General features: G+C 48.2%; 1 protein-coding gene across 3 annotated transcripts; it reads left to right on the forward strand.

The window, feature by feature from the left end:
* Window positions 1-33,292: 33,292 nt before the first annotated feature.
* On the forward strand, window positions 33,293-58,176 carry Ctcfl (CCCTC-binding factor like). Of its 3 annotated transcripts, none has more exons than XM_013070763.3 (10): window positions 33,460-33,930; window positions 34,465-34,690; window positions 40,292-40,462; window positions 41,309-41,442; window positions 43,818-43,938; window positions 44,513-44,662; window positions 46,064-46,224; window positions 49,115-49,297; window positions 53,304-53,424; window positions 56,841-58,176. In XM_013070763.3, the coding sequence occupies exons 1-10, from the start codon at window positions 33,475-33,477 to the stop codon at window positions 56,969-56,971; spliced, it is 1,854 nt and encodes a 617-aa protein (XP_012926217.2). In that variant the 5' UTR covers window positions 33,460-33,474; the 3' UTR covers window positions 56,972-58,176. The 3 variants fall into 3 exon arrangements, with proteins under 3 accessions (XP_021110814.1, XP_012926217.2, XP_087053637.1); XM_087197511.1 differs by having other exon boundaries at window positions 56,844-58,176; XM_021255155.2 differs by lacking the exons at window positions 53,304-53,424; window positions 56,841-58,176 and adding an exon at window positions 48,040-48,176 and having other exon boundaries at window positions 33,293-33,930; window positions 49,115-49,249.
* The last annotated feature ends 12,771 nt before the right edge of the window (window positions 58,177-70,947 follow it).

Genomic DNA, 70,947 nt, shown 5'->3' on the forward strand with positions numbered 1-70,947 from the left:
GAAAGGAATTGCACACATTCACTCAGCAAAGTTGACCGAGAAATTACTTTTGCCGTTGCATAGGCATTTCCCAGATATGTCCCCAAATTGTGAGCTGTGACCCTCTTTTCCTCTGTATCCCATGTCCTCAAGCACACCCTGAGCATCTACTGCACACTCATCCCCAGGGCCAGCTCCACGGGGCCGTGGCCATGCCCCACCCTTGGAAAGGGACCCTCTTTTAGGGTTTCCTCCCATGCTCCCTGTCTCAGTCCCTGGTGACACCATCTGTGAGTGTGTGGCATGAAGTAGAAGGGACTGTGGGCCTCGGCTCCTGCAGCCTCTGCCTCCCACTGCCTCTCTGCCTCCTCAGGACGGGGTCCTGGCCACCTGCTTCCGTCACACCCTGTTGGATGACCACCGCCACCCTCTCCGTCTGACAAGAGCCTGGACTTCAGTGCAGGGGGTCAGGCGGGGTGTGCACTGACAGCATCTGTGATGACTTTTTCGAGTAGCCCTGTGCCGAGGGAGAGGACATCAGCCAGCAAAAGCCACCTCGAGGGTGGAGGGACCACTGGAGGCCGGAGAATGGTTTCTGTGCTTTTTGAACAAGAGGCCCAGCATTTTCTTTTTCTTTTTTTGGTACCAGGGATAGAACTTGGGTCCTTGCGCTTGCGCAGCAGGAGGTAAAACCACTGAGCTACATCCCCGGCTCCCCCTCCAGCATTTTCATTTTGCCCTGGGCCCCAAGAATTATGCTACCCCCCCCCAGAACACCGTGGTTTGGAGTACATAAGAAACATTTCCCTCAAGGACCCGAGGTCAAGCTGGTGAGATATTTGGATGCTAGGCTATCCTGCAGACCATCCAGCCCACGGGATGGGCCAGGCCCGGGCGAGGTGGAGGCACGAAACCCAGTCACCAGGTCCACAGCCGGCCTCCGTGGGAGGGTCGGGTGTCACATTTCACTGTCTAGACTCTGATCGGTAGAGACGGCAGATGTTAGCTTAGAGCTCTGAGGTCAGTGAGGGCCTTCTCTGGTCTGTTTTCACATGTCACTGCATTCAAGAGTGCAAGGGGACTTTCAAACTCAGGCCCCTTGAGTCCCACGCCAGCCCACTGCTCCCGGACTACTGAGCACACAGCAGAGAGGAAGCAGCTGCCTGCAGGGATGGGCCTGGCTGTCACCTGTCCAGGCTGCAGCCAATCGTTTCTCCAAACAGGCTGCGACAGGAGACCTGGATAGTGGGTGAGCAAGACTTGGAGAAGCCTTCAGAATACTTGTGCAGGATGGAGATGTCAGGAAGTCAGTGTGACAGGGGGCCGGAACTCGGCGCCTCACAGCAGAGAACCCAGGCAACAGTCTGGAGTTAGCTGCCATAGGCCCGTAGCAGAACCGCCATTCCAAAGGGTTTCATTGTCAGGGACAGGGGGCCACACCCAGTGCAGAGCATCAGGGTCGCCAGAGAATCCACTAGGCTCCCTCAGAGAGGAGAGGGCAAGGCCCTGTGAGATGTGCTCGGAGCCCCCTCACTCACGGCAGTTCTGATTTACCAGTGGACAATTTAGGCTTCTGTGTTGGGATCTTTGTACAGGAATTTCACAGCCAGAAAATACTGGGACACCCCCATCACAACCAAGCCTTTCCTGGGAGCGATGAAACAGCTGAGGGCACAGCGGGCAGATGCTGGCCACCACTGTCCCAAGCTGGGGCTCCCGGCATGAGGCCACCTCCTCCACACCCCACCCCAGCCATGATGGCACGAGCCCCTTCCACGAGCGCAGAATCTGCACACGTGCCTCAGGGCAGGAATCTGAATTCGGGGAAAAACATGACTCAATCTGGTAAAGAAAAAGGTAACGGTAATTTTCCAGAAGATGACCAGATACAGTGTAAATCCCAGGACCCAGCATCAAAGGTCTTTGCGCAAATCAAGCCCAGGTCTCTGGTGCCAGGATGCTATTCTCGGGGCGCCTGGCTGACCTCCCTGCAGCAGTTTCCAACTTCGAGAAAGCATGGCCCATCCCTAATCCTCAGCATGGTCACCTGGCCAATCCCAGTCGTCCACCTCAACTGTGTTTGTCAGGGACAAATATTTAGATGTTCTATGCATCTGTGGGGTAATCGGAGTGTTCGCAGTCTGGAGGGAAGGTTCACAGAGGTGAATGAGCCCAGTTTCTGTTCAGGTGCCAGTGGGTCCTGTAATCGAAAGACCCTTAACCAGTTACACTGGTCCAGCCCAACAGGGTGGGGGTCTCCTCTGGGAGTGATGAAAATCTTTTGGAACTAGGAGGAGGGTGGCTGGGCAACACTGTGGATGTCACTAATGCCACCAACTTGTGCACCTTAAAAAGGCTGCGTTGTGTGAATTTCAGCTGTGTTTTTTTTTTTTAAGGATGATGCAGCCTAGTGGTTTTTTGTTTTTTAATTTTGAAGATGTGGGAATGCACAAAAGGGGCAGCATGCTGTGGGGTGATATCCATGGCCTGCTCTTAGATGAAGGGGAGCCTCCGAAACCCACCCACCCGCTCACCCCTCAGCACAATTCTCCCCACTTCTCTGCATGGCCCTGGAGTGTCTCAAGACAGGCCTTGTGGGCTGACCCCAGGCGGGGTGGGGTCGGGGGGAATCGCATCACAAGGGCATCATCCCCAAAGGTGTGAGATCTTTTCCTTCCTTCCTTCCTTCCTTCCTCCCTCCTTCCCTCCCTCCTGTCTTTCCTTCCTTCTTTCCTTTTCTTTTTCCTTCTTGTGGTACTGGGGGTTGGGCCCAGGGCTCTTGCTTACCCTGAACCATCTCCCCAGCCTTTTCCCCGATTTTTTTATTTTGAGAAAATTGGCAAATTTCTCAAAAGTCACCAGCTACACAGGCTGGGCTCAAACATGGGACTCTCCTGCCTCAGCCTCCCAGAGTGCTGGGGTTACAGGTGTGCGCCCCTGTGTCCACTTGGTGCCCTGAGTTTTGTTTGCATATTTTTCCACGGTGAAGAAATAAGGAGAATCTGAAGGGAAACCACTCTGCTGGGAGTGTGTTAACAAGCACGGCTTTGCTGCAGAGGCTCACTAGAGAACTGCTCATACCCCCAGGGGAGCCTTTGGGGCCAGTTATCGCCATCCCCATCGTCCCTAACCCCTGGAGACAGCGACTCCATACCAGCTGTCTATTTCTTTGGCAATTTCTCTGTCAGGCTTACAGCAAGGATGACAGCTCTGGTCGTGAGAGACAGTGCAGGCGCCAGAGCTCAGCCTCACCGTGACCTCACCCTTCAGGGCAGTGTCCCCCTGTGCAATGCCGACAGTTAGCCTATGTGGGGCCAGGACAGAGGGAGCGAGCTTGAAGTCAGGACCAGCAGACATGAGGACCGCTCTCGCCCTGTGCCCGCATCCCCCGCTCTGCAGCTCCTGCAAAGGGAGGTCACCTCTCTCTCCCCTTGCCATTTCAGGCGTGGGCTACGGTGACCTTGCTGTTTGCAGCTGAAAGCACCTGATCTCGATGGGATCCCAGGTCCAGAAGCCACACATGGTGACTCAGGAGATCTGAGTGGTTCTGCCCTGGCCTCCCAGACACTGGTCCAGCCCCACTGTCCTCAGGTGTGCAGTGAGCAGCAGATGAGATTAGCTCTAAGGCCATTTCTGTTTACAAAGTCTGTCCCTTTGTCACCATACTCCCATGGATTCCAGAGCCCAGGGGGCGGGGATTGGTTTTGTTCCTGCCTCCCTCTCACCCATGCAGGATGCCTGGCACAGTGTTTGCTAAGCCTCCTCTGGTGGAGCCTCCGGGGTCTTAGTTTCAGTGCTGCCTGTGCTGATTATAAAGGGCCCTTGAGGGAACCTGCTGGGTAACACAGGTACACAGCTATGTGAGCAGGAAAAGAACAGCTGATCAGAGTTACACAAAGCAAAACTAAAAGCTCATGTTTGCCCTCAATAGTGTTTTACAATTGGGCCTTGTGTTAGTTACTTTTCTCTCATTGCTGAGACAAAATACCCAATACCCAAAGTTGGAGGGGAAGGGGTTTATCTGGCTCACAGTTTGTAGAGGTTTCAGTCCATAGTCAACTGCCTCTGAGGCTGGGATGGCAAACAGGCATCGCAGAGAAGAAACATGGCGCACACAAGGCAGCAAAGGCAACAAGAGGACTTAACAGTGCCTCCCCACCGCCCCTTGTATTTTATTCAGACTACTTGGGGCGGGTGGCACTCACACCCTTAATCCTAGTGCCCTTGAGCCTAGCATTGCAGTTTCACACATTCTAGATTAAACCTATGACCACATGAGGCTTTGGGGGGGTATCTAGACCCAAACCATAACATCCCCCCCCACCCCCACCCCGGCTTTCCCCGCACAAGTTCTGGCTATGTGATACAGCTGCTCGTGGTCTTTTATAATGCAAAGCTGAGCTGGGGATTTAGCTCAGTGATTCCGTGCTTGAGCACAAGGTCCTGAGTTCGATCCTCCGTACTACCAAAAAAAAAAATGTGAAGCTGTCCATATGCAACAAGGAGATAGAGGCCTCCCTGCTGACTGCCCAGCCCTGCGAGTCCCTAGGAAGCTTCCTCATCCTCTCTTCCTCTTTTCTACCTGAGGTGGCCCATTCAGATTCCAATTCCCCTTGACTTCAGGCACTACAGAGTAAGCAAGTCCGTTTTCTGAGAATTTGCATCCAAGAAACGAGAAGAAATGTGTGGCTGAACATTGCTCCAAACATAGTCATGGAGAAACAAAGACACGCCAACAGCACACGGGCAAAAATAACTAACTGCATAGTTACCACAAAAACAATCTAATGCACTTATTTTGTAGCGAAAAAATAGATCCACTCTGTAGCAGAGTTAAAACCATTGGAAGTAATGATAATTGCTTGTGAACCAGACCCGCCCCTTCCCTGCAGCTCCCTGGTAATTGCAGATTGTTTCGCTTGCCTGTAACGCTGCTGCTCACAACAAAAATGCCTTTTCTGATCCGTGCTGAGGATAAAAATTCCTGAGCCTCAGGATGGCTAACTCACGTTGTCAGCTCCTCTGCCAAGTCACATCACCGAGATTCAGGGGCACACGGCCCAGGGTGAAATCCGGCCAGCAAGCCAGGGCAGAGGCTGGGGCATCTGACTTAGCTATAGCTAACCAGAAACATTTCCGTGAGATGTAGTGGAAATCAAGCCCTCTCGGGACTGCTGTGGTCACAGCCTGGTGATGAAGCAAAGTCTATGTCCACGCACCCAGAAAACTCCTCCTCTGAAGAGCAACCACAGGGTCCAGTGGTGAAGGACACTCACCGATGAACCTCCTCTTAGACTAGCCAACATTGATTTGAAGAGGCAACCACGCAAGAGCAATGGGAAAGGAGGAAAGAAACTTTCACTTTGTGTTCTGGATATTAAAAAAAGAAAATTGTTGAGCAGGTGAAAAGTCTGCTGTGTGAGTATGTGATTGAAGCCAACACAAATAGGGAGGATTTGTCTTCCTAATAGGTTGGATTTCCAGACAGGAAAAGGGAACATAGGGATTAGGGGCATCTGTGCATCCTCAGATGTGGTAAATTCTGTGAGCTTTAATTCTCCATCAGGCTGAATCCCACCCTCCAACTTTGTGCTGAAAGCTGGAGGAGACTGTGCGTTTTGTTTCCCCTACCTTGGCAAGGAGCTGCTGTAAGCCAAAAGGCCACTTTCCAAGTCCCTGTGTCTCAACCAGGATTCGCAGTGACATGGCTGTGGCCTGCATGGCCTAGGGCACAGCATCTGTCTCAGGAGCTGAGCTCAGCTCATAGGTTCTTGCTGCAAGCAGCAGGGTCAAGGGCTGGAGCCTTGTAAGACAGCAGGGCCCTGGGCTCCTGCCTTCTCCCCTGATGAACCTGCTGAGCAGCTGACCCCACTGGGCCAGTCAGGACTTCAGAAACAAGGATTGGCTGATATTTCTGACCCACAGGCAGGGTACCTGGGTATGCTGGAGAGGTGGGATGGTATGGAGCCATGGCGTGGCACTGGAGGCAGACACTTCCCTTTCTATCTTGACCTGGAAGCCTTAGGTTACACACTCTATGGTTCCTTGGTTTCCTCATCTGTAAAATAAGGATCATTTAGCACCTGCTTCCTAGGGCAGTTATGAGGATTAGATTTGGTAACTGAAACCAACGTGCTTAAAATAGTGCAAAGCACGATGGAGCACATACTTAAAAATGCTAGAGGGATACAGAAAGCACACACCGTACTTTATGGACACAAGCTGGTTTCTTTTTAGCAACTGGCCCCTAGTGGGTGGAAGGTATGGGGAGGGGAGAAGAAAGCAAAGGTGAGTCTGGACTTCTACGAGTCTGAATCCTCACTCCTTCTGCATTCTCCTTGCCCCGAACTGTGCCGGGCACACGGTGGATGCTTAGCAAACATCTTGTGCACAGACTCCTGTGGGAAACCCAGCTCTACTTCATCTGCACTGTGCAAGGCTGCAAAGGATTACACCCAAGGGTGCAGTCTAGGTGACAAATGCACCCTGCCCAGGGAATCCCTGAGCAGAGAGGAATAATGACCTTCCCTTGCACTTTTATCTAACTCTTTTTCTGTCCTTTCCTGGTCAGCCTTCTTCTCTCGTCTCCTTGTGTCAGGTGGATGCTGTTACGTGTGTGAACCAACAAGCTCGTTTACTGCTCGTGGTGCTGCTGTCCTCCCGCCCATCACCACCCCACCAACCCCTAGAGCATTAACTACCTGGAAGGAGTCGAAGCTGTCCAAGCAGGCGTTTTTCCGAGCTGTACTGTTTACTTTTCTGGAAGTCCCACAGTGCACACTCATAATTGTGAGCACCAAGGGCCAAAAGATGCGTGCACAATCAATAAAACAGGCACACTAAGTCGCCCCAGTCGTTGCAAAAGTCCGCTGCGTCACGGATGGATGGGCTCCTATTAGCAGAACTCGGGAGCTCACTGTGAATATTGGTAAACACTTCTGGCAAGAGATCCCTCTTGACAGCTTTGATGGATGGCCGGACTCATTTTCCACCTGGCCTGACTCATTCCGATTGCAAGCTGCTGAAAATATCCTTTTCTCGTTTGTCCTTTGCTAAGTGCTGGGGCACCAACAATGACAACAAAAAAACCATTCCCAAGCTGGGTACCTCATTTTTATTAATAATATCTTCACTCTATCAATCACTGCTAACGAGCAGGAACATTTGAAAAGATGAATTTAAACCCAGCAAGAGGAGACAGGACAGCCCATCACGCCCCTTGCCAGTGAAGTCTGCGGGTCTGGCTGCCTTTGCAACTGGGACCCTGATGTGAGCTGGCTGGCTGGAATGTCCCCGCCAGAGGACGCCTGCCGGTAGAGGCAGAGCAGCAGCCGACAGGACAAAGGCTGTGTTAGCAGAGGTCCTTAACTGGTCCCGCCCTGTTCTCTCGAAGTGTTGGGGTGGCTGCAGCCCTCTGGCAATGCGGGTGAGGGGCCACCTGTGTCACAAGGAGGCACCTGACCGTGCTGCCTGAGTAAGTCAGCCATCTACATTTTTTTACCCAAAGATAGAGAGGAATGGAAGAGGAAGACACAATAGAGGCAAAAAAGAAAAATTACTGGTCAGGAACAGGCATACAAGGGCGCGGGGGTCTAGTCTCTGATGCCTGCTACACTTATCCAACCGGAAGTGCTGTAATCCAAAGGAGCCCTGTGCTCGCTGTCCTCGGCCTGGGTTACCCTGGGACTAGTCAGTCATCCAGGCTCCTGTTTATTTCCATTTGGCAAAATTCAGCATCCTGCCACATGAAGGCATCTTTTTTAAACATGGGACCAGCCACAAAACAAGTGGCACTGGGGACGGGGATGTAGCTCAGTGGTTCTGCCACCTGCCTCGAAAGTGCAAGGACCTGAGTTCGATCTCTGGTACCAAAAAAAAAGAAAACAAGCAGAACTGGATTTTCAATGAGCTGCCCCGTGTTGGTAAAGGAAAAAGTTCTGGTGTTTTGGATCCAAACATGTTTTACAAATACATGTATTCGGTGGCATGTAGCAGGTACTTTTGCCATCAGATATTTCTGCATGCATATTGAATGTGTGAAGCTTATTTAATAGTCTTTTTTTTAAAAAAAACCTTTATCATTTTATTTTAATGTTTAAATTAATTTAAGGACTCCTTTTGAAATGTTTATATATTTCTGAGAGTATTTTTAAAGTTTTCGTTTTCTCTTATTGTTGTATAATAATTATACTTATGGCCTTGGTTTTTTTCTTTCAGGTGAAAATCCCAGGTGTCCTTTATGTTAAGATAAGTTTTCACTGCCTCCATTTGGAGAGAGAGAGAGGAAAAAAAAAGAGAGAGAATGAAATTAAATAACTACATGCAGTAGGCAACCACATTATCAAGTAGCTCCTCTGAATTATTAATGATAAATTCTTTGGAAAAAACTTTTTGGACTTTCTTTGCCGTGCTTTTAACAATTGAGTGTGATACTCATCAGACAGCTTCTTGCAAGTTGTCAAATTATTTAAATGACAGATGAATGTGCTCGGTACATACTCAAAAAAGAGTGTTCTCGCTGCTGCTTTGATGGGCACTGTTCGGGTTTTTCAAAATAAAGGTTCTGAGCACTTTAATTTTGGAGTGACTTGTCACAGTTCAGCCCAGAGAATTAAAATGCTCTAAACTACTTTGGAAAAGAACAGAGAAAAAGTTTTGTGCTTCTCTACAAACAGCTGAACACTCCACAAGTGACATTTGAAAGGCTCTGATGGTGGGTAATCACTGCTCAAAATATACTTAGAAAAGCTTTGCTCTTCATTGTTCTTTATGTATCTAATTACTCTAGGTATTGTCACGTCAAAGAAAGCTGTGTTTGACATGTTGTTCCTTAAGAAAAGAAAAGTCTAAGTTGGAGATGAAACCTAACTTTGCAGGGCAAGGAAGGCCTGCATGGGTCAGCCTGGTGAAGGTGGAGAGTGTGTCAGCTCCTAGCAAAGGGCTTTGATATGTGCAGGTTTTCCCACTCCCTTGGCCTGCAGCGACTTGGCCTCTTATTAATACGTTCTGAGTAGAGGCCACACAGCCAGGCACCAGGCTAACAGCCCTGAGATGACCATGCAAAGTGTACTGAAGAGCCAGAAAACCTCTGACCATTTCAGTTCCGCTGTTTTCACATACTCATCTGCTGACCCCACCCTCGAACTCGACTATGGTCAGCCCTTGGAAAGTATCAGGTTCTCCCTCGAACCTCAAAAGCAGCTTCCCTTTTGTGAGTTAGTGATCGCATCCTTGTCCCCACATCAGGACCTTTGCCCTTGTACCTCCTGCCTGGAGCACCCTGCCTAGTTTTTGCATTGTTGAGCCTTCCTGATATTCGAGCCTCTGTATTCTCCAGCTCCAACATGCTGTCCCCTCCATGTTTCCTTCTTGACTTCATACTCAATACTTGTTTCATTGCTACTTGTCTATGTGTTAAATCTCAGAATCCCTGACTAGAACATGAAGTCCATGCAAGGCAAAGACCTTGTCTGTCTTGGTCACAACTATGTCCCCAGCCCTGAAAATACTCTTCAGACCACGTAAATCCTCGGTAACACTGACTGGGTAAGTGGTTTCGGTTTCTCTAGCCAACATCTTTGCTGGATTCTCTGCTCTGGAGCACTAGGAGACTACGATGTGGTCTCGGAAGGAGCTCGGTTTCAGCGCAATCAACAGAGTAGCTTTCCTGGTCAAGACATCCCAAGTCCTCTGAGATTCACTCACCCCAGGTTGCTGCACATGGAGTTCTGGGAGGTGAAGCGCTGGAGGTCACAACACCAGCAGGTAGAAAACCCAGCAGAGCCCTTGCTGCCTGGGGAGATGGCTGCAGAGGCCTTGCTCAGAGCTCTGCCTCCAGCCACCTCTGGGCTCCTTTATTTGCACTTCTTTTCTGCAATAATCCTGCACTTAGAAAATCAAACTCCAAAAACAGAAAACCATCTGGCCAGATAGGACCCCAGCCTAAACTAGTCATAAGTTACTGGAGCGCCTAGTACAAGAGAGACGAGTGGGCTTTCGACGGCATAATTACAAAGTATCTTTTAGAACCTGACAGAACCTGACTTTATGATCATGTCCTCAGCTAGAGGCAGAACCTTCGCCACTGCCTGCCTCGGGGCCGCCTCTGGAAAGCCAGGGGAGTGCATGGGGTTGTCCTGGGAGTGGGAGGTCCGGCCAATGTTCCATGGGCAGCCGCCAGGGCTGCGCCACCTTCTGCAGAGGCTGGGCCTGGCCACGGGAAGTCCCATCCCCGCGACTGAGAACCCCGTGTGAGTCTGCACCTCTGAGCTCTGTGGGAGGCACTGAGGGGAACCCTGCCCACCCTGAGAGCAGCCTGCACCCACCTGGCACCCGGAAGAGACACAGCGACCTCTGTCGCGCCTGAAAAGTGCAGCACCAGGGTGAGTCACCTGAGCAAAACATGAAGTGAGAACGTATTTAATATTGGTGATTCATTTATGTTTTTGAAACTAACAAGAACTCCCCTCATGCTCTGCGCATTTACATAACCAAGCCAGCAAAAACTCTTAGAGTCAGGGGGAGGAGAGATTGGAAGGCTTAAATTTGTCTTTTACCACAAGATAATCAGTCACCGGGCCGGTGATTTAGCTCAGTGGTTTCGCTGCCTGCTGCGCAAGCACAAGGACCCGAGTTCGATCCTCGGTACCAAAAAGAAAAAAAAGATAATCAGTCACCATTCACCAAATGCCAGCTGGGCTCCCCAAACATGTGCTGCTTTAATGAGACCCTTCTCTGGTCATTACTAATTAATTTATTCATTTATTCATTAAACCTTTCAGTGTAATTTGCCATCTGAAAAGACAGATGATGCTAGAAATATAGGCTTGTTGCAGAAAGTCTACAATTTAAGCCTCAATGAGCCACTTTAGAAAATATTGAAAAGTTTTTCAATATTGAAAGTACCAAAATTAAGGAGAAAAAAAAGTAACAATTGGGGTGGTAAATTACGAATATGCTAATATATAAGAGGCAATTACATATTCATCACTTGCAGGGAAATGGTTGTTATAATAGTATGGTATTATAAAATTGATATGGTTATTATAAAATAATAGGGAATTTATCTTACCTTTTTTTGCACTGAGATAGTAACATTTCTTTCAGAAAACAAATTGTCCTTTCTATTGGCCTCATGAAACATTATCTAGGCCTGGACAGTACTCGGGAAACCTCTTTTGTTTGGCTGGGCATTTGTAAATGCCCGGAAGCTGGGGGGGGGGGGGCAGGCACTTTCCAAGGCTGGGCCTCAGGGCGCACAGCGAGCCTGGGGGTCTGGGGGTTCTCAATACCAGAAGCACAGAGGTCCACACTGTGCCTCAGAAGCTCCAACGGATTCCAAAGGAAATGTTCCCTTTGTTTGACTGTGACGTCTGAGAACTGGAGAGAACTTTCCAGAAGGACAGTGAGTCTCTCTCCTTGCCCTACGGAAGCCACAGTGGCTGACACAGTCACATGATTGGCACAGGCTGGACAGCAGATCTGGGGAGGAATCTCTCCTGCCAGCCCCTCTGTCCACACTGCCCCAGGGCTAAGCTACCACAGGAACTTGCAATTCACTTGCATACAACCTATGCCAGGACCAGTGGGTAATTTTTTCCCATGACACTTGGAGGCCCAGGCTGTGCTTAAGCAATGCGTTATTTTGACTAGAAGCCCTGATACAGCCGTTGCCAATGGAGAGGGAAAAAAACCAAAATGTCGCCCTTTGGGTGACAAGACAAATGAAATGCATGTCACCCAACTCCAGGCGGTCGATAAAAATCCCCTCCCTGGGGCTGGACACCACCCTCCGGCCCTCAAAGAGAGAGCCCTGGGGAAGGAGAGCACGGAGGGGTTAGAAGCAAGACGCCTGTGCATTTGACATGGGGCAGACTGCTTGTCTCAGTTTCCCTGCCTGAAACAGAGGGCTAAGGAGGGAGTCCAGGGCAGCCCAGGTCCTCGGTAATGTCCCCGTCTTATCTGTCTGCTGTTCTCTTCTCAACAGGAGGATCCAGGGGACACAGTGACACCTCAGACATCACCCTGGTCCTGCAGCTGCTGACACCTCCACACTTGGGCAAGTCCTGACCATTCCCAAGTGGCCAGCTCAGAGGGAGCCACTTACAGGGCCTCGAGGCCATGTCACCCCTCCCCGAACGCTGATCCAGACTGTCTGATCATGTTTCCAAGTGAAAGTACACTTATAATTTGTCTGGCTTCTTAATTTCTCCTAAGACAAAGTGACAGACTCCTCTGCTCTCCCCCTCTGTCTTAGCTTTTATTATTTCTTTCTTTATTTTTCCATCTCGCCCACTCCTTTCTCTCGCTCAGCCTCCCTGCTGCATTCAGTTGTCACTTTAGTATTAGCCCACTGTCTGCCTGGCAACCCACTATTATGCACTTATTTTATTACTTGGTTTCCTACCCTGATCTTGTGATTCATCCCTAACCTTTACTGACTGTAACATAACTCCTTGCCTCTTCTTTTCTCTTTCCCAGCCTCCTCAGTTCTTAACTTTCCCATGTCAGTATCTGCTCAAGCCAGAGCCATCCTGGCACAGGAAAACAACGCATCTGCAGTCCGAGGCCCACAACCTTGTTTTGTACTCATCTATTTCATCAAATGAAGTCTGGGCTTAATGGTGCCGAGTCCCTCTGGATAACCACAGGAGAGATAAACAGGAATCAAGGGAGGAAATGAGGTGATAACTCGTGTCACCAGCAGCTTCTGGACCCAAGGCCAAAGTCAAGACTTGGTAACCTAGACCTCGCCCCATGATTATGTCACCAAGTTATATAAATGTAGGTTGATGTTCACGGTTCAGATGGCCATGCAGAAGGTTTCTAGGTATTGTCAGAACTGTACAGGACAGTTTTAAGGAGAAATAGAGACTTCTTGTTTGAAGGATGCCTAACTCAAAGAAACTCGATGTAAGAAACATCCAAAGTTATATAATAAATATGTTCCCATTGTGTAAGTGCTGTCAGGGTAGCATTTTCTGGGGAGACACTGGGAAGAAAGAAGATGGACGAGAATCTTGGATTTAGAGGGTATTAAGGGCTGGAAGAGGACTCACGAACCCCTTCAAATTCCTTAATATTTAGATGAGGAAACTGAGGGTCTGAGAGGTCAGGATTTACCAAGAACCAGAGCCTGACTGGCTTCAAAATGCAAACCCTTTCGAGCGCCCGCATTTACTCCGATTCAGAGTTCAGAGCAGCAGGAGGGTTGTGGAAGCACACCAGCCTGGGGAGGAATGCTGGGAACCACACACTCGGTGGTCACACTCACAACTTGTTTCTCCGAAACCGACGGATCCTAAAAGTTAATGAGAAATGCCTAACATGGGGCTGGACACTCCGTGGACACCTGGCATCTGCTCCCAGACGCCTCTTATGAACATTTCATATACACGAAGTCGTATAATATGGAGTCTCCTGGTATTTTGTGACTGGCATTTTGGGTAATGTTTTCAAGGTTCATCAGTGTTGGGGCATGTATCAAACATTCCTTTTCCTGGCTGAATACTATTCCATTGTGTGGCTATGCTGCATTTGGCTTACCTGTTCATCAATTTTTGGGTTGTTTCCATTTTGGACCATTGTTAATAATGTTACTGGCCCCTGTCTTTTAATACTAAGTAAATACTACTTACTTTAGCTCCTGCCCGCTCATCCTCCTAATCTTGACAACTTGGCCCTAAGTTTTGCAATGTAGCAACCATAGACTGATGTTTCTGGGCAATACATCTTCCTTAGCAGATGCAGGCCATCCTGCCTAAAACTTGACATTATCTGTAAATAGTAGTGTGGTGTAAAATGTCCTGTGACATCCCTGCTTTTCTCTGGGCCTCCTCACTGTACCCAGTCTTAAAGACTCTTTAGATCTCCAATGTGACGATCCATCAACTTCCATTTCCATCTCTGAGAAAACTTACCAACAAGTTTCTTTAGGAAACATTTCCGGCTTTGGGCCCCACCCCCAAGCTTCCCAAAATCAGTATTTACAATTCTGAGAGGGAGGAAAATTGAGCATTACTCAAAAATAATGAAGTGAATATCAAAGACATTAACATAGCTTATCAGAGACAAACCCAGAATCAGGCCGGGGTCTGCTGATATCTAGTCTATGCAATTTTCAGCAGAGCACAGGTACGAGAAAATGAGGTGAAATTTCCTCTTAAAATCATTTCTTTGCCAGTGGTAGAAGAGGACAAAATTAAAGTTGGGTATTTCCAATTAAACAGTATGAGGCATACATAAAAACAGTGTCATGATATGAATATTATATATATATATCAGCAAGCAAAATGCTCTTCTATGTTTGTGAAGCAGAGTAACTGAGTAAACTAAATAAACCTCATCAACTCTGAAAGAATTTAAAGAAATTCTGACAGAGGCCAGGTTAAAGATTACCTTATAAGACTTTAAAGAAGGCTTTGCTAAGCAAATCAACACCATCAACAGGATTTCTGGAGACTGTTGAAACTGCTCCACAACACAAGATGTTCTTAAGCACGTCAAATAGGGTGGGAATTACAGGTACAGATAGCTGGTGCATATTGTCTCTGGCCATAAAACAAGTAATCAATACAGAGCTTGTGAAATAAAGTCTAAATCATTCTGATTTGTTTACTTAATATCTCCCTGAAGAATTTTATTAAGTCACCCTCTCCCAGCCTCATTCTTGGCTGGCTTTGAAAGTTCATAAAATATCTTTTTTTTAATTGGAAAATAATTTGAACTTTCACTCATTCAGCCAGGCCTCTGCAGACATCAGTCCAAATTACCATGGGATAAACTATTCTGGTCATGATATAGAGATTTCCAAACCACTGAGTTCTGCTGGTAAAGGACTTAACATTTTAAATTAGGCAGTAATGCAGATAAATAAGGGCATCAAGACAACACAGCAAAACACTTAAGTCTAGACACACTGCACAAAGTGCAGCCCTGTCCTTAAAAATGCTCTTTAGAGGCTGTAACAAAATGCCTCCACGATTTAGGATAAGGTTATCGTCCAGAGGAGAGAAAAAGGCCCAGAGCCTACAGACTCTCAGTTAATCCCCAGGCAAGTGCCACTTCCACACAGGAACCTCAGGTCCAGGGCGACTAATTCATTCGTCCAGTGTGGTAATGCTAGCAAAGATCACTGGGCCCTGCACAAGGAAGGAGATGAGTTTTCAGAAGAAACAATCCCCTGCAGAGAAGGGCTGTCACTATGGGGGCAAGGAGTGTCCCGCTACAGATGGCTGTCATTTGGTCTTGGCGCTGTGCCCCACATAAGGCAATGCTACAGAAGGGGTGGCCAGGTGTCCCTGGAGACAGGGCTGAAGCTTGCTCCCAGTGACTTTGCCCCAGGTGCCGGGTTCACAGCAGCCACTCAGTTGTTGCCATCAAATGGACCAAAGAGAGTAGGTTAAGTCTAGAGAAGGGGCAGTCAAAGTGGAACTCAGCAGGTAGGAGGTGGCACAGGTATGTGCCATGGGATGTGCTTGAGGGACCTTAGGTCCTCCCATGGTCCAGGCAGCCTACTTCCCTAGAGCAGTGGTGGCCCCTGCCCAGGGACAATGGCAGTGTCCAGAGGCATCTTTAGTCATTTCAGCTGGGAGATCCTATTGGTAGAGTTAGAAGGCTGCTAATCCTGCTTCAGTGCAACATTCAGCCTGAGCAACAGGGAATCCCCCAGCCCACATCAGCAGCCCGAGCCAGTCTACTTTGTCCCGTTTTATGCTCACAGAATGACCTTCACTGCCTGCTCTTCTGTTTTCGTCACTGATGAGGCATAGTAGCTATGACCATATCTGCCACCACAACCAATGATATTTGTTAAGGACAATGGCAGTGCCAGTCGTGAGAGCCCTCACTGTGTCCTGGCACCATGGTCACCATGCCACATGCTTCCCATGCAGCAGTTCTTTCAATGGTTGCACCAACAAGCCAACCAGGTAAGTGACACTCTGACCCCAGGGTAGTCTTTACAAAACCAAATCGCAGAAATCTGAAGTGGTCCACGCAGCTGGGATGGGAATCTACAGGCTGACTCCAAATCTGTGCTCTTAACCATTGTGTTCGTCTGCCCCACTAAAATTGTTCAGCACCTATTCCTGGATTCTCCTTTAGTCTTTCCAAAGACTCTAATTGTAGGAGGCATGATTTCTAGCTCACAAATGAGGAAACTCGGGCTCAGAAAGGCCTAAGTTGTCCAAAGTCATACTGGAGCTAGATGTCCCAGACTGGTCTCACCTTCTACCTACCACAGCTGTCCCTAAGCTATCATGGCTGTCTCTAACCATAGCTGCAGGCCACCCAGCATCCTAACGGTAGATCAGGAATCTGTTTCCCTAGAAAGGCAGTCTTTTGTTGACAACTAAGAAACTGGTGGATAAGCCAGTGCCTTCTGAGTCTGGCTAGTGCCTCATGGAGACCTGAAAGAATCAGGTTTTTGGACCTCCAAGCTGAAAAGCCAGGACCTGAGCCGAAGGAACGGCACCAAGTTGACCTCTGGGTCTTTCACAACTTTGGTTGCCCATGACATCAGGCCATGACCAGAAACAATTAACAGAGCAAAGTGCCACAAAAACAACTGCAGAAAAAATATGAAGGCCATTTCTCATACCTATTACTAAGTATGAGTTTGACATTTTTTCAGATGGAAACTGTACAGAAAAACTTCCACTCGAAGATTAAAGCTCCTATGAAGAATGCCTCAGTGATATCTTTAGATATTATCTAGAGTAGGTATCGATAGTTATTATATCTCAACATTTGTACTGACAATCAGACTCAGAACTGTTCCATCAAAGGAAGATGAGCATTTTGATAATGCTGAGAATGCAGGCATCCTTGAAGTGTGTTCCTTCATCAGTTCTACTAGCTTAACTTCCTCGGCTGGCCCAGTTTGAATCCCATTCCCAAGCAGCCCAACTTGGCCAGTGCTGTCCCTGCATTAGCAAAAGAAGCACCAAACTAATTGGTTTTCAAGCTGCTGGCACCCTGCATTCATCACCAAGGCCCGGTGAGCTGCTCCTACCGCAATGAAGGCTCTTTTGTTTCAAAGCAAAGTTCCTGAAGTCCTTTGTCTCCGTTTATTTGACAACTGCTGGTAATTAGAAAATTACCTCTAAATTCATATTTCAAAAACAGCTAAAGTCCAGTCTAATTGCTGAAGGGCAGCTTTGCCTATAATTTCCTGACAGATTGCTGGAAAGAAGCCAGAGAACATTCTTAGGAAGAAAGCAACCCGATGGTGCTAACATGCAGGATCAAGGTGCATGGGTACACATTAACCGCCAAGGGCACAGGGCTCTCCCCCTCCACATGTGTGCTGCAAAAGTCCTGGAACGCTCAATGTCAAAATACACCTGACACTGGACTCTTAAATCCAATCTGCAGGTGAAGGCAACCCAGGCACCACTCAAGGTGAGTCAGCAGAAAACTAGACAGACAGCTCTCCTGGGACATTATCATGTAAACAGGAGACCCCAAAGCACGGGAGTGTGACGGAGATCACGTTGGGGAAGGGAGGATATTGGAAGGTGATTCCACTGGCGAAGGTGCACTTTGAAGGGAAGGAGGAAATACCCTCCCCACCGGAAGTGACCCTGTGTTTTGCATTTGTGACATTCAAGGGAGGCTGGGGAGGCTGCAGTGTGGGTACAGTGGAGGCAAAGGGAGGAGGAAGAGAGCCACAGAAGTATCAGCAGGATCTGGGTCACAAACATTGTCACCTCAACATCTTGGGTTCCTTATAAGGGTCAACAAACCAAAGACTAGTTTCCTTTGGTGTTAGCCCAGGCCATTTAAAATAATGAAGACTAAGCAGGTCCCCAGTGCCATACAAAAGATCCTGATAAGAGTTCCAGCACAATGACAACCGTGTCACTCTGGCAGACAGAGGAGAAAATGCGGGTGTCCGACCTTTTGGCTTTGGCTGAGCCACACTGAGTGAAGAGGAATTGCCTTGGGCTACCTATAGAATATATAATATATTAATATACGTAAGTAACAAAATGTCCTTTTTATTTTATACTTTATAACATTAAAAAATTGAGGGCTGCTGGCCTCCAGGTGCTGGCTGGGAGACAGAAGGAGGCTTTGGAGCTGCACGCGTGCAGAAAGAGGGGTGAGAAAACAACAGAGAGTAAAGTGTGTGTGTCTGTGTGTGTAAGGGACAAACAGCTACAATCAGGTAGATTTGAGGTGGAAACAGAGACAGGAAGCAGGTTCTGAGCACAGCTGAAACTACATGTAGTCCAAATTCCACGGCAGCTCCTCGGGAAGTTGCAGTGACCCCTCAATTTCAACACAGAAGCCCAGCACAGAGGCTTTTCCTCACTGTTGGAGAAGGTCTCCACGGCCTCTGGTAGGAGTCCTGGGAGCCCCCTCCCTCCCTGACCTCGTGTGTCCCCATGGCGACAGCTGGGGGTGAGCTCAGACTACCCAGGCCCTGGCAGAGAGCTCAGTGTCCTCCTCTGCCCCCCTCCTCCCTCCAAGCCAGGCTTCCTTTTCATCCACACACAGACACTGTCAGGAAGTGGCGAGACCCCCAGTGCCCCTCCCCTGTGAGGCAGTCCCACCCACCCTCCTTCTGGTGAAGTCTGGGAGCCACCGAGGTCCTTAGAGAGAAGAGCTTCCATGACCCAGAGCCTGGCCTCTGCCATCCACCCTGTCCTGGCTTTTCCCTTTTCCCTGTGTCATTCTCCCACTTCACTTCTTTCTGGAACTTCTCCAAATAAACCATCCAGGCCAAGCCCCCAGCTCTGCTTCCAAAGCAGAGTGAGATAGCACCCATAGCAATGCTGGACCCACTCGGATTGATGCCCCTGACCTGGGGAGTGTGGGTCCGAGTGCCAGCTGCTTCACAGTCCCACTGAGGTGGGCGTAGGTAGTGGCGTGATGTAGGGAGTACCCCAACTGCAGCCCACTGAGGAGTGTCCCAAGTGCAGAGAAAATCAGTCTCCCCAGTGGCACACTGGCTTGCAGATGGCTGTCATTGTGAGTGCAATGGAACATGGCATCTGAAGTCCTTTAGAGGGTCAAAATCCTGGCTACACTGCCTGCTTCCCAGGCTCGAAACCTGAATGAGCCATCCTTGCCCCCATGTCACCGGGAGGTAAACTGAGGAAGTACACATACAGCATCACCTTGCTAGGCCTCAGAGCACTACACAAATGTTAATTATTAGCATTTCCAGAGCTCTCACTGGAGAAAAGCAATGACTTACTGGGTGAAAAAAGTGTTTACAAGTATTACCATCCAATTTCCTCCCTTGGTGTATTCTTGCTCTATAACTAAGAAAGGAAGGAAGAGAGACACAGAGATAGAGAGAGAGAGAGAGAGAGAGAGCAAGAACAACGAAGACCAGTGAAGAAATACCTAGAGCAAAGGTCACCAGCTGGCATAGGCCAAATCTGGCTTATGAGTCCATCTTTGGTTGACAGAGAACCGGACATTTAAGTAATTCCACTGTTTAAACATTGGGGGATCTATTTACACATCCAGGGGTCTGGTTTCTCCAGAAAAATAAGGTGAGGATGTTCTTACCACGGTTGCACCTGGCTGGACCTGAGAGTCACTGGTCCCCAGGGAAAAGACACCTGTGCCTCTCCAGCTGCCCAAGCCAGTGTCCTGACTGGTCACTACAGGCAAATCACTTTGCAACCTTGGCTCTAGATTTAGAAATCTGGATTTAGTCATAAACTGGGCATCTTTCAGCAATTGCTGCTGCTGTGCACTGACCAGCACTAGGGCTGGGGAGGAAAGGGCATCTGATAAAAGTGCCCCCCATGCCTCCCACCTGCCTACGCTTTGTCCCTCAAACTCCACTCCAGGCCCCTCTGACTTCGGGGGGGACAAGTGGACTTCAAAGCAGGAGCTCTTCAGTATTGAAACCGACGTCATTTTCAGTAGCACCAGCATATCCCTGGGCTATGGAACCATACTGCAAAAGTCCTTAATATCAAGATGAGGTGAGGTTGGATCTCCCTGTGGGTCCTGGGGAAACACCCAGTGCCTTTTGTGTCAGTCAGTATTCACCCTTCCCAAGATTCCTGCCAATTCCAAGGCATTTAAACTCTTGTGTCTCACAGATGGGCCTGGGGAAGGGGAAGGAGTGTAGCTCTGGAGGGGTAGCATGAGGTATTCTTGTGGCGGGCTGCTCTGTATCTTGTGTTGGTTACACGAATTTACACGTATGTGAGATACACGTGTATGCACGTGCACACACATACACACACACACACGAGCTTAGGTTAAAATGGGGAAAATCTAAACAAACTTTATAGAGATTACACTAACATTGCCTTCCTGGTTTTAATGATCCATAGTCACAAGATGTACCCAAAGGGGACATGCAACCTCCCTGCACACTTTTTTGTTTGTTTGCACCATCCTGGAAATCTATGGCTATTTTCAAAACAAAAAGTTGAATAATAAAAGCAAACAAAATTGAGCCTGCTGTACTTCATTCCTCGTGTGGGTCATTCTACCCATCCCGTGATGCTGTCCAGAGGTACAGTGACTCAAACACACACATGCGTGCAGACACACACACACACCCCACTCCCCCAAGGCTGCAGCGTGTGCAGACAGTTTAGAGGAGACACGCACACCCGTTCTTTCCTGCAGTGTCGTTAAGCAGCACAGGTGACAGCATTGCTTGGCTCTCCCCTGTCTGTTCTCTTCCTCCCACGTCCCTGTCCTTTAAAAACAAACACACAAACAACAGAAAGCAAAGCAAAAGGAAAAAAAGATGAAGTCTCCACTTCCAACTCAGGACGGGTATTTCTCTCCTTGAGTATCTGAAGGGAACAGTGGGGGATGAAGGAAAGACAGACAAAGAGATACAAAAGCTGAAGCCAGGTGGAGCCTTCTTCCTGATGGGAGAGAAGGACCGGCAACCACAGCTGTTTATTTATAGTGTAGAGAGAAGGGAAGTGCAGGGGGAGGTAAGGGGGTGCCCGGGGACAGGGAAAGGGAGAGTGGCTAGGGTCTCAGGACATCACGCTTGATGGTTTTATGGCCAATGGGTGGGGAGGAAGACAGCCCTCTGCTCAGCCAGGCCTTGCTGCACCACACCCTCTTGTTGCCTGTTCTCCTCCCACAGGCCCCTGCCTTGTCCATGGGAGGAAGAGAACAAGATGCGTGTTCCCCATTGCACACAGGGCCCTGCCTTGTCCACAGGAGGAGGCGAGTTAGGCCCAGCCATAGTGATCTATAGCGCATCACCCTCAGCAGAAGGGGTCTCCCTTCCACCCTCTCAAAATGTATCACGGTGACCTCCTGCACCAGCACAGTTCTGCTGCCAAGAAAATAGCAGAGGCTGTTGCACGAGCCAAGTCCTGTCCCTGGAGCTGTGGCCCGGTTCAGAGTCTGGTTCTGGCCCAAGGGTCACCTTCCAGGCAACTGGGCTCCTCAGCTTCGCCAACCACCCTCCCATTCATCCTGGGTTTCCTGGCCACTGTCTACCTGCTCTTTCTTTCCTTCCCTCCTTCCTTTTACAATATCTGGGCACACCTAGGATAGCCTTGAGAAGGCCACATCGAAGAGAGGTCCATCTGCTCCCCAAGTGGCCAGGGTCCCTTGGCCGACGCTCCACAGCACAGAAAGCTGTGTTCTCTCCCACCACTCCTCTCCCCCTCCCGGATGGATCCTGTTCCACACAGAGTCCCTCTTCCTTCCCCCTTCCGGAGTCATTGTTCTGGATTTACATTCTGTAGACAATTCATTTTGGAACACGTGTCTGTCAATAAAAAGCCAGGGACACTTTGGGCGCGAGAGGTAGACTAGGACTATATTCCCCGCCTCAGTTCGGCAATCGTACTTTATATTGTTTTATTGTATTATGTGGCCTCATATTTTTATGAGAAGTTAAAGTTTAAGCTCTGAAATGCATATTATGTTGAAGCAAAACAAACTAAGCTTAGAGATAAACCAGACCCACTTTGAACACTCAGCTCTTAAAATCGGGTAAAATTATCACATAAAACAATTGCACAACTAAGCTCCAGGTCTGCTCACTCGGCAGACATTTGTTGATCACCTCGAATGTGCAGGGCATTGATCTGCTACCAGGGCGAGGAGAGTCCAAAGAGCCCTGGCCCCAAGGATGCTTGCGTCTCAGTTACATTTGCTGTGAGTGGATGAGGGACATTCCATCTTTTTGCAGGAGATACCAAGAACTTTTAATGCTGAGAAAAATTATGCAGACAAAGAAAATTGGAGTCTGATGTTAAGTAGGGCACTTTAGGAAGGCCTCGGGGAAGGGACAGTGGAGCGAAGATTTCCAGAGGGTGAAAGAACAAGTCTCGACACTCTGAGACAAAAGTCTAACCTGTGGAAGGAAGATCTAGTTCAAAGTCCCTGAGTCAATAGCTGTTGTGGGTGTCTGAGGAGCAGAAAGGGGTCATATCATGGCATAGGCAAAAAAGGTGGTCAGCCGTGGGCTCCAAGGAGAAGGGCAGTGGGCCCAGTGCCACGGACCCTGGAGCGCGTATGAGGGCTCTGCCTGGACCGCGTGGCCTGGGAGTGGAAGTGTGACATGGAAGTGGTCCAAATCTGGGCCACGCAGGAGAGGAGATGGGACCCTGGTGAGATCTTTGAGGCAGACCTATTTGCTGATAGAATGGACGCTGGTGTGAGAGAAAGAAAAACCTCGAAGCTGTTTTCTAGGAACTTCTAGAGCGATCTCCATGAACTAAGATGGGAAGACAGGATGAGGTAGGAAGGAGGTCAAGAATTCTGCTTTGGACAAGTCGAATTTCTGCACTAGATACCTTGGCAGGGATGGGGTCAGGGCCTTAGGGTCTGGCATCAAGACAGCTGTCCTGACTGGGGCCACCACACACACAGGGGACATTAAAGGCATCAAGACAGGGTGAGATCTCTGAAGGGCCCTGGGAGTGCAGACAGGGGAGAGGGCCATAGCTATTCCCGGGGAACCTCGCCCCTTGCTGAGAGGCCAGAGGGGGAGCAGGAAGCAGTTGTACAGCTGAGAATGAGGAGACCCAGAGGTGCCAGCACCCCATGCAACCTGTGTGCTGTCTCCTCTGGCTATTGTAACAAAGACCCCAGGCAGGGTAACTTCAAGCAACGCGCATTTCCTCTCTTGCAGTTCTGATGAGCCAGCGGAGATCATGTCTTCTGAAAGGTCAAGAGCGAACCCCTTTCTGTGCCTTTTCTGGCTCCTAGAGACCCCTCCTTTCCTATTTTGGTCTCTTCCTCCATCTTCAAAGCCAGAAGCACATTACCTTCCCATCTCTGTCTCTGCTCCCTGGGTCACATTTCCTCCTGACTCTGGCCCTCCTATCTCCTTCTTACAGGTGTTTCAATGACTTCAGGCCCACCTGGATAATGCAGGACAATCTTCCCACCTCAAGGGTCTTCCCTCTCCCCAACACCATGTCTGAAGAAGTTACACAAATGAGAAAAAGTGGCTGCTCACCTTAGGCCCTTTAGGACCTCACCATCCAAATCAGTAACCACACTCGAAGACCACCCTTCCAGACTGTCCCTGAGACTTCTTTCCAGACTCCACTGTTTATTTGTTTGCAAAATGCTTCTTTCATGTGTAAGCAGGACAAAGTAGAGGTCACAATGACAAAGTTCTGGAGAAGACCTGAATACCTGATAACCCCTTTAAATAACATTCTTGTGACCTGTGTCTTCCTCACAGAAATTTTCTAGTTTTCAGCAACTTCTTCTGTTCCATTTGTCCCCAAACTTCTCACTCCCCTGGCCAAGCCCAAGAACAATGCTGATCAGATTACAGTCTCTCCATGTTCATAGCGAAGTTCAAAGTATAATGGCCTGCATGGAAAGTGATTGCCCAACAAGCTGACCGACAGACATGTTCTACAATGGACACTCTGCCACCCATTCACTGAAATCAGAGTGACCGCAGGACTATTTGGAACAAAAGTGAGCCACACTGTGTATTTACTTTTTTTTTTTTGGTACAAATTATCTCTCTCTCTTTTTTTTAAGGAGACATAACCACAGATTTTACAGAATTTAAAAGGATATAGAAAGCATATTACAAAAATCTTTTTTTAAATAAATTTGATAACTTCTAAGAAGTACCTTGGAAGACAAATTAATGAAACTAACTCTGGAGGAAATATAAAATTTGAATAGCACCTATTAAAGAAAGTATATTCCTAGCTTGAAAACCTACCTATATGACAGCAACAAGCTCATATACATTTTAACTGATAAATTATATCAAACATTTAAAGCAGAAAAAAGAAGGAACACTTCTCCCCTCATTTTAGGAAATCAACATTGTGCTAATCCTAAAACTTGATAAAGATAATAGAAGAAAAAAGTATGAACATAGATAGAAATTTGTTTAACAAAACAAACTCTTAGAAGTCAGATCTGGCAGTATGTAGAAAGTGGTTTTGTTATAGGGATGGCAGTGTTGGTTCAGCACTGGAAGATCCACCCCCAAAAGTCATCATTTTAACAGAGGAAAGGAAAAAGCCATATGATCCTGTCAGTAGTTGGAGAAAAAGTATTGGACTAAATTCCACACCTCTTCATGGTAAAAGCTATCAGGAGACTAGAAGTAGAACAGAACCTTCTCAACAGATCAGAGACATGTACTCCATACTTCCAGCAAAAATGGCTTATATGAATAGAGAAGATACAATGCTTTCTCCCTAAGGTGAGGAACCAGGGCAGATATGCCTACTCTTCATCTGTCCATTCAACTTTGAAACATAGGCCCAAACCAAAATAGTCTGGCAATAAAAAGAAACAAATAGCATAGGATTGGCAAGGTAGAAGTAAAATCTTTATATGCAGATGAAATGATCATCTACAGAGAAAATACTAAGAAATCTCTAGGAGTCCCTAGAACTTGTATTTGAATTTAGCAGGATTAGAAAACACAAGGTATATATAAAAATTCAGGTCTATGCATACTTGCTATAAATGAAGAATTGGATATTGAAATTTAAAAGTTATATAGGAATACAAAGGACCTAGAAAAGTAAAAAAAAAAAAAACAGTTTTGGAAGATATTTAGTACCTAATTTTAAGACTTCCTCTAAAGCTATAGTAATCGAGGCAGTGTTGGTGTAAGGAAAGACATGTAGATCGGTGGAATAAAACAGAGAATCTAGAAATAGAACCACACATATATGGTCCACTGAGCTTTGAAAGATTATTTAACATGAACATTTTATAGAACATTAACTCAATTCAAGAGCTGAGGAAAAGACAGTGTTTTCAGCAAATGGCACTAGAACACCTGGTATCCGTATATAAAAAATTAATGTCAACCCTTTATTGCCATACATAAAAATAACTTGAAAGGATCTATGAACCTAAATATAAACGACTAAAACTATAAAACTTTAAGAAGAAATTATAAGGGAAAATGTTTAAGAATTTAGGGTAGGCAAGAATTTCCTAGGATATAAAAAACATGATGTATAAAAGAAAAAAATTGATAAATGAGATTCCATCAAAATTTAGAACTTTAAATGACATCGTTAAGAAAAATGAAAAGTAGTCCTTAAACAGACCATATTTACAATGTATATAACCTATGACCAGAATATATAAAGAACTCTGAGAGCTCGGTAATAGACAACGCAATTAAAAAGTAGATACAAGGGGCCCGGAGATTTAGCTCAGTGGTTTCGCCGCCTGCTGCGCAAGTGCAAGGACCCAAGTTCGATCCTTGGTACCACACACACACAAAAAAAATAGACACAAGAAGATGGTAAATATTATACCTTTTAGTCCTGATTTAGACAGGTATAATAGATAATGTGAAATAGGAAAAAGGAGCAAAGGGGAAGGGGAAGTGGGAGGGGTAGGGGAAAGGAAAGAAGGGAATGGAATTAATATGAGAAAAGGAAAAAATGGAAACAAAGTCTTTGTAAATAGGGAGGGATGGAGAGGGTGAAGGGAGGGCAGGCGAAGAGGAAAAAAAATAAGAACCAGGAGAGTATGTAAAGGTGCATATCTCCAATGATGAATGTCATTATATTGTATACCTAAAATGTACCAATAAAAGGATATACAAAAAAAAATGATGGTAAATAGCCAGTACAGCACAAAGAAAGGTGTGTAACACTAGAATCAGAAAAATACTAATCAGTACAATAACAAGATGGAATTATGCACTCATTATGGAGATGAAGCTAAAAGTTTTAAAAGAACAAATGTCAGCTTAGGTGTGAACCAGTTAGAACTTTCTAATACTCCAAATGTGAATGTAAAATGATAAAACCATTTTGGAAAACAATTTAGAAATTTCTTGTATTACTGTTAAGAACCAACAGTCCTGTTCTTAAGTTTTTACTTGAAAGGAACAAAAACACATGTTCACAATAGATTTGTACATACAAGTTGAGTATCCCTTATCTGAAATTCTTGGGACCAGAGTGTTTCAGATTTTCATTGGAAATCCACTTGATCTGCAAAGATCATAGCTACTCCTGCTTTTATTTTTCGGGTTCCTGTCACATGGAGTATTGTTTTCCACCCTTTAACTTTCAGACTATGAGTTTCTTTCTTTCTTTTTTTTTAAATTCTTTTATTGGTACATTGTAGGTACACAACACATTTACATTTCTCATTGGGGTCTTGTACCTTTACATGATGCATCTTGGTCCTTATTTTTTCCCCATTCCTAGCCCTCCCTTCACCCCCTCCACCCTTCCCTATTTACAAAGACTTTGTTTCCATTTTTTCCATTTCTCATAATTTTTCCTTTCCCTTCTTTCCTTTCCCCTGACCTTCCCACTACCTCTACCCCTTTGAACCTTTTCTTCCTATTTCACATTATCAATTGTTCATTCTAATCATTGGTACATTTTAGGTATACAATATGTCATTCATCATTGGAAATGCGCACCTTTACATAATCCATCTTGGTTCTTATTTTTCACCCTTCCCCTGCCCTGCCTTCAACCCCTCCATCCCTCCCTATTTACAAAGACTTTGTTTCCATTTTTCCATTTTCTCATATTAATTCCATTCCCTTCTTTCCTTTCCCCTACCCCTCCCACTTCCCCTTCCCCTTTGGCCCTTTTCTTCCTATTTCACATTATCTATTATACCTTTTAGTCCTTATTTACACTTTCAGTTTCTCACACTAGAGAAGCTATTTGGTATTTACACGTGTCCTATTTATTTCACTTCAGAGCATCGCCTCAATGTGCATCCATTTTACTATAAATGTCTCTAATTTCTCATTTTTTATGGCCGAGTAGTACTCCATTTTATTTTTTTAAAACCCCACATTTTCTTTATCCAGTCTCCAGCTGATGGGCATTTGAGCTGTTTCCAAGTTTTAGCTATTACAAATTGTGCTGCTATGAACATGGGTGCACGTATATCACTGTGGTATGATTCTTTTAATTCTTTGGGGAAGATACCCAGCAGGGGTATAGCTGGGTCAATATGTTTCTTTTTAAATTAAATGTGTTTCTTTATGCAGCATATTGTTGGATCTTGCTTCTTGACCCATTCTGCCAGTCTTATTTCTTTTGATTGGTGAATTGAGACCATTAACATTGATGGTTATAACTCATACATATTGACTTATCATTGTCATGACGTTTTCTTTTTGTTGGATTCTCCCTCTTTGCATTTAATTTCTTGTTGTGCCCGATGGATTCATTCTGCTGGGCTCCCTGGGGTTGTGATCCTCATTGTCTTTTCCTAGGATATTGTCTAAAATATTTTGGAGTGCTGGGTTGGTATTCATGAAGTTCATAAGGTGCTCTTTGTCATGAAAGTATCTTATTTCTCCATCAATTTCGAAAGATAATTTTGCAGGGTACATCAATCTGGGTTGGAGGTTGTTTTCTTTTAGGGCTTGAAATACATCACTCCAAGCTCTTCTTGCCTTGAGGGTTTGCATTGAGAAGTCTGCTGTGATTCTGATGGGCTTTCCTTTGTATGTGATTTGTTTCTTTTCTCTAACTGCTTGTAGAACTTTGTTCTTCTGTTGGGTTTCTGGAATCTTAAAAATTATATGCCTATGTGTAGATTTTTTTTGATCAAGGCTATTTGGAGTCCTATATGCCTCACTTATCTGTATGTCAAGTTCTTTTCCCCTGTTTGGGAAGTTTTCTGCCATCACTTCTGTGAAGAGGTTTTTTATGTCATCTGCACTCTCTCCTCTTTCTTCACTGACTCCAATCAATCTTATGTTATTCTTCTTTGCATCATCTAGCAGCTGTTGGATTGATTTCTCGTGGTCCCTTACAATTTTGAAGCAATTTTTCTTTTCCTGGTCACTAATTACAATCTTATCTTCTATATCTGAAATTCTGTCCTCACATTGGCTCATTCTGCTGCGTAAACTTTCAATGGAGTTTTTAATCTCCAGGAAATCTGTTTGCATCTGTTTTATGGATTCCATTTGTTTCCTATGTTGGGATTCCATCGTGTTCCTGAGCTCCTCTCCAGACTTATTAAATCATGTCTTGCACTATGAGCACAATCTCTGCTGTTATCTGAGAAATTATTTCTGATTTCATTTTTTCCAGATCCTCTTTAGTTGCCAGTTCAGGGAGTCCAGGTGGTTGAGTATCAGTATTCCATCTTGCTTCTGTAGGTGATCTGGAAGTCTGGTTTTGAGACTTATGTGCCTTCTCATTTCAATGGGGGGGGGTGCTGGTGCCCATGTGGCTCACCTCCTGTGTGGTGGCAGGGGTGGTATGGCAGCCCAGAAGCCTCTTCTTGTGCACTGGGGCTGGCTAACCTCCTGTGTGCTGGCAGAGCACAAAGTATCTTCTTAACACAGGAGCTAAACTTTCCATGTAAGAGTGGATTCAGTAATAGTTTACATGCCAGTTGCTATCAGGCCTCAGAATAATAATAAATACAGACACGACTAACCATGCAGGAGAAAAACCATGCATCTAATCTCCAATTCTGATATTTGACAACAAAGCAATCAGGTCCGCAGCTCTTTTTCCTTTGAATCCAGCAGATTACGGTTCCATAAGTAGTCGAAACCACACTGAGTTTCAAGAGCTACCTCCTGGCCTGGTATGTGTTAAGTTCTCGCACCATGAGCAAAATCTTTGCTGTTATCTGAGTAACTATTTCTGATTTCATTTTTCCCAGATCCTCTTTTGTTGCCAGTTCAGAGGGTCCAGGTAGTTGAGTATCAGATTGTTCCATCTTGTTTCCCTTTGGGGTTGCTGTAGGTGATCCAGAAGTCTGTTTTTGAGGCTTGTTTATGTGTCTGCTCATTTCCACGGGGGGGGGGGTGCTTCTGGTGCCCGCGTGGCTGAGCTTCTCTGCCCTAGGAGCATGGGATGGCAGCAGGGGAGCTACCCTCCAGGTGCTGGGACCGGCTCAGCTTCTCTGCCCTAGGAGCTTGGGATGGCAAAGGGAAAGCTTCCTTCTGGGTGCTGGGACCAGCTCAGCTTCTCTGCCCTAGGAGCTTGGGATGGCAGTGGGGGAGCTTCCTTCCAGGTGCTGAGACCAGCTCAGCTTCTCTGCCCTAGGTGCTTGGGATGGCAGCAAGGCAGCTACCCTCCAGGTGCTGGGACCGGCTCAGCTTCCTGTGTTAAGTTCTCTTTTCCTTAAAGCATGTCCCTCATTAATCTTGGGAAATGACAGTGTTCAAAGCTGGGAGTGCTAGGTGCCAGACTTCACTTCAGAAAGGCCTTCTGGGCACCTATTTCCTCACAACAGTGTAAACATCAGCTTGACTCTAAGTATCTCCTGGAGTGAACAAACACTGATAAATGGAGTTAAAAGCTCCTGAAAAGTTTCTTAAAATGAAGAGATCAGAGATATCATTAAACTGTTCACATAAACTCATGAAACTTTACAAAAGACTTCACTACAAAATCAGCTGCATTCTTCTGTCACGCTAATGACGCAGAAAAGGAGAGTAGCCAAGAGCTAGTGAGGCCCAGCATTGTTTGGGGAACAGCTGTGAAGGCCCTGTCTGGGGACTGGACAGTAGGGCCTCTGGATATCATCACAGAACTAAAGGTCCCTGCCTATGGACAGCCTTCTGGTCCCACACACCACACATGACATGGACGGGAAACAGATATGTACATCATCTGCAAATTATTTCCACATGTTAATTATTATATTACTATAATTATATATTAAAACATATGTAGATATTAAACAAGAAACATGTAACAAAGTATCCAGCATTTAAGACAAGGATACTCTGAATTCTAGTTCCTTCCACCTCAGCCTCTCCATTTATTTCTCAGAACTTTCTGGAACAGTTGAGAGGTAACTAGTATCAGGTGCTTAGCATGCTGGGCCCAAAGACCTCTTCCTGCCCATACTTTATGATAATTCCAGCCTTCACTCATATTTCATTACTGTACTCCTTTTTCACTTGGGGTACTTCACTTGGGGGATGATCTCAAGCACTTAAGTGCTTACTGAGTACCCTGTAAAGATTTTACACTCAAGTTAGGAGGCCAGGGGGGAATTAAGTGGTAAGCCTCTTCACATTTACTTTGGAAGCAGTGAGCAGGATAGGAATGTTTTTTAAAGACCACAACATCTTACCAGCCTGTTGCATTTACTGCTGCCCTATATAACATTTTGCCTCAAAAGGGTTTTGTATTTGTCACTTGTATACTGCCACTGAAGTCACTGGGGAGGTCATCGGGATGGGGACATGATGTGGGAGGAGACACAGTTGGAAGGAGCACAGAGAGAGCAAGGAGGGCCTGGCTTCAGCCCAAGGGTTTAGACCTTGACACAGAGGGCATGACCTATGGGTTCATTGTCCTCTTCCTCCTTGTAGACTCAATGCCAGACTCACCTTGCCATTTACCTCCATCCCTTAAACAGCACAAAGTTTAACTGGTAAAAATGCCCTGAGCTTGGGGTACACAGAAGATTACTTCTCTTATTTTGCTAAACAGTCTCCTGATCACCACAGGGCATTAGCAGGGAATCCAGGATCTCTTTACTGAGCTACCTGCCTCCCCCCAAATATTATCCTACCCAGAACACAGGAGGGCGAGGGAGGGAGGCGGGGGGGGGGCCCAGTTCAGACCCCTTCTGTCTCTCTGCTTCCCCTCTCTCCCTGCAGATCTCTCCCTGGCTGTCCCTCCTCCCTTCACCAGTTCCCTCCTTCACCTAAATCCTTGCTTTTCCTCTCCAAGTATAACTTAATTTCCCCTTTCCATATCCCTCCTCTCATTGGCCTTATATCTCTTTTTGTAAAAATGTATTTTGGATTAGTTTTTGAAACTTCTAAAATGAATCTATAATACAAATACTGAAAAAAAAAAAAAACCTTCTGGCTATACGAGTGTTGCAGTAATAATGCAAAACTACCCCCAAAAGGCACTAAATAGCGGAGGATTGTTCAAGCAGAAAAACTCATTTAAATGATTTTAAATAAATTATTATACCACTCTTTTCCCAGTGACCTTCAAATATTTACCGTTTCTGTATAGCACATATACTCTAATAGAAACCCAGACACGACATTAAAACTAGCGATCCAGGAATCTAACACAAACGCACTGCTGCTAGTACATGAGTTTCTCTGAAAACTGAATTCAGTTCTATCTTTTGTACTACTGAAAATGAAAAAAACATTCGAGTATGTACCACGAACAAATTAGATACAAAGAACTCTGAGAAGCGTTGTGGAGAACGGGCCACAATAGCAGGACGCGCGACTCTGCTTGTTGGAATATCAGTTTTGCTAAAGAAAGGTCAAGTAGCTGTCTCTTACCAGAGGTCACTTACTGCTCAGGCCTTTTGGAAGCCTCTTCTCCCAAATTCTGCTCTTTCCGTTTTAGTTTTTTTCCCCCCAGCATTCAAATCCGGCTATTCACAATCACCAAACAAAAATTCCATTAAATTTTTGAAATGTCGTAAATCTGGAATGTTATAAACCCTACTTTCAAAAGACTCAGTGAACTGAAAATTATGTATTTATTGGCTGGATCCAAACTTGTATTTTTTTAAAAATCCAGTTGGAGATTTTTCTGAAGACAACCAAAGTGATTAATTTCCATTTATTGAGGTGAAGCACACATAAAATGCACTATTTTTCGGTGCTGGGGGTGGAACTCGGGGCTTGGGGCACGCTGGGCAAGCGTCCGGCCACTGGGCACACCCCGGCCCTCCGAAGCGGCACGGGGTATCAGAGGACAGGCCGGTCATTCCCCTGATGAATGCCCAGCCCTTGTCTCCAACTCTTCCTCATGCCTCTTTTTTCTCGCTCCTTCACACGACCACCCACCTCCTAAAGGAGAGGTTTCTGGGAAGAGATTCCCAGAATTCAAAGAGTGGGGCAGCTGCGCAGGAGGTGCAGCCCTAACCCGCACCGCCTCTGGCCTCCTTCCTCTCGGGGTCCTCCCCACCTCCTCTCTGCCTGTCTCCCCTCAACACCCCACCCCACCGGCCTTCTAGGCCGCCTGTCCGCGCCCCTACTGCTCCCCTCCTCTGAGAGTCCAGCATCACTCACCGCACCCCTCGGTCCACATCCCACGCCCCCAGCCAGCTCTGCTCAGGCCTCCGGCTCCTACAGCAGCCCTCCCAGCTTCTCCCTGTCCCTGCACGTCGCTCGTCTCCCAGATCGCCTCGCTGCCTACCATGCCCTCTTCGGGTCCTCATTCAGCTTCCCTGACTCTCAGCGCCCCCTACAGGCCCCACTCCCCTCCCTGCCCATCACCGCCCCCCCTCGGACTCTCAGCGCCCCCTACAGGGCTCCGCACTCCCCCCCCCCATCATTCCTCAGGGACTGTTTCCCCTTCAGGACCCCTCTACACCTCCCCTTACGTCTCCCCCAACTTTTCCTCTCTCCCACTGCCACTCTCCTACACCACCCCACCTTCTTCTCCCTCATCCCCCGCTTCTCTCCCAAACCCCACTCTCCTTCCTCCTCTTCCAGCCCCGCCCTATTTCTCGCCCTGCGCCTGCGCACTGTGCTCACTTTTGCGGTGGAAGCAGCAGCGGCTGCAGCATGAGGTGCTGAGGCGGAGCCCACGGGGGACGCGTGGGTGGGCACAAGGCCTCGCCTCCAGCGGTGAGGTTGCACCCGGGGGTGGGGGGGTGGACTGGCGGCTACCCCACCTGCTTAGCCACCTTCTGCACGTAGGCGGATGGGGGAGCAGCCCGGGGAGGGGGAGGCAGCAGCAAAGCGCGTGGGGGAGCCTCAGCAGGGTTGCGTGTGGGTGTGGTGCAGGCCACCAGGCCCAAGTGTGCGTTCCCTCACGGTGCTGGGCCTAGACTCGTGCACGATGGAAAACCGCCCAGGACGCGGTGTGCGGCAGCCGGAGAGTGCTCAGGCCCAGAACCACTAGCATGCCGTGTGCTTGGGCCAAATCTGCGCCTTCTAGAATCCTGGGCAGCGGCCTGCTGCAGCCTCAGTCTGCATAGCCGAGGCCTGGGCTGTACAGTCTGTGCCTCCAGGGCCCAGAGCCTTTCGAGGCCAGTCCCTTGTCCTAGCATGGGCGGCCATAGAAGCCCGGCAGCCCCTTCCCCGCATCGCCCTGCAAGACCGTTTGCTTCTCTCCATTAGGCCACATCACCATGGCAGCCCCCGAGCTCTCCGTCCTCTCTAATGTGCAGTTCACCGGAATCAAAGAGCTAAAGGCAACACAAGAGAAGGAGCTGGAGGAAGCAGACAGGGTCCCGAAAGCGCACGACCTGCAGACTGCTGGCGCGCCTGAGGCCACGGGCAGCCAGGGGCCGCTGCAGGGCCTGCTGCTGGAAGGGGAGCTGGAGCTGGAACTGGTGGCAACCCCGGTCGAGGGTGACAATCACATCCTGACCCTGCAGACCGTGCACTTGGCTTCGGGAGAGCTGGGGCTGCTGAACACGGGCTGGCTGGACACAGAGCATGTGCAGGAGGTGCAGGTGGAGGTGCAGGAGGCCGGGGCTGCGCTGCCGTCGCTACTGTGGCTGAGTGGGGACTCCCAGCAGAGCGTGCAGCAGTGCATGGCCATCGGTGTCCAGGAGGAGCTGTCCCCGCTGCAGGAGCTGGAGGTGATGAAATTTCATCTGCTGGAGGAGAGGTTGGCCGTGGTCAAGGAAGACCCTGAGCCAGCGGCAAGCCTATGGGAAAGCTCAGAATTGACTAAAGTACAGCTGGTTGGAGCCCACTGCCCCTTACAAACACACACACACACACACACACACACACACACACACACACACACGAAATAAAATTCTTTTTTTAAACTCTACCTTTGTGCAGTATAATATATGAATAAGCAGTTTTACAGTTTAAAATTAAACACTGTAAAAAGAAAACTCCCCAGAAAAATCCTAAGGGACCTTGTATTTTTTGAGAGTTGTAAAAGCTATGCTAACTTGAATTCCCTAAAGTGCATCGTATTTATTTTAAGTTAAATTTCACCACCAAAACCCTAAATAATTATGGTTTAAGCATTTTGATTGCAATGCATGGTCTTTTAAGTTTTGCTTTTATTTATGCACTCTAAAGTTCAAAGCAAAAAGTTTAATCACATTGTAATTAATACTGTTGTGTCTGCTTGAATGTTCATTTTTGTTTTTCAGCTCGAGAAAGGTCAGGAGGAGGACCAGCTGGTGGCTGAAGGAGGAGGGGCTCAAAGAGCAGAAGGGCAGTTCTTTCTTGTGGAAGCGAGGCCTGGAGATGAAGGAAGAGACGAAATTATTTTGACCATTGCCACTTTAAGCGTGGAAGAACAGAAAGAAAAGTCTGCACTAGGTCAAGCAAATATTGAAAAACCCAGCTTTATAAAAAGTCAAAGGAAAACAAAGGGTAGGCCAGTCCACCTTGCCTAAGAAGCTGCATAGAACAGGCTCTTGTTTTTCTTTGTGGGAGAGCAGTATTAATTGAAGTTTTATGTAGTTGACTTTTAGTTGCTTTCAAAACCTCAGGAAATGGGAGAAAATTTGAACTACTGTTCTGTGTTGTGAATCAGGTCCAAAAGGGTTTTGCTTTCTGCACACAAATAGTTTAAAAAGCTCAGTCAAAATGTACCATGAGGTGTTGTGCACATATAAAAAGAGCAGGCCAAGTCTTGGGCTTCACGGTCTGGTTTGTCTTCTCAGGGGAGCATTTGAAGAGTGTAAGTAACTTGAGGATGAGAGATGAGCCCACCTCATAGAGGCACAAGCAAGGACTTCAGAGCCTGGACAGAGGATCCTAGGATCTTTTTTGCAAGAGGGTTGGAGGCCAGGAAGGAGGACTAGGAAGCCCTAAGAGTGGAGGTTATGGGTGCAGCAACAGGAAATGATTTGTGCTGTGGTTTGGGGAGTGTGTGTCATATGTGGGTCTGGACAGCTTTGCGTTGGGAGAGGCCTGTGAGTGGGTGCTCAGAGGTGAGTGGGACCTGCTTTGAGGGGAGTATTCTGAAGAGCTATTAAGGCTTTATGAAAACAGATTTCATTCCAGGAGCCTACAGGATGAATTTGATCCTCAAAAATTATTTGTTTGGCTTCTTTAAAAAAAATTTCTCACTTCAGTGATTACACCCCCAATATCTCAATTTCAGGCTTGATGTTTAAAAATCCTATTTGGCAACACTCACATTACTCCCTTCCTCGTGGCAGTGGGTGCCTGGGTTGGGAGGTGACACCATTTTGAAAGGGAAAGTACTGTCTTGCCCCATTCTTTCACATATGTTCAGAGACATTCGTCTAGGTTTCTTGGCTTGAATAGGAGGCTGAACTTGTGGCCTCCTGGTTTATAGATTCCGCACACCATGGTGCCTTTGTTGTCCCTTTTCCTCTTACTATACGAGCATCAGTTATTTCAAGTTATGACTCATTTTTTAATTTTTTCAATTCTCTATCTCCATCCTAATTTTTATTATTTCTTTCCTTCTACTAGTTTGGATTTAGATTTATTTCTCTTTTCTAGTTCATCAAAGTGTAAAGTTAGGTTATTAATCTTAAATATTACTTTTTTAATGTACATATTTACAACTGAAAATGTCCCTCTGAGTACTGCTATAGGTCATTGCATAACTTTTGATGGTCTATGTTTTCATTTCCATTCATCTCCGATTATTTCATAGTTTTCTTGTGATTTCTTCTTTGACCCATTGGTCATTTGAGAGTATATTATTTAACTTCCACATATTTTTCCAAATTTCCTTTGGTATTGGTTTCTAATTTCATCCCATTATGGTCAGAAAACATACTTTATGTGATTTCTGCCTTTTAACAATACTTGTTTTGTGGTCTAACGTGTTCTGTCTTAGAGAATCTTCCATATGAACCTGTGAAGAATGTTATGTTGTTAGGGGCATGTTCAATAGATAATCTGTTATGTCTGTGTAGCTTATGGTGGTGGGTGTTGAAGTGTTCCGTCTCCATTCTGATCTTCTATCTAGGTGTCTGAAATGTTTAAAGTGGAGTATTGAAGTCTCCAAGTATTATTGACTTATCTCTTCCAATCTTCAATTATGTCAGTTTTTGCTTTAGGTCTTTTGGAGCTGTGTTGTTAAGTGCATGTATGTTTATAATTGTTTTAGCTATGATAGATGGACCTTTTTATCATTATATAATACTTTTTTTGTCTTTTGTAACAGTTTTTGTCTTGAAGTCTGTATTGTCTGATAGTAGTACAGTGTGCCTTAGTTCACGAACTTAATTCTTTACACAATTCTGGTCCCAAACTGAATTAGATAAGAACTGGAGAAATTCAATTCAGTTCTCATCCAATTTGTTTTGCAACCAGAACCATGGAAAGAATTAAGTTCATGAACCAAGGTACCACTATATAGCCACTGAAGCCTTTCTTTGGTGACTCTTTTTCCATAGAATTTATTTTTACACCTGTTTACTTTCATCCCATTTGTGTTTGAATCTAAAATAGGTCTCATAGGGCCGGGGATTTAGTTCGGTGGTTTTGCCGCCTGCTGCACAAGCATAAGGGCCTGAGTTCGATCCCCGGTACCAAAAAAAAAAAAAAAAAAAGAAAAAAAGTAAAATAGGTCTTGTAGAAGGCAAATAGGTGGATCGTGTTTCGTCTTTTCTGAAAAATCTCTGCCTTTTAATTGGAGAATTTAGGGGCCAGCGATTTAGCTCAGTGGTGCTGCGCCTGCCTGACAAGCACAAGGTCCTGAATTTGATCCCCAGTACTGGAAAAATAAAAAAGCTTTGCTTAATTGGAGAGTTTAATCCACTTCTAATAAGGAAGGACTTACTTCCCTGTTTTTCTGTTTATTTTTTAAGTGTCATGTCTTTTTTAATTCCTTAGTTCTTTCATTACCACTTTACTTCATGTTAAGTAACTTTTCTCTGGTGTGTTATTTATTTAAATATATGTTTTTGAGTTATATGTTTGGTTGCCTTTGGAGTTGCATCTAATGTCTCAATTTATAACATTCTAGTTCAGATTGATGCCAATGTACTTTCAATAGAATATTTAAAATTTTTGGTTCCTATATAATTTCACTCCCTACCCCCTTTCTGTTGTTACTGCCAGAGTAATTTTTATACATTCTGTACCCATGAGCATAAATTTATAAGTAGTACTTTATGCTGTTGTCTTTTAAATTAAATAGGAAGAATGAGTTACAAGTAAATGTATGAATGCTTTCTATTTACCCATATAGTTACCTTTATCGTTCTTTATTTTTCCTGTGGATTTGAGCCACTAACTAGTGTCCTTTCATTTTAGCCTGTATGAGTCTCTTTAGTATTTTTCACAGCACAAGTCTGCCAATGAGAGACTTGTTCAGTTTTTATTTGTCTTCGAATGTCTTAATTTTTTCCTCATTTTCAAAGGACAGTTTTGCCTAATTCAGAGTTCTTACTTAACATATTTTTTTTCCTTTCAGCATTTTGAATGTGGCATTCCACAGCCCTCTGGCCTCTGGTTTTCTGGGATGAGTCAGCCATCAGTCTCCTGTGTGTATGATGATGGATCTCTTCTTTCTGCTGCTCTCAAGATTCTCTCTCTGACACTTTGTGGTTTGATTATGATGTGTTTTGACGCAGATCTCTTTAAGTTTACCCTACTTATAATTCATCAAGCTTTTTGGGGTACAGATGGTTTTTTAATCATCTTAAGCATGTTTTGGGCAGTTACTTCTCCAGATACACTTCTCTACCACACTTCCCTTCTGGGGCTCTCATTGCACATGTGTCATATATGTCATACATTGGTGATGCTGAGCAGGTGTCTTAGGCTGTGCTTATTTTCCTTGATTATTTTTTCTTTCCAGTCTTCAAACTAAACAATCTTCATTGAATTATATTCAAATTTACTTTATTCTTTCTGCAAGATCTCCATTGATCCCTTTTAGTGAATTTTAATTTCAGTTACTAGACTTTTCAAGTCCAGAATTTCCATTTTTAAATGTTGAAGCATCATTTTGATGTTTTTTTAGTTTACTTTGGCCTTTGAATGTATTTAAAATCTTTGGTATATACATCCAGTGTCTGGACTCTCAGGTACAATTTCTTTGAACTTTTTTCCAGGTATGGGTCACTGTATTTTCTTGTTTCTGGGCATGGCTTGTTTTGTTGTTTGTTTGTTTATTTGTTTGTTACTGAAAACTGGACACTTGGAACCTTGTACTGGAGTGACTCTTGGTGAATCAGATTCTTCTTCCTCTCCCATTTGGTTGTTGCTGCTTGCTGTGTTTGTTGTTTGGTTGGTAAATTTTCTGAACTAACTTTGTAAAGTCTACATTCTTTACTTAGTGTGGCCACTGAAATCCCTGCTAGTGATTGGACAAAAATATCTTTCAACACCTGAAATCAAAAAAGTCTCTTCTGCTCTGGCTGAGGAGCTCTGTGTGTTTGTTGGGCCTGGGCTCCCAGTGCTCATCCAGGCAGTTGGCAGCTCTGCCTTAGCCTTCATTTCCTGATTCCTGGGAGCCTCAAAGTCAGCCAGAGGTGAGCACATGAAGACATCTCCTGTGGTTGCTAAGCCCTGGGCTTGTGCATGGCCTTCTATATTCCCAGGAGTGTGTTGGAGCCCTTTGGAACATGCACACTACTCCTCAGCCTTTCCCTCAAAGCTTTTTGTTGTCTGTTCCCCTTGTTAGCCATTACTTACAAATGATTTCCAAAAATATCCCCTTTCACCCCAGATAGTCTTTTTTGTACTGGGTGAATGCCAGGCTAAGCAAGATAGATGAAGGTGAAGCCTTTGTATTGTCCTTGCAGTGAGCCACCTCTCAGGTTACCAAACATAATTGATTTTTGTGAATGAGTTCCATTCCACTCTCTCTGGTGTTGGTATTGTGCATTTGAGCTGTTATTTTCAAGGATACCACTGAGCTAGGTAATGCGGAATGGAGCCAGAATATATTAAAACGCCATAAAGCTCCCTGTGTACTGGGAATCAGCCAGATTTTTTTAAGTGTTCCTCTGGTTCCTCCAAGCTTTTGATTAGTTTTCAGTGTTCCCCAAAACTTGATTCTGACAGTTTTTGCCAGTTTTTTCATTGTTTTTATGGAAGGATGGCTTTTTGGAATTCTTTACTATTTTGATAAACAGCACAGCTATAGTCTGCATTTAATAATTCTGACATCCGAAGTTTGTGGTTCTGAGTCCTTTTTTTTTTTTGCTGGTTCTTCCTTTAACATCTTGCTTATTCACTCTGAGCTCTTTTTTTTTTCGTGGTATCTATGGGGATTCTTTGAAGTGTGGGGTGAAACTGAGTTGTCCGAGGGATGGAGAATATTAATTTCTGCCAATCAGTGATGGTCAAAACTGCCTTGACTAGACCCCCTGTAGATTTTGTTAGGAAAGGTGAATGGATGCCACATTCCTTCTTTGCAGCCATTGTCACAAGGGAGATGTTTTCACCTCTGCGCCTGCTGGCCTGGCACTGTCCAATAGAATTTCTGGTGGTGAAGAAATGTTCAGTGTTCACAATGTCGAGAACAGTAACTACCAGCCATATATGGCTTTGGAGCAGTTGCAATGTAGCTTCCAACAAAGAAACTATATTCTTAATTTTTAAAAATTGTAATCATTTCAAACCCAAATTTAGATAGTCACATAGCGCTATCAACTACTTTTTTCCTCAAGTGATGGAAATCAAACTGAGGGTTTTGTGCTTGCTAGGCAATGTCCTGGCACTGAGACCACCCTGGCCCTGGCTCTGGGTTTGGATAGCACCATTCCAGATGGTGGTTTTCCTCAAAGTCCCTGCCTGAGTGGAGAAGGCATTCTTCCCCTCAGAAAGAGCCAAAGTAGGCTCGCCTCTCACCTCTTCCCCCTGCTTCACCGTGTCCTGAATCGGGTAATCTGCTTGTGAACACAGTGGAGCATTCTGCTCCTGAGGCACCACATTGGGCCCTAAAAGGATGCCAGTTCCTCTACTGTCCTGAAATAGAACTTGAACTGCAAAAGGATGATTTCTGCTCATAAAGATTGTCTCTTCTTCCTGTAGGAAAGAAACAAACCTTCCAGTGCAACCTCTGCTTGTTCACGTCTTCTAGAATCTCAAGCTTTAATCGCCATATGAAAATTCACACCAGCGAGAAGCCCCACACGTGCCACCTTTGCCTGAAGACTTTCCGCACCAGCACGCTCCTCCGGAACCACATCAACACCCACACAGGTGAGGCGGCCATGCGCCTCCTTCTGCATTAAAACCCAGTTGTACTTCCCGCCTGAAGTTTCGCTTTCTGTGACTTCAGTTACCTGTGCACACCCGTGGTCTGAGCAGATCCCATGGGAAACTGCGGAAATGAACAACTCTTAAAGATTTAAATAATTTCTGTCACGGTACATTGTTAGAATTGTTCTGTTTTATTTCTAGCTGTTGTTCATCTCTTAATGGTTGTCAGTCTCAACAATCATAATTGTCAGTTGTTGTTAGTTGTTTTGTGTTAGTCTCTAATTCATAAATTAAACTTGATCACAGGTACATATGTGTAGGGACATATGTGCGTACACAGGTGCAGTGGGCACCGTGGGTCCAGGCATCCAGAGAGCACCTTGGATGTATCCTCCAGCAGGAAGAGGTGCTTCCTGACTGGCATGGATTGTTTTATACTTTATTTTATTTTAGGTGCCAGGGATCGAACTCTGGTCCTTGTGCTTGCCAGGCAGGTGGTGGAACCACTGAGCTAAATCCCTGGCCCTGTTTTATACTTTCAATTTTTCCTTTTTTTCTGAAATTTCAGTGAAAAGCATTGAATATTGCAAAAAATCTGTCTTACATATGTTCGTGGTACTTACAGTTTACTGAGCTGCTTCATTTTAAAGCATTTTGAGACCGAGTATAAATTATGTTATAAAATCCTTGGAAATGGTTAAATCTTGTCTTAAAAGTATAAATCAGGCTGGGGATGTAGCTCGGTGGTAAAGAACGGACCTAGCACTGGTGAGGCCCTCGGTTCTACCTCCAGCACCACACACATGCAAAAAGAAAATCCAAAGTATAAACCATGTGATTTTACAGGAACGAGACCATATAAGTGTGTGGACTGCGACATGGCATTTGTCACCAGTGGAGAGCTTGTCCGGCACAGGCGCTACAAGCACACTCACGAGAAGCCATTCAAATGCTCCATGTGCAAGTATGAGAGTGTGGAAGTAAGTCAGCCGCGCCCTGCAAGTCCTGACAGCCACGTAAGACCTTCCTGTCAGGGTTACACTGCTGGGAGAACCCATCGTAACATAGGTTCTGCTTCCAGATTTCAAAGAGAAAATTATATTTCTTTTTTCCTTTGATTACTGATTAGTGAAAATAATGTTTAAAGGTGAACAGATTACAGATAAAATTACTTGTGGTCAAGAAGTAATTCTAGGATATGATGAGAAGGGCTGTGTCTTAGTTACTTTTTCTTGTTGCTGAGACAAAATACCTGACATCCAAAGTTAAGGGAGGAAAGGTTTATTTGGCTCACAGTCTGTAGAGATTTCAGTCCATACCCAGCTGGCTCCAAGGCAGGTGGCATGGCAGCATGGCATTGCAGAGGAGAAACAGTCCATGGTGGGCAGAAGGCAGCAAAGCAAGCAAGGGACAAGACGTCTCTTTCTGTCCCTTACATTGTATCCAGGCTCTCGGGATTGGGGCGGTGCCAAACCAATCAGTGGACCGATTTAGTAATCACCCACCCTTAATCCTAGCATTGCACCAGGAATTAGTCGCACACTCTAGAACCAGCCACCTTTGAAAAAGCCCCACCTATGACCACCTGAGGCTTTGGGGGACATCTAGACACAAACCGTAGCAGTCTGTCTAGTATTTTGTGTCAAACTCAGTGCCACAAAATTGAAATGGATTTGCTGTAACATAGGACACAGATCAGATAGGAATTTTTGCCAAAATTTTTGAGCCTGTGTCAGTGGCCCGTGGTCAGACACAAAGCATCCTGATAGCCATTTCCGGCCTTTTTTGTTTTTAATCAGTGCTGGGGATCTAACCCAGGGATTTGCTAGACTGTCACCCTGCCACTGCACCACAGCCCCATGCCTACCCTTAGCTGTAGAGAGACCACACTTTCCAAACTTCAGTTATGTGCCTTGGTCATCTCCGCTTGGTTGTCTGCTTTGTGCCTGCGGACACGTTTAGCAGCGCCCTGGACGAATCAAAGGCAGCATGTGACGTTTACTTTCCAAAGCTGGCACAGTTTGAGGGGTTCTGCCGGGTCCTGGGTGTGAGCCCAGTCGGGAAGAGAGAACTGCTGCCCTCCAGCAGAACTAAACTAAAGGGCACCGTGACTAAGGGTAAAATACAGTAGTGCCGCAACCCATTTCATAAAGTAGGGAATTTCACAGACCGGGTCACAGTGTGAGTCCAGGAAGTTTTTTTTCTGTGATTGTTGTTTTTAAAAGTCTACCTCTCCTCTAAGTGAATGGTTGTTTGGGTAGCACAGAGACACAAAGTGGCGGCTTTAGAGAACAAAGCCGCCCCTGGACCTAAGGCGGGAGCAGACCTCTGGGTGGTGGCAGACAGTTCTGAGGATCTGCTTCCAGGCCGGGGCCTATTGAGGCTCAGAGCCCGGTGCAGCCCAGGTGGGACTGCTGGGCCCCAGGTCCCCTGCCACTGCTGTCTCCCCCACCAGCCCAGCTTCCAAATCTTGTCCACTGGTCTGCGTTAAGACGACAGCGTACTGAGCACCTTCTATGTCATTTTTAAAATGCTTATTGCTCTACTTTCTAAAATATTTGAAGACTTTTCTCTAGACCTTAGAAGCTTTTCTTCTGAGAATCTGGCCCTTGGTTCCATTCTGAGGCTTCTGGCCTTGAATATTCTTCAGGTAGGTCGGCGCCTGCTGTGGGTGCTGGGAGCAGATAGGGGTGGCCTTCCCTAGATCACAGCAGAGCGCCCACCCGGGGCGTCTGCACACCCCAGCTCCCAGGTGTTGATGCCCTGTTTCCTGCTAGAGGCAGATAAGGGCTGCAGTGAGCAAACAGGCTGGGCGCCCAAGGCAGTCAAACTCGCTGCTTTGTGTTGTTTGCTATCTAATTGCCCAGGGTATGTAATTGGCCAAATTAGAGTGATTTTTTTCTACTTAAAACTTACTTCTTGTACAGAAACCCCTGACTCGCGGTGTCAACTCCCACAGCAAGGACAGCTTGTGCCACTCACATGTCCTTGTGGCACCGAGTCCTCAGGGCTTGTGGCGGTGAAGTGCATTTTTCCTGGTTCGATATTTTTGCTTTATGGGAAAACAGTTCTGGCCTTTGTGTTCTCGCATGGTGTATGTGGCCTTGGACATAAATATAAAAGCATGTGGCCTTGGACAGCGAGGTTTCAGTCTTCCCTCCATAAAGCGAAGTTGAATGTCAGGGTTGCTTCCTCTCCAGAGGGCCCTGCGCATATCCAATGAAAAGCAGATCCACACCGCAGAATACAAAAAGTAACGGTTCTCGAGCTCTAGTGTTAGAATCTGGTTCACTTAAGTCTTTTGTAAAGCTGCTGTGAGGTTCCCGCAAGAGTAACTGTGCCCCATCTGACCCAGGCCAGCAAGCTGAAGCGCCACGTCCTCTCACACACGGGTGAGCGTCCCTTCCAGTGCCTGCTCTGCAACTACGCCAGCACGGACACCCACAAGCTCAAGCGCCACATGCTCACCCACTCAGGTGAGTGCCTCCTACCACCATGGCCAGCGAGGACACCTGTGCTTTGGAAGGCATCCCAGCTGATGAAATTTCTTCAGTGGCAGAAGGAACACAGTGTCGTTTCTCACGTGCCTTTTGAACCAGGGCTCTGGCTCTGCACCTTGTCAGCACTCAGGAAGGCATAAATACCGTGCGGTGTCCACAGTGACAGGCAGGCCGCCGTGAAGAACTGGCTGTGCAGGGTTCTCGGGTATTGAAAACCCCACTTCTTAACTCCTCCTTCCATGCACACAGCAGTGTGCTGATTGCATAACAGGTGTGCTGTAGCTGTGTAGGGAGTGTGTGCTTGTGCACTTGACCCCCCCGGGGCCCCAAGGGGAAGGGCTGTGCACACCCAGCACCAAGGAGCGCCGGGGATTGTGTGCACCCAGCTCTGCGGGGCATTGCTGTCTGGCTGGGCTGGGGTGCCTGCCACGTGCCAGTTGGGGGCATAAACCTCCAACAAAGAGGTGGCCCGGGGCGAAGCTCCCAGCTGTGGGTGTGGAGCTTGAGGGGGAGCCGTGCTCCAGAGCACCATTTTGTCCTTTGTGCACAGGCGAGAAGCCATATGAGTGCCACATCTGCCATGCCCGGTTTACCCAGAGCGGGACCATGAAGATGCACATGCTCCAGAAGCACAGTGAGAATGTGCCCAAGTACCAGTGTCCTCAGTGTGCCACTGTCATCGCAAGGAAGAGCGACCTGCGTGAGTGTCTGGCTCCACCATCTCTGTGGGCTTCCGCAGTGGCACTCTGGGCACAGCGGCAAACCTGCAGAGCCCGCCGGTTGCTGCCAGGCCGGCCACTCTCAGGTCTCAGCGCCAGGAAGGAGTTTTCTTGCAGTGGTCCTGTGGCGCCATCTGGTGGCCATGCTGCATAGGTGCAGCCTCCCAGCCGGGCCTGTCCCTATGCGTGTGAGACCTCGTGGACATTTGAGTTCAGAAGTACTTTCAGGATGTTATCTTAGTCCATAGTGGGCCCGTTCTCACAGATGAGGATGCTGGGGCTCAGAAGCAGAGCGACCTGCCTGAGAGGACCGAGGTGCTAGGAGCCGCTGGGTTTTGTGCCCCACTTTGTGGATGCCCGCCCTGGGCACTGGCATCTCAGTGAGCCCTTCCCATTCCCTGCTGGGGGCTGAGGGTCCAACCCGGAGCCAGGACGCAGTTCCCCTGAAGATGGACTTGGGGACAGCACAGGACAGGGAGGGTTCCCGTGAGGAGAGGAGAGGAGGAGCCAGGGAGCCTCACGGATTTGTTTCTGGGTTCCTGGGTCTCCCTCTTTGGTGGTCTTTTCCCTTTCTTGAAGTGTATCACATCGTGATACTCAAAATACACTAGCGGAAACGAGGATTCTCCAGTCAGCCCTGAGAAATTCCAGAGAGGAGACAAATCATTTTGAAATATTTTTGAAATAGTCGCCCGCAGGGACTTGGTAGACACAAGGATTGCAAGTCAGTTGCCGAGAGAGGCTGTGAGGGTTCTGACTCTGCAGAGTGACAGTTTGCTGTGCTGAGGGGTGACGAGCCTCCCGAGCCCCTGCAGTGGCTGTTAGGGCGCCTGGTCGTCTTCCTCACTCTGGGCAAGACTATGATCTGGGGCATCTGAGTGGGGACCACAAGGTGTCACGCAGTGGTCACCAGCTCCTGCTCAGCGCTGCCAGATGTTAGGGTGTGAGCAGGAAGTGCCCGGCTCCCAGAGGAGCATCAGGGCAGTTCCTGACTCAGATGCAGCATTTACATCTCTGTTCTGGGAGCCCCCATCAGCCTAGACTCCACCTGCCCCACGGTCGGCTTCTCGAAGTGCAGGGTTAAGTGACTGGCCCAGCATAGCCTCAACCCCACACATAGAGGGTCTGAAACGAGGTTCCGTGGTTCCCCGTGGGGGACCCTGGGCAAGGTCCGAGGCGTTTGTGCTGCCACCCCGGCAGGGAGTGCTGCTGGTGCCCTGTGGGTGGGGCTGGGGTGCTGCTGAACGTCCTTCAGCACTCAGGGCTCCCCACCCCACCCGGAGGACTCCCTGTGTGAACATGGCAGAGGCTGAGAAGCCAGGATTGAGGCCTGCCTGGCAGCCAGCTGGCCTTCTCGCCCGTGACACTCCGTTCCATTTCAGGTGTGCACCTTCGGAACCTGCACACGTACCAAAGCACAGAGATACAGTGCCGGTACTGCCCTGCCACCTTCCACGAGCGCTATGCCCTCATACAGCACCAGAAGACGCACAAGAATGAGAAGAGGTTCAAGTGCGAACACTGCAACTACTCCTGCAAGCAGGTGCATGCCCTGGCTGCTTCCAGAGGTGGAGAGGTGGGGTCTCGGGAGGAAGGGAGGGCAGCGGGATGCCCCGGTGAGGTCGTGCTTTGCTGGAACAGTGTGTGCAGAGCACCCGGGACCCAAGCATTCAAGGCAGCAGGTGGCGGAGTATGTAGAGACCCTGAGAGCTTCAGGACCCATGCGGGTTTCTCACCAGCCAAACCATCGCCACGATAACACACACCCACAAGCAGTGATGCCCACCCAGTGTGACTACTGGCCACGGCAGTCTTCATCTTCCTGCACCGAAAGCAAAAACAAGGGCCCTTTCCTCTAAGAATGCTCTTGGTAAATGCTGAAACTTGGCATTCTTAAGTCTTGGCCCTAAGTACTTTGTTTTGAATACCCTGTGTCTTAGTTACTTTCTCCTTGCTGGGACAAAATGCCAAGCACCCACAAGTTAGAGGAGGAAAGGTCTGTTTTAGCTCACGGCTTGTAGAGGTTTCAGTACATCGCGCACTGGCTCTAAGGCAGGGGTGGCAGAGGAGAAGCAGTGTGTGCGGCCGGAAGCAGAGCTGAGCTTGGGGCAGGAAGGGTCTCTACTCTTCCAGGCCACTCCCACAGTGACCCCCTCCCCCCCAGGCTTCCCCTCCCAGCATGGCATGGACTCAGCCAATATCACACGGTGCTGACCCAGTCACCTCCCAAATGCCCCACTTCTGAGCACAGGAGGCTTTAGGGGGACAAACCATGACACCCTGCGTGCACCTGGGGGCCCTCCAAAGCCCGCGGGCCTTCAGGAGGAAAAGTCCCTCCCCACCCTGCCATCCTCAGCACAGAGAGCGGCACAGGCCCACCCTGCCCACGCAGCTCTGCGGCATCTGGGAGGTGTTTTCTTGCCCACGAGTGACACAGCCCTGTCCTTCAAGGGAAACGTGTGACCAGTGATAGGCTCTCATTTCTCGAGGGGCAATCGGACTTTTGGAAAAATTATATTCACCACTCTGAGCTTTACAGCTTTCGGCTTCTTAATGACTTTTCTGATGAGCTTGGGGTTTTTAATTGGTGTAATGAAGTGTGTCAGCGTTTCCAGAATCTCCATAGCCCACTACAGGTATTTTCCAAATGGCCAGTCTGTGGTGTTACAGAGCTGTGCCTCGGTAAAAATCCATCCAAAGTACCAGGCAGACAAATAGATTTTCACATAACAGAGAACAGAAAATTGAATGGCCTAGTTTCAGATTCCACAGGGCAACCAATTTTTTTTTTTTTTTTGGTACTGGGGATCGAACTCAGGACTTTGCATTTGCCAGGCAGGTGCGGTGCCACTGAGGTACATCCCCGGCAGTGCAACCATTTTTTAAGACATGACCACCTGTTGAGTTTCAGTGTAATATAAAGAACGATGGCCATAATCATCTGGGAAAAACTATTAAAATCTGCTGCTTTTTTTAACTGCATGTCTGTAAGTCCAGATTTTCCTCCTATACTTCAGTGTCCTCCACCAGAAAGAGGGTAGAAGCAGAGATAGGATTCCTTCTGGATTCTTGTAATAGGGTTGTCAGATTTAGTAAAGAAAACCCAGCACAGTTAAATCTGAGTTTCAGACAAATAGTGAGTAGTTTTGCATGTATGTATGTCCCAGATGTTGCAGCCTGCGTTTTAACTGCAGAGAGACACATTCGATTTCTTGCTTGCATCTTTCAGAAAGATGCTAACATGTCGTCGCTTTATTTTTAAATGTATTGATACATTTTTTACTTTAAGATATTTTTAGATTTCTCAGTTTAAAAGTCTAACACATTAAATACAAATACCTGTCGCCCACATAATCAGATGCACTCTGGAGTTGCCCTGCAGCGCTGGATGCTCTCGTGGCCCCTTCATCCCTGGTCCCCAAAGGCGGGGACTGGAGCTTATTGTGTATCACAGTGGGGCTCACGTAGCAAACGCTCTGACTGAAGATGATCCAGGTGGGTTTGGAGCATCAGAATGAGGTCCCAGGCCAGGACCCGGCTGAGGCCACGAACTGGGTTTTTGGAGGGCAGAGAGCAGCCGGCAAGTGGCCCAGGTTGTGGTCCCAGTGGGGAGCAGGGAGGGGACAAGGAGGGAACTGGAAATGTGTGTGTGAGAGGGAAGAGCGAGCCCCAGGAATTGGAGGGAAGGGCTGCAGGAAGGGCCACCAATTAAGTTGTTAGCGGTAATGCAGAAGACCATGCGTTTCATTAGCCCAGTCACAGCATTTTATTTAGCATTTTATTTATTTTATTGTATTTTTTCCAGTACCGGGGCTCAAACTCAGGACCTTGTGCTTGCCAGGCAGGCGTGATGCCACTGAGCCACAGCCCGGCAGTTATGGCATTTTAAATAAAAATCTTGCATCTCTTGTTGCCCTGGCTTCCCAAGTTATTTAAATCCTGCTTTTCAAAACGTTGGTTGTTTCTTTGCTAAGAAAAATTATCTTCACCGTTATTTCACCAACTCCAAAATAAGGCCCCGCGTACTCTGTGAGAAAGCACAAGGGGGAATACTGGGATTCCTGACGTACCTGTCCACTGAGCTTCAGTTCTAACCCTTAGATTTTTAAGCTGGCAGGTTCTGTCAGCCCTTTGCAAGCTCGGCGAATTGCAAGTGATTGCTGTCACCCTCCCCCCACCTAGAGGTTGTCCCCCAAGTGTCCAGAGAGCCAGCGTCCAGTTAATTGCGAGAGCTTCGCAGCCTGACTGCAGCACCGGGCACGTCTGTCCCCACACGTGGGAGAGATTTCCAGTGCTCTGGAGGAGCGTGTTTGCTTAGTTTTGCTTAGTAGCGCACTCACCTTGGGTGAGGAAAAAGGACCTTAGGGGAAATAATGGCTCATGCTAAAAACCACCCCTAACCAGACCAGCCGTGTCCTCCCCTTCCCCGGCAGGAGCGGCACCTGGCTGTCCACGTCCGCACCCACACCACAGAGAAGCCCTTCACCTGCTCGGCCTGCCACAGGCACTTTCGACAGAAGCCGCTTCTGGACGCACATGTCAAGAAATATCACGCTTTGGATTTCAGCCCGCCAGTCCACGAGTGCCCCACGTGTGGCCAGGGCTTCTCCCGCTTGGTAAGCAGCTGACGCCACTCGGCGAACACAAACCCGCCTGGAAGAGCAGCAAACGGGGCACCTGGGAGAGTTGGCGGAGAAAACCCCGCTGGGACTTAAGCTCGCTCCTGTGGGTCTTAGGGAGCCTGTTAGTTTGCGAGTTAGCAAACCCAGACATTCTTAGCAATGTGAGGTCTTCCTGCCCCTGAGAGAGACGTCTCCCCCGTGCCACATCTTGCCCATAGTTTTGGGGAGCTCACAGACTCCTTTAAGGACTTTGGCTCCTTAGTGCAGTGTTTTCGGCTTGGTCCTGTGAACTAGATTTAGGCTTCTTTATAGAGAGAATGTGATTTTCAAATATTTCTTAGATGTTGTGAGAACAGTGTATACCAGAAAATACATTGCTTCAGGTTTATTTTTTAGGCACTGTGTTCGTGCTCTGCTTCTGAGGGAGCTGCTGTCCTCGTTGCTGAGTCACTCGAAACTTAGAGGAGAGGTTTCTTTTGTCTCACACTTTTAGGAGTTTCAGTGGGTGATTAGCAGGCTCCGGGGTAGACCTGGGATGGGGAAGGGCCTGGGCAGAGAACAGCTGCTCATCCTGTGGCAACCAGGAAGCAGAGGGAAAAGGAAGGAATGGGGAGGGAGATGCACGCTCAGGCCACAACCCCACGGCCTCCTCTTCTGACCAGGCCCACCTCATTCCAGGCGCTGTGGATTCAGCAGTGGATTTGCCCACTCCTGCGTATCGGGCCCCAGGATCCCATCACTTTCCAAAAGCTCAGCCTTGGGACATCTGAGCCCTTGGGAAGGGGTCATTCTAAATCTAAACCGAAATGATAAATTACCTCAGAATTTAGCAGCTTAAAACCATAGGCATTTGTCCTCTCCCGATTTCCATGGGTCTGGGTCAGGAACGACTTAGCTGGGTGCTTCTTGCATGGGCGTCACGAGGCTTCAGGCCAGGGGGCAGCAGAGCTGGTTCCCCATGACTGTGGGCGTGAGGCCTCTGTCCCTGCCTCGGCCCTCTGCACAGGGCCCTGACGTCCCCACAGCTAAGAGCAAGTGGCAGGAGGAGGTGTTGCGCCCCCTGCCGTCTGGTCCTAAAAGTGGCACAACATTAATTAGATTAGAAAGAATCCCAAGGCCAGCACCTGCTCACTGGGGAATGAAGTCCTTTTTGAAAGCAGGAGTGTCAGTGAGTTGGTAAACATTGTAAAACCACTCAGACGCTAGAGCTCTGGAATATTAACCCTCTTCATGAGATTTCATATCAAAGTGGCAACAGCGGTCCAGAGCTACCACAGCAAGCTGGCCTCACCTAAGAGTAGAACTCTTGCGTAGAAACTGCCCTTCTGAGCAAGATGCAGGAAAGCAGAGATTGAGTCCGTGTTGCACTGTCCCTCAGAACAGTCTTGAAACTTTTTCTTCCATTCAAGAAAGCAGGATATAGGAGAAAATATAGTTCCTAACCTGCTAGGCGTCAGTTATGCTGAGTTTGTGTCCCCCAAAATTGAAGAATGAATTCTGAGGAACAGTGGAAGTTAAGAGTGAGGAAGATTTATTGAGAGAGAGCTCCTGAGAGACAGGAAGGAACCTGAAGGTGACCTGCCACCGAGGTCATTTCTCTAAGATTATTTCCTAGAGCAAAATCACAAGGTGACTATAAGACGGGTCAAACCGTAATCGACCAATAAGATGACAAGGATAGCCACTTAGCTAATATTGATCCACTAGGGAAGCGGGTTACATAGTAAGGGTGCATGGAAAGAACCAAGGCATTTGGGGGAAGGGATGGGTCCGGATACTCTGGTCCCCCACCTGGGTGACTGATGTCTGTCTGGGTGGTACCAGTTACAGCAGAATCTCAAATCTCCACTCATCCCTTAGGGAAATGTGCAAGTCTGGCCACTGTGACTTTAATCTTGAGGCTTGGCCTCCTTCAGAGGTGCCTCCCGCCATAGTTGTGATGGGTTCTCATCCTCTGTACCGAGCCCCTCCAGGGCCCAGCCCTGTTTGACTGCCTGTTAATTTCTGTCTAACTTAGTGTCCTAGGCACATCTGGGCCCATATCTAGAAAGACAATTACCCAATTAAAAATGGACAAAACCCAATTAAAAATATCTATCCAGATGTTTCTTTCAAGAAGCCAGAGAAATCAGTAAGTCCAGGAGGAGATAACCGCATTCCTTGGTGACTGGGAAAATACATACCCAAACCATGGAAGAGCAAGCAGTCATGGGAGGGTGGAGGCAGGGAGCTGAGGCCCTTGTGTGCTGCAGGTAGGATTAACCTAGTGAAGTCGTCATCAAAAGAGTTAACCTTGGAGTCACCATGGGACCCAGCAGTGCCGACCTAGATACACACCCCAAAGAACTGAACACCCACAAACACAGGAAATTGCATACAGGAATGTTCATAGCAGCACTAGTCATGTGGACAGCTAGGTTACACACAGCCTCTTCTTGCAGTGGAATATTACCCAGCTGTGAAAAGGGCCACAGAAAGCATATGTCACATGATCCACTTAGTGACAGGACAGGCAAATTCATGGTGACACAAAGTAGATTAGTGGCTGCCAAGATGGGGTATGGCTACTAGTGGGTATGGAATTCTTTGAGGAGAGAAAAATGTTCTAAAACCCGTTGCAATACTGCCTCCCCAATTCTGTAAACATACTAAAAACCATACCTCTTACATGGATGAATTGCATAGTATGTGAGTTATATCTCCACAAAGCTGTTAGGAGATGAAGCATAGCTATCCACTGGAATCCAACCTGATTGTTAACAAGTACGTTATTCAGGTTTCTGTCCATTAACATGCACCAGTCCCAGCCTGGTTTTGCACTGGAGCGGCACAAAGCCAGACCCTGTCCTGCCCAGTGGGAACCCGGTCGGGGATTGGGGTGGAGCCCATCCTCTCTGGAATAGGGTTTCTTTTGGCACGGGGACCTGTCACATTTGTATACCCTGAGTCCAGCCGGAATATGGGTGCTGAAGGCTGAAGTGCGTGTGCACACGTGTGCGTGTGCATTGATACAGAGCTGGTGTCAGCATTTCTCAGCCCCGAGCTCCCTGGTGCCACCGGTGGGTCGTGTGCTGGTTTGTGTGCTTCTAGAGAGGAGGAGGAACCACTGCTTTCCTCGCTCTCCAGGAGTCCTTGGCTCTCCAGAGCACGAGGCTGACACACAGGTGTGATGTGGGTCGGGGGCTGGCAAACCCTTCCCATGAAGGGCCCGAGAGTCAGCCTTCTCAGCAGCTTCCATATGCCACCGTCCACCAGAGCCCCTGAAGATGGACGGACTGGCCGGCTGGGCCCCAAGGAGACAGGAAGGCCGGTGGCTCTCTGCCACAGTTTGCCAACTCCGTAGCCCAGTGGGAGTTTAGGTGACCAGTGACCACCTCTCCCGCTCCCATCAGCCCCACTCTTTGCCCATAAACCCGGACGGTTGTGCAAAGCACGGGGCCAGGTCAGAGTGCAGTTAAGTGGGGTGCTGGGTATAATCAGCATATTCAGACACACACAGCTGGGTTTTCACTTGTGCATGTGAACTTTACAAATAGTGAAAATTTCCTAGCTGATCTTAAATTACCGTAAGTGTTCATTAATAAGAAGGTGTCACTGACAGGCGTGACTAGGAGATCTTCGATGTCCTAGATCTGAATGTTGTGTGGAGTTTCAAAAGTGCCCGCCTGTGTCTTCCGTAGTCAGTGCGCTCCAGAGAGGGGCTCCATCCGAGCTGCACAGCGTCTCTCAGCCGTGATATCGACTCCAGTGCCAAGCTTCCGGTTTAGCCTCAGTTTTCACGTTAGAGAATAGGAGCGCTCTAGAAAACTGAATTTGGTGTTCTCATTGACTTCTATTCTTCAAAATAAAACCAGCTCGCTCTTGGCTAGACCTAAATATAATGGGAAGGGTCGCCTTGAAAATGTCGTCTTTGCGCGAGATCCTGGCCGGTGCGGGTCGCCCACCGTTTTCCTGACACCTGTCTGTGACCGTGTGTGTCCCGTGTCGTCTCCCCCCACAGAGCAGCATGCACAGACACTCGGAGAAGTGTCAGTCGGCCCAGGAGACCTCGGCTACTTCAGGAAAAGGAAGGCGGATGGAGAGGAAACAGGAAGCCCCCGGAGACGCAGGGGAGGGTGACGGTACTGCATTTTAAACGGATTTGTTTGACAGGGATTTTCTTGCGGTCAGTTTTCCTGGGCCCGGAGGTTAGTGGGAGGGGACAGGGCCAGAAACCCTGCGTGTCCCGCAGTCAGCGGGAGGCCCCTGTGCGCCACACTGGGAAGGCTTTGGTGGGGCAGCTACTTGCTGCCTCGGGCTACATCAGCCGGGTTTGCTGCCCAGAGAACACAGAGGTCCTTAGCGCCCTCTTGGGCCCCAGTGGGGACAAAGGGGAGTCAGTGGGAAGCCAAGGGTGCAGCCCCATCCTGGATCCTGGAGCCATGCTAGTGTGGCCAGGACAGGCGCTGTGCTGCTCCTCCAGGCTCCCCAGTGCGCTGGGCGGTTGCCTGCAGCAGCTGCAGCAAACAAACGCGGTGAGTGCCTGGCTGAGGGCAGCAGAGGCTGTGCCTCCCCGAGCTCCCCACAGGGCTAATGGGTCCACTCTCTTCCGGGGCTGCTATGTGGCCTTGTCGCTCTGACCCCTGCCTCCTCCTCACGTGGCTGCTCCCTCCTCTCTGTGTCTCCCCCTTGATGACACTAATCTTTGGGTGGAGGCTCAGTCTGGGAAATCCCCGATGGCCTTATCCCCAAATCTGGCCCCTCATTCTGTCTGTGAAGACCCTTTTTCCACGTCAGGGCATGTCACAGGGCCATACCCTGTAGGGACTCCATCCTGCCCACTGCAGGCACCAGTCTTTGTTCTCTGGCCTGGTGAGCCCGAGATCGGTCAGGGTTGGCCGAGGGCCGCGTCCCATGTACCTGGGAGGGGCTCTGCCCAGCCACCCAGGGCCTGCCCCGTGCGGATGTCTCACTTCTCCAGTCTCTTCCTGGGGGAAATGCCTGGGAACTAGACCAGCTTACAGCAGAAGCGCCCCCGCGAGGCTCCCCGTGTCTGTCTTCATTCCACCCTCCACCCTTGACCTGCAGTTATTCCCACAGTAGTGTCGTCCCTTCCTTCCCTCGGATTTCAAGCTTAGGTGGAGGGTGGGTGCCCTGAACATTTGAACTGCAAATGACGGGCACCTGCTCCGCATCAGCATGGCCCTCACTGCCGGGATACACTGGACAGTGCCCCGCCGCTTACCTGAGACAGGAATTGAGGCAGGTGTGCCTCAGCACCCCACCACCGTGTGCATAGAAGCTTCCTCCCTCCCACTGCCAGCACGCAGAGCCCCTGCCCTTGCTGGAGTCTCACCCTCCTGGCAGGGGAGCTGGGGAGAGACGGAGGGGTCCCTGTCAGGGCCCGTCCCACTTCTGGTCTCTAGAGCGCCCTCTTCTCTTGGTCCCGAGGGTTCCTCTGCATCCTCCTCTGTGCTGACTGCAGCCCTGTGCTGTGGCGGTCATGCCACATTAAAAGGACACAGCTGAGTGGCGGGGGACACAGCACCCCATCCTGCAGGCTCAGTGCAGCCCTCACCATTGGTCTCCAGCAAGCATCCCTCCCGACTTCCGCTTCCTGCCTCTCCTCTAGCGGTGCTGGGGCCTCCAACCTCTTCCGCAGCAGGGGGCCCTCCGCTTGCTGCTCTGTGGGGTCCACCAGTGTCCTGCTGTCCTCACCCTGGTCCTGGGCTCCTCATCAGGGGCTCAGTGCTGCCCACTGTGGCCCAAAGCAGACAAAGCCGAGTCCAGCCTAGCTCGGACTCGCCTTTACAACCACAGGGCCCTTGAATGCCTCTTCTCCTCCTCTCAGACTCCTGGCTTGTCCCTTGACCTAAACTTTCCCAAGGAAAATAAACGCTCTGCTTGCTGTCTGTTCCTCCTGGTTCCGGTGCTGGTCTTGACTCACCCCGAGCCCCTGACTTGGGCCCTCCTCTCAGCCACTCCTCCTCTGCCTTCTGCCTTCTGTCCCTGCGCTCCCCTGGCCTCGCCTCCGCCTCCGCTCCTGTCCCTCAGTCAGCCAGTGTCCTAGGAGCCAGGAAGAAGCCTTTCAAGTGCCACACCCACTCCTCCCACCTTGCCACCACCAACAGCCTCTTCCTTGGCCACCCTGAGTTCCGAAGACCAGGACCCGAGAGGCCCACAGGACCTGCCCGCCCCGCCCACCGCCTGTGCATCAGTCCTCAGTCCTGTCCTCCTACCTGCGGTGCGCGCCTGCCCACATAGCCCAGTGCCTAAAGGACACTTCCACTGCTCTCCGCTCTCCGCGCCTAAATGTGGTGTTGTGTTTTGTAATTATCTGGTAAAACCTTAAGAGCAGCCTTCCCTGGTAGGCTGAATGGTTTGGGACAGCTTCTGACAGTTGGGGACGTTGTGGAGCTGAGGACAGGAAAACATCCCTCCCCCAGCCCGCTCCCATGTCCCTCAAGCGGCTTCCTTGTTGGAGTTGGGCTGAGCTCCTGGCGGGGTCCTGGAGACTGGACTGAGATTGGAGAGCGAAGTTTTAAAGTGGTCTCCGTGAATTTTTCCTGCCCTCTGACCCAGTTGACCTGGGAACGTCACCGGCCAGGTTGTGCCCAGCGCCCAGCATGCTGCTGGCTCGGAAACTCACATTCCAGAGGGCGGGGATGAGAAGGCACCTGCCTGGGTGAACTGCGAACACCTCCTGTTCACACGGCCTCCATGGTGTCCCAGGCAGCGTGCGAATTCAGCAAGGAGCCTGGCCAGTGTTGGCAGAAAAGCACACTTTGTTCTTCTGCACGTCAAGGCGTCAGTGACCTCAGCGACCCAGAGCTTTGTCTCCCTCTCCCCTGGGCATCTTCGCCTCGCTAGTCCTTACACGGAGCTCTACCAGTCACTGCCCTGCCAGCGGCCTCTGTCCTTCTGAATGGAAGTGTTTGTGTTCATTCATAAGAACTGGGTTTTCCCCCTCCCACGAGCGTAGAAAAGCACAGGCAGAAATTCTTCCAGCCGCGCTGAGCTCACCTGAGTGACCGCATTCTCAAGTGTGCGGTTCCACAGTGTTCTCGGGAAATGATTTGGAGAAATGAGTGGCAAGTCGGATGCGGGTGGGCACAGCATCTGTTTTAAACTCTGTACATTGTACTGACTGCTTGGCGAGCTGCTGGCAGTGAGCAAGTGGGAGCCAGGTCAGCATGTGCCTAGCGGGACGCTCGACCCAGAGTGAGTGCTGGTCTGTGTTGCTGACGGAAGGCACAAGTGTCAGGCAGCAACTGGCTCTTTTCATCGCAGCACCGTGTCTCTGTAGGTACCGAAGTAAGACAGGGTGAGCAGCTCGGCCGCCAGGTGGGCCCAGCACACTTGGATCCCACTCATGCAGTGCTTTGTGGCTGGGAGCCATTGCCACACGCAGGTGGCCCAGTCTGGGGACAGGTTTGGTTGTCGCGCCTGAAGAGGGGGTGCTCTTGTCCTGCAGTGCCCGACAGGGACTCCCTGATCCAATTTCTTTCTCTTTTTTCACTTTTTTCTAAATTGGCTCCTGTTGTGTCTTTTTCCCAAGAAGCCACCCTGAAGGAGGGACAGCTCCCGGGCGAAGCGGCTCCCATTGACCATGGAGAAGCCACAGCCGGAAGTGGGATCCCAGAAGGAGACTTGAGCTGCGAGATGATCTTCAACATGATGGTTAAGTGACAGGGATTCGTTTCAATAGCCTTTAATTCTTCAAACAAGTTACAAAATATTTTAGCTTCTTTGTAACAGGTTCATGACAGTACCAGTCATGGTTTTCCCAAAGTGTGCAGTAGTGTATAGGAAGGATCGTTTGCCCATTGGAGGCTAGCTAGTTCCGAAAAAGATTGCAGATGTTGTAGAAAAGACTTCACACCTCACACCTATGAATTCATTCACTTCATACTGACAAAGGCGGCCCCAGTGAATGGTGATCATTTTGGGTAGTAATTATTTCTAGAGCAGATCAAACCGGCTGTGCTTCAGCAGACAGCCAGGGCTGGAAAACTTTTACTTTCAATTATACACACCTGAGACATTTCTAATACTTTGGTTTTTGTACATTAAAAGACTAATTTTATTCCTTTTTCATACAAATGAATTTTCCATTAAATTTAAAGCTACCATAAAGCTTTTAATTAGTTCTAAATTCAAATGATTTTAATGTTATTTTTAAAACAGTAAAAGTGAAAAACTAGACTACGAAGTCATGAGTTATGTTTTTACTGTCATGTAGGAGGAAGGTTCAACTTTGATGTTGTATTCTCTTTTAATTGTGTTTTTGGCAGTTAAGAAATTGCCCCTGGTTATATTCCATTATTTTTTATTACTATTTCAGTCTGTAACCCACTACCTTTTTTGTATTTTTAAGATAGTTGGCAAAGGGAGGAGAAACATAAAGATCTGATATTAAAAATGAGTCCCTGGGAGGAATAGGGACTCGGACCCCCAGCGGTACAGGACGTTCAGTTGGATCCGACTCCCTGCAGGCAGCACGGGCAGAGCCTGCTTGTCACCTGAAATCAACCAGGGCCAGTCTGCACAGAGCCAGGGGCCCCTCTCTGTTTACAACACTTTTGCTGTAAACCTTCTGACACCCCTGTATTTCAAAATTACCCTAAATTCAAATTCTTCACATGTTGGTCTCTTGTTAAAAATATCCCAAGTTCAGAAACACTGTATAATGTGAACATGTGGAAATAATTTCCCAGCCAAAAGGGCATTGTGTATTCTCTCTGTGCTCCAGATTAATTCACTTCATAGCATAAGACTTAAATCCTGCGGTCTGGTGTATGATATTGTTGTGACTGTCTGAATTTTCGCGATAGTTCCTTTTGTTGTTTAAAAATGTTTTGCATGACTCAATAAAATGAAATGGCTTAAAATTGCTGCCTTTGTTCTGTGTGAATGATGGTCTTTAAAAATGTGTTCTTTGTCTAGTGAGGAGAAACTGAACCTAGAACAGCTCCAGTACAAAGCAATATGATAGTTCTTTAAAATTTAAAATAGAATTCCCATGGGATCCAACATTTCTGGGCTTATACCTAAAGAATGGAAGTCACAGCTTCAAAAAGATACTTGCACACCCCTGTTCTTGGCAGCATTATTCACAGCAGCCAAAAGGTGGAAGCAGCTCAGATTCCATCTGTGGGTGAGTAAACAAGCTGTGGTTTGTACTCACAGTGGAATATTATGCAGCCTTAAAAAAGAGTGGAAATCACGCTCCAGCATGGAGGAAACTTGACAATATCCTGCCAGTCCTGAAAGGACTAGCGCCATACAATTCTACTCAACATGAAGTCTCTAGGGCAGTCAGATTCATAGAGATAGTCAGTACAGTCGTGGTTCTAAGGCCTGGAAAGGGGGAATGGGGAGTTAGGGTTGAATGCGGACCATTGTAGTTTTGCAAGAGTAAAAGTGTTCGAGAGGTGGATGAGGACGCCCTCCCCGCCAGGTGAGCTCAAAGGTGGGATTTAGGAACGGCGATTGGACTGTGAGCGGGGTGCTGAGCCCACCTGCTGATGGGAGTCGGGTCCAGTTGGGAGAGGCAGTCACGGTGAGCCAACTCCTTCCCTGACCCCTTAACTGTGCTCTGCTTCCTGCTCTCCCTGCCTGCCCCGAGCAGCCCGCCCCGGCCGTGCCCTCCTGTGTGGACCCAGCCGATGGCGGCCTGAAACCTCTGCAGACTGCGAGCCAGGACAAACCTCCGCTCCTCTAAGTGGTGGGTCTGTTTCAGCAACGAGGGGGACAGTAGGACACAGCCATATGTCGGCGATGCTGCCCAGCACCACTGAGCTGCCTGCTCGGAAATGGCTCGGCGCATTTTAGGCTATGTGTGGGTCATAGCAATTGAAATACATCTTCTAAACTTAAGAACGGATATTGTGAGATACATGTTTTTAAAATGTAAGCCTAGTTGGTATCTAAATACCAATAAAAATTCCTTACAGAGTTGGGCACAGTGGAACATGCCTGTAATTCCAGAATTCTGGGAGGCTGAGGCAGGGAGATCCCAAGTTTGACTCCAGCCCGGGCAACTTAAGTGACTTAGACCCTGGCTCAAAGAAAAAGAAGGGCTGAGCAAGATATGGAACCAGGCTACATGCTCACCAAGAAGCGGATGGATAAAGAAAATGTGGTATATTTACACAATGGAGTATTATGCAGCCATAAAAAGAACAAAATTTTTTCATTTGCACAAAAAGTGGGATGGATCTGGAGATCATGTTGAGCAAAATCAGCTGGACTCAAGGACAGATATCACACGGTCATCCTTAACGTGGAATCTAAAAGGCTGACAGGAAAGTAGAAGGGAGACTGGTACTGGACAGGAGGAAGAGGAACGGGGAGTGGAGTGAGGGCAGGTGGTGGGGAATGGGCATCACTCGATGCAGTGTACACAGTGGAACCAAAAAAAGTGACGTGGGGGCCTTGGGCTAGTGGGGTGATGGCTGGGAAATGATTAACAAACGTGCATGGATGAATCTGCCAAAGAGTCACACATAAAATTAAATAAAAATCTTGGAAAAAGAAAAAGATTTAAAAAGGGGCGAGGGGCCAGGTATAGCTCAGGGCAAAGCCTCTGGGTTTGAGCCTCAGCCCTGAAAAAAAAAATTACAAACAAACCTTGATAGGAAATTGTGTATTTTACACATGTGACAGAACGAGAGATTAAATGGAACAAAACTTCGCTGGGGCGGTCAGTGTCCATGCCGCTCTGTGCCGAGTCCCCCCAAACGCCTGGGCCGGAGGTGACCCCGTTCCTACCGCGCTCTGAGCTCAGCCTCGGTGCCAATGGAAGCCGTGCCTGCAGTGCCCACAGTGCCCACAAGAGGACGGGTGTTTCTTCACCAACACTGACAGGTTCTCTATTCCAGACTGTAGTGAGGAAGCCAGTCTGCAGCCAAAGAGAACTGAAGCACAGCCGGTCTTTAATCATAATGGGGATTTGCTAAGGGAGAGACCCGGGCCCTGACAGATCTGGTAATGGGGACCCTGGCTGGCTCCAACTCTGCTCGGTGGGAGACCCCTTCAGAACACTTCAGATAGTTTCGAGATCCCACGGGAAAGAACTCTGGAGTGCACGCCTCTTTCCAATGGCTCTGTTTTGCGGACAGAGTTTAAATTGCATTGCTTGTCACCAGTTTTGCTGTATAAATGGTGCAGCCTTTGTCCCTGAGCTCATCCCTGGCAAGGCTGCAGGCTCCGGGCATATCCCTGGAGAAGTGGAAGTGACTGTGTCCAGTTTGACAGCCTGGCTTTGGAGCAGCAAGAATTTCTAATTTCCCAGATAGCACGTCCAGCATAAATGTGTAGCTCTTTCTAGTAACCACGGATACTCTTTCCTGAAGAGCCCTTGTAACTACAGTGTAACTATCAGTTATTAATGAGCGTGGGGGTGGTGAGGGCAGTGTCAGCTTGATTGGCTTTGGGATCCACCTGGGGAAAGGTGGAGCAGATTCCTGAGGGTGTCTGAGTGGGGCACAGCCTTAGAGTTGATGTAGGTCCTCACTTCCTCTCTTGTATGGTTCCCCTGCTCGGCTTACCAGCCACCACAAACTAAGCATTTTTGCTTAGCCACTCCCTCCCACCACGATGTTCCTACCTTAGAGCCAGCTGACCATGGACTCAACCCCTTGAAACTGTGAGCCAAGTTGAACCTTTCCTCCTTTAAATTGTGGGTGTCAGATATTGTGTGCCAGCAACAGGAAAGCTGACTGATACAATGGGTATTATTCTTTCTACTTAAACATGTTCAGTTGAAGCCTAAGGGCATGTGGCTTAATGAGTAGGATATTTCTACATTTTCCCATCCTTTTATTGCAGTTATTTTAGAGTGGGTATAGCAGACAAACAGAGATTTCAAGGCCTGTTGTATGCTGTCACTTTTAGTAGCTCCTTCCCAACGCATCCTATGATTATGATCCTGGCTCCTACAAATCATCTTTCAAAATAACACACAGTTTCTGGTTTCAAAAAATGTATGGGGGGCCGGGGATTTAGCTCAGTGGTTCTGCTGCCTGCCTCGCAAGCACAAGGTCCCGAGTTTGATCCTCGGTACCCCCCCAAAAAAAATGTATGGGCTACATTTCTGTGCAGTGCAGATAGAGCCCTGTACAGGCGGCTCATTGTGCTTTTCCAGGCAAAATGTGTGGTGTAAAACTGTAATTGAGCCCCAGGGGAGGCTGCGTCCCCACAAAGGATCATGTAGAAATAAAAGCAGCAAGTAGTTCTCAGCGAAGTGTTCCTCTGAGGAGCCAAGGGTTGAGCTCAAAGGGTTCGTTGCTGCTGAAGTCATTTCCTGTTAATGGAGGATGACAGTTTGCATGAGTCCAAAGTTCACTGATTAAAAGACTCATCCTGACCATTACTATAATTATACCCCAAGGCTCCAACTATCAACAGCAGTAAAACAGGGCTGGGATGTAGCTCAGTGGCAGAAGTGTGAGGTCCTGGGTTCAATTGCCAGCCACCCCCCAAAAACTACATAGTAAGTACCCCACTGGGTAATGAGTGAACTGACGGAAATCAGTCCACGTCTGTCTCTGGATTCCATAGAAAAGCTGTGTGGTTTTCTCCACGTTTCCCAGGGGCCCCTTCGCTTAGCCTCTGTGTGAAACCCGACCCACACTTGGTAGAAGGCGCCCCTGAGTTGCGGCCTGACCACCACCTTCCCCCAGAGGAGCAGAGCCTCAGCTGAGGAGATGAGCTGTGAATCCTGAAGGACTCGTTGACGGAGCCATTGAAGGACTTTCCTACTACATAGAAACAATCATTTTGTTAGTTAAATAATTTGTCTTAGGCAGAAAAAAATGGGGACCTTGTCAGAGACACGCCTAGACTCACTCTGGGAACAGAAGGATTTGAATACAGCTGCTCTGGGATGCAAAACCAATGCAGAACCCCAGGCAGAGCAAGCCGCGGCCAGGCCGACCCCTACTGCAAAGCTGGAGCCAGAGAAAGGTGTGCACTGCCTCCTCGGGGGAGCCCAAGGGAGGATCTGGCCAGGATTCCTGAAAGATGATCCCAGATACAACAGGGAGGTTTGGGGTTTTTTAGTAGAATTTCGGTTTTCAGGATTTCAACATTCAGGGCCACCGTTTTTGAAATGGTGTCTTCTGGGACCGTGACCATTCTGGCCAGTGTAGCAGTCAGATTTCTGGCACATTCACTTGGGGGTCACCCTGGATGCCACAGGGTCAGAGCCACGCAGAGCTGAGCAGGCTCCCTCAAAGCGGCCATGGCTGCTGGCTGCACTCTCCTTCGACTTTGTGCCTGCAGTTCGGGAGCCTGGCCCCAGGGATGGTGAGCTCCAGTGGAACACAGTGCACACGAGCCCCTGTAATATGCGATTCCTGGATGTCCAATTCCCTCGGGTACACTGAGATCAGAAGCACTGAATTTTTACAGAAACTTAGAGCCACAGAGGGGTTCAGGGGCTGCTGGGCTGAGGCCTGGTGTTCTGCAGGGAAAGGGATGGGAGCCAGGACAGGGAACCACAGGGACAGAAAGGTGGCTGCTGAGGTGAGAAGCAGCTGCAGACAGTGCCAGCTGGGACTACACAGCAGCAGCCTCACGTGGGTGTGCACTTGTCATGGCCCTGGCCACAGGTCACTCGGCGTGTGTCAGCCAATGGACATGGTCCTTGCTCCCAGTTCGTGGCTGCTTCGATCTGGCCACATGGCACTGGCCTTCATCCCAGGGTGCAAGGCCGGCTGCTGCATGGGACAGTCAGGGCCTGGCGGTGACTCGTAACTCTCCAGACATCAGGGTTATCTGGAACTCATAAAAAGTACAGGCTGTTGGTACCCCAGCGTGGGAATCGGGGTGGCACAGGGGAATCTGCTCTGGGGTCACCTGCCCTCCAGCCCTTCCTGCTTTCACGGGTGCTGGGAAAACTGAAGCCCTTCTCTAGCCAGGCCCTGGCATTTATCTGGGTGTTTCTACCCAAAAGAGCAACACAGCCTCTAGTGGCTGGCCCGCTGGCTTTGTCCCAGGGCTTCTGGGTGTGACATGGGACCCGGGCTGTGGAATTTGCCAGCCCCCTCCACAGTGTGACCTCGAAACCAGCAACCTGGGGGATAGGAGCCAATAAGCCGGCTATGACGCAGCAGGGACCTGACTGCCCGGAGCTCATGCCCCTAGCAGAGGGAGAATCGTGTGACAATCGCAGAAGTGACACATCCCAGCCTGACTCTGCAGCTTTTACTCCACCCTCTCGGAGGGAGACGGGCCTGTTTCCAGGTAAAAACAGCCAGCGCTTCACAGCAGTTACTCCCACCATTCACGGGCACAGGTAGGGTGACTTCAAATGTTTGCATGGCCTGGGCCACGGATGTAGCTCAGTGGTGCTGCCACCTGCCTCACAAGTGCAAGGGTCTGAGTTTGATCCCTGGTACTGAAAAAAAAAAAAATGTTTGCATGGCTAGATGTACACAGGGGAAAATAATTGTCTTCAAAAAATTCCAAAAATCGCCTGCTGCGCAAGCACAAGGACCTGAGTTCGATCCCTGGTACCAAAAAAAAAAATTCAAAAAAGAATCAGAAATTAGTCACAAGAAGGCAGGGCCTTTCAAAGGTTAGACAAATGGAAATTAGTTTACAAATGCAGCTTTATACCTAAGCGAATGCATACCAGAATTATTCTTAGTGCTATTTTCCAACAATGCAGTTTTTCTTAAATCTCTTTTTTTAACAAAAACTTAAAATATTTTTGAGGAATAACTTCATACAGGACAATTTCCCCTTTTATGTGTCGAGTTCAACAAGTGAAAAGCCATGCACCCCACTGTACTCTAGAAGTAGACCACGTGTCCCTCCTCAAGCCCCACAGTGGTGCTTTTGTAGCCAGTAGAACCCACGTCCACCCTCAGCCCCCGAAACCAGTAATTTACAATGTCATACAGAGAGAATCACACAGAATGCATTTGAGTGGGGCTTCATTTAACTAAAGGACTTTGAAAGTCATTCTTGACCTTTGGTAGGTCACTTGCTCCCTTCTTTGTACTGCTGAGTATTATTCTGACTTATGGACAGCCTACATTTTGTTCATCCCTGCACGGGCTGTGTTAGCTTCCCATCACTGACAAATGTTCAAGGAAATCAATTTAAAAGGAGAAAAGGTTTGTTTGGGCTCAGAGTTTCAGACGTTTCAATTCCATGGCCACTTGGCCCTGTTGTGCTGGGCTTGGAATGGTGTCAAGGCAGGAGTGCATGGCAGAGGAGCCCATTCACCTTATGGAGCCAGGGAAACAGACAGAGAGGAAGGGGTGGGGCTCGGTCCCCGTTCAAGGCCACGCTCTCATGACCTCACTTCCTCCCATGAGGCTCCACCACCTAAAGAGCTGTCCACCTCCGAATAGCACACATGGAAGACTAAGCCTTTAACAAGTGTGCCTCCTGGGAACGTTCAAGATCCAAACCCCACCACCAGCTCAAGGACACCAGCATTGCTTTCCAACTGGAAGGTTTATGGATTAGCTATTATAAACCTTTGTATACAGGTTTTGCGTAAACATATACTTTCATTTCTGTTGAGCAGATAACTAGGGGTGAGATTTCTTGGTCCCAGGAGAGAGGTGTGTTTAACTTAAGGAACTGCCAAGCTGTTTTCAAAGTGAATTCTGTACTGTCCCTGGTAAGCCTGCAGGCCTTCGTACTCACTATCACTTGGTATAGTCAGATTTCACCTTTGGTTTCTAGTTTCAGCCATCCTGGTAGGTGTGGTGGCATACATCTCATTGTCATTTTCGTCTGCTTTTCACTCATAACTGGTAAGTTTGAAAACCTTTTCATGGGCTGCTTTGCTATCTGTATGTCTTTTTCTGATGAACTATTCACATCTTTCAACCATGTCTTACTCTTGGGACATAAAGGTGGGGCCACATAGGACACTCACGCGGGGCTTCATGGTGGAGATACAGCCCAGCAAGTGCATCTTTGGGGATCCTCGCGTGAACCCCACAGCTTGTGCATACACAGACCGGGCTGGCTGTATCCGAATGTCCCTAGGCCAGTGTAAGGACAGCCAGTAATTTGTTCATCCATGCACCAGCTGTGTAAGCTTCCTATCACTGTGACAAATGCGCAAGCTAATTTAAAAGGAGGAAAGGTTTATATTTAGTTTCCCTTGTTAAAACAAGTACATATTACTTCTGCAATTCGAAAACCTTAAGCATCAAAGGTTTTAAAACATCCCAAGAATGGGCCAGGGATTTAGCTCAATGGTTCCATCGCTTGCCTTGCAAGCGCAAGGACCGGAGTTCGATCCCTGGTACCAAAAAACATAAAATTAAATTAAATTAAAAAATAAAATATCCCAAGATTAAAAAGCTTCAAAGATAATGTTTACATGGGATACCTCGTAGGTACCCCCAGCCTGTCCCTAACACAGTCAGGATTTACTTCTTCCCTACTACACACAGAGGCAGGTGACCCCAGGAGCATGGACAGTCGATGTAGCAATGTACTTTCGTTTCTAGTATCATTCACTTAACTGCAAGTTTATACAGCTGGATTCTGACACAGGCCACATTTAACCACTGCTGCACAGAGTTTCTGATAACTTGGCCATCTGCTTTTGTGGGTTGTAGGCCACTGCCACATAGCACTGCCTCCTGTGCCTGCAGAGACCTCTCCTGTCTCGGACTGGCTCAGGCCACAGGGGAAGGAAACAGCCCACGTGACAGAAAGCTCCCCAGTACACCCTCTGACCCTGCCCAAGACCTGCTCAGACCACCCATGGGGTCCGTGGGACCCACACTCGCCTCCCGTGGCTGAGCTCCTGTGTCACTCCAGCCTTGGCTGGGCTCTCTTCTAGTGCCACAGAGACAGCCACCCACCCCAGGAGCACTGAAGCACTGGCCTCTCTGGGGACCACAAGAGACAGCCCACTTCTGGCTCCACCCATGTGCAGGACCAGCAGCTGGAGGTGGAGCCAGCATCGGGTGGACCGAAGTGGGGAGAGGGGTGTGGATGTCTGGCCAGCGGAAGCAATGGGGATCTACCCCGCAGCCTTGGAAGAATTTGTCCAACTGTGAAATCCCATACAAGCGTTGTCTTTGAAGCTTTTTAATCTTGGGATATTTTAAAACCTTTGATGCTTAAGGTTTTCAGATTTCAGCAGTCATATATACTTGTTTTAACAAGGAAAACTAAATGTAAAGCTTTGCATAAGGACAAAGTTAATCACCTCCCAGGCCCTCTACCCTCGCCATAGTGTAGGCAGCGAGTCGGGGCATTTCCCGCACCCTCTCCTGGCCCTGACTCGGGCACACAGCTCCCCAGCTGGGGTGCTTTGCTTTCCCTGAGGGTGATTCGAACCACACATGATGCTGCACCTCCCTTTTCCTCACTGCACAAACCCCTGGGCTTCCCCACCAGTCAGCACCGGGCCCTGCGGAGCTGAGGGCCTGCTGTAGACCCACTGGCAGCTCGAGGCCTCTTCTTTCATTGTGCCTTCCAGCAAAGACTCCTGAGATTTCTAAATATGGTCAGAGTGTGCAGGCCGTGCAGGGTGCCTGCAAGCTAAAAATACCAGCTGGGTCCCGGGTGGAGGCTGCATGTGGAGCAGGAGCGGGGAGGCAGGGAGGGCACCTCTGGGGTCCCTGGCAAAGCATCCTTGTGCAGCCAGGCCACACAGATGGGTGAGCTGAGCCAGGCCCTTGGTGACGAGGCTGTGGGCTGCAGAAGCAGTGTCAGCTGACTTCCTTCCCCTGTGGTTAGGCACAGTGGCTCAGTACCACCTCTGGCTGTGTACTCCACTGGGGAGCCCCTGCTCTGATGCTGACTCTCAACTCACTTTCACAAATCATATGCACTTAGTCTGAAGCTAAGTTTCACAACCATAGAGCAAGTGAAAGGCCATGATCACTTATCGCCAGTGATAGCTAAGTAGGCAATAGGACGTGTGTTGTGGATGGGATCCAGCACACTTCCCCCCAGAAAGGCTCACTGTGTTGAAGGCTTTGTTGCTGATGGACTTTTGGGTGAGAACTGGATCATGAAGGCTCTAACTGCATTAGTGGAGATCGTAAGGTAAAGGCATTAGGGGAGGTGTTGGAGACAGGAAGTGGGGCCTAGTTGAAGGGAGTAGCTCGTGGTGTGATGCAACCTTGGGAACTATATCTGATCCCCAGGCCCTTCCTCTTGGATCTCTCTCTCTCTCCCTCTCTCTCTCCCTCTCCCTCTCCCTCTTGGCTGCCATGAGGTAAGCAGCTTTCCTCCGCCATGCCCTTCTGCCATGATGTTTCAGCCTCACAAGCCTAAAGCAGTGGAGCCCGCTGTTTCTTTCCTACTATCGCCCTCCATTTATGGGTGAAAATAGAGGCTCAGGACACAGCTGAAGACCAGCATCATCCTGGTGCATGTAGGGAGTCCCCCAGGGTAACATGCTTTTTGTGGTTGCTGCATTCACCCATCCCCTTGTTCCTTTGTTCATTTATTCAACAAGTGTTTGCTGAGTACCTACTGCATGCCCCCTGCTGGAGAGGTGGAGGAAGGATCCCATCCCTGCCCTCATCACTGAGACTCGTCCCAGAGTAGGGTGGGTGCTTACACGCCCCATGGTGCCTGGTGGGTGTAATAGTTGGGAGCTGCATGTCCCCCAAAGGCCTGTGTGCTGAAGGCTTGGCCCTCGTCCCATGGCACTATCAGGAGGTGGTGGACCCTTTAAGAGGTGGGGCCTTGTGGGATATCTTTAGGTCATTGGAGGGTGGGGCCTGAAAGGGACAGTGGGGTCACAATTCCTTTCTCTTCCTCTCTCTTTTGCATCCTGGTCATGAAGTAAGCAGCTCAACTCTGCCACACACTTCTGCTATGACCCTGCCTTACCACAGATCCAAAGGCGATAGCACCAACCAGCCATGGACTGAAACCTCCACAAACCTGGGAGCCAAATATGATTTGTCTTGCTTTAAGTCAATAATCTCAGGCCTTTGTTATCATGGGGGGAAACTAACAATTCAGATGGAGAACAGGGGCTCATTAGCCCAGGCATCAAGTTTCCTGACCTGAACAGGAGCAGCCAGGTGGAATGAGGGCGAGAGGAGCGAGGCAGGGCAGGTACACCCTGAGGCAGGTGAAGCAGGCACCGTCTTCCCTGGATGCCCCTTTGCTAACATCCTGAAAACAGAAGTCAGCAGCACTTCCACATCTGTGAAAGGGGAAGTTAGCGCCAGCTGCACTGAGAACATAGGGGACTGGGCACCGCGCAAAACATGCTGCTAAGAATAATGATCGCTTGTATTCCTATTTTTGGCAAGTGGTGGTGTCTTCCATTTATGCAGCAGTGTGTATAGTTTATTTTTTAATGTGTTTTTTGTTTGTTTTGTTTTTGGTACCAGGGATCAAACTCGGGTCCTTGCGCTTGGGCAGCAGGAGGCAAAACCACTGAACTAAATCCCCGGCCCCTAGTTTATTTTTTAATGCATTTCATTGTTTAAAGTGAGTTTGAGTGAAACGTGCTTTTAAAAGCTGTGTGCTCGGTGGGGCACAGTGGTACACATCTGTTTTGTTTTGTTTTTCTTTTTTTGGTACCGGGGATTGAACTCAGGACCTTGCACTTTCGAGGCAGGCAGCAGAACCACTGAGCTAAATCCCTGGCCCCATGTGGTGCACATCTGTAATCCCAGCACTCTGGGAGGCTGAGGCAGGAAGGTCACAAATTCAAGCCCAGCCTGGGCAACTTACTTAGTGAGTCCTTGTCTCAAAATTTTTTTTAAAAAATTTATTTTAGAGACTAGGAATGCAGCTCAGTGTGAAGGCCCTGTGTTTAATTCCCAGTAACACAAAAGAAAACAAACAAACAAAAGACACAACAAAACACAAAAGCAGCATGCTCAAAGTGAGTTCAAGTCATATCCACACAATCTCTCTGCCCCGTGGGCATGCATCCCTGAATTTTATAAGCACACAAAAAAGTAACCTGTAACTTCCACCTCTCCCTCTTATCTACCCAAGGCTTTATTTAGAAAGGAGTGGGAAATGCAAAAGACCATTCTTTTAAACTAGCAGTAATTCACTTACTTGATGGGCAATTTAAATTCCTTCCCCAGTGTCAAAAGCAAGCTAAAAATGAGCAGTATTCCTAAGCAGCACAGCTTACAGCAAGCCCTTTCTAAATCTGAGTCAGGCAAAACATTTGCCTTTCACAGCCGAAGTTTTTCTTAGCAAAGAAAAGTGGCTTTGCGAGACTGTCTGCCCATATCAGCCAATTGCAACCAGAAAAGCCTGGATTTGTCATCACCTCTCTCCAGCTCCAGTGTGCTCAGCAGTTGTGGAAATTGTGGTGTCACTGGAGAAGTGGGTGTGGTTCAGGAAATTTTAAAATGTGGAAATATTGTTTAATTAGATGACAGAAGAAAAACTGTGGGCTCCCAGTGAGATGAGTGTGTGAGTCAGCTTTCTGTCACTGTGACAAAATACCCAAGATCATCAACTTACATAGAGGAAAGGTTTGTTTTGGTTTGCGGTTTCAGAGGTTTTACTGCATGTTCATTTGACCTTGCTGTTTCTGGGCAGAAGTATCATGGCAGGGAGCAGAGAAAGCTGCTGTCTTTATGGTTGTGGGAATCAGAGACAGAAAGGTGCTGGGGCCACTATGTCCCCTTTAAAGGCCACCCCTCAGGAACCTAACCTCTTCCCATGAGCCCCTCCTGAAGGCTCCACCACCTCCCCATAGTGCCAGGGCTGGCAAGCAAGGTGTCACCATACAGGCTTTGGGGTCACCAAGACCCAAACTATCCACAGCTGAGCATCTGTCTCCATGTCTCTCGACCCAGCACAGCAACGCCAGCTCCCGTGAAGGGGGATTTCACAGATGCAGGGCCAAGGCCTCAACCCGGCCACCGGCAGGATGCAGCATCCCCTGGGCACCGCTGCTTTCCCCTCTTCAGCCTCTGTCAGCTGCTGGTAGTTTTAAACTGGCCAATTTCGCACTACCATCTGGATTTTCTCTTTCGCTCTCATCAGGCCTTCGAACGGCACCTACTGCAGGGGATGGTGACCACCAGCTCCCCTGACTGCAGGTTCCCCTCCAGGACAGGCAGTGGCTCCCATCTGCTGTGCTGGGTACAGACCCTGCCTGGCCCCAGGCTGGACTTGTGAAATTCTCTAAAGCATCGGGCACCAGAAAGATGCGTAATAAAGGATAGCTGGTGTGACTGCTACTCACCAAGATCCCTCAGTGATTCCCAACTTTGCCTGTGTATGAGAATTCCCAATGGCGTTTTTAAAACTCCTAGTGTCCAAGTTGCGCCTGGATGGATTATCCCTGGCATTGGGGGGGCTGGATCAGTGTTGCCAGAATTCCCCAGGGGTTCCAGCCAGCACCCGGCACATGGAGATACAGAGGAGGGAAATGCAAAGATTGTGAAACCATTCATGAAATGTGACAATGAGCCATCAATACCTGAACATCTACTTCCTGCAGCAGATAGCTGGAGGGTGACCTGGGTGCATCTGGCAGCTTCTGACACCAGGACATCTTGTGCGGTGCTTGCCACAGGCTCCTGTGCAGTGGACCCAAGGGCCCTTTCTTCCAGCCATGGACTTCCCAAGGTTGGCGATCCTGGGACTCTCCTGCCTGCTTTTTAAAAATTATCAACGAAATTTATTTTGAACTGACCCATAAATTATAACATATTGATGGGGCACCATGA

The sequence above is a fragment of the Heterocephalus glaber genome, unplaced genomic scaffold (genome assembly GCF_053883595.1).
Source record: "Heterocephalus glaber isolate CG9 unplaced genomic scaffold, H.glaber_assembly_v1.0 deba00001673, whole genome shotgun sequence".
Lineage (NCBI taxonomy): Eukaryota > Metazoa > Chordata > Mammalia > Rodentia > Bathyergidae > Heterocephalus > Heterocephalus glaber.

Bases quoted from the DNA above. Each gene is read 5' to 3' on its own strand.
- Ctcfl (XM_013070763.3), top strand. From the start codon at position 33,475: ATGGCAGCCCCCGAGCTCTCCGTCCTCTCTAATGTGCAGTTCACCGGA. The intron at 46,225-49,114 runs GTGCATGCCCTG...CTTCCCCGGCAG, and splicing joins GCAACTACTCCTGCAAGCAG to GAGCGGCACCTGGCTGTCCA. The intron at 49,298-53,303 runs GTAAGCAGCTGA...CTCCCCCCACAG, and splicing joins GCCAGGGCTTCTCCCGCTTG to AGCAGCATGCACAGACACTC.